The sequence below is a fragment of the Camellia sinensis genome, chromosome 7 (assembly GCF_055761805.1).
Source record: "Camellia sinensis isolate YWXY chromosome 7, ASM5576180v1, whole genome shotgun sequence".
Classification (NCBI taxonomy): Eukaryota; Viridiplantae; Streptophyta; class Magnoliopsida; order Ericales; family Theaceae; genus Camellia; species Camellia sinensis.
In genome coordinates this window covers 118,453,662-118,525,750 of record NC_138967.1, presented here as the reverse complement: position 1 = coordinate 118,525,750, position 72,089 = coordinate 118,453,662, and the positions used below count along the sequence as shown (strand labels likewise).

The window sequence follows — 72,089 nt, the reverse complement described above, 5'->3', positions numbered from 1 at the left end:
CTTTCTACATAACCAACTTGGACCATAGTCTTGACCCAAGCCCATCCTTGAAGGATCCACAACTCCCTTCATTCGAAAGTTTTGGATGTCCCAAAGGGCTCACACCCTTAGGTAAAACTAGGGATTTAAGTACCCATAAACGCTCTCGTCTATAATCAATGTGGGATAGGTGGTTACACACCTTCTCCAATACCTCATTCATGAGGCCAACTTTATGAGACAATTTCTCATTCAAATCTTAATGATTTTTGGTAATTCTTTTTTGTGATGTAAAGATTTCATTGCAAAGAATCTAGACCCACTTGGATCCACCTCAACCGACAGTTAGGACCCACTTTAATTTTGCATTAAAGTCACTAAAAAACTATTATTTTTCAACAATTCCCTACATGAATAAAAATTGACTGAATAAAGAAAAACAGACATTGTGTAACAACAAAGACTCAAAGAGAGAGCATACAGAATAACCCTGCATCAAAGAAGGACACTTTTGGCCTTGAACCTTTCCAAGTAAAAGCTTATCGAATTTACTAGCTGATCAGTGAATGTGATATCTTTGAACTGTTCTACCATTTATGTAAACCGAGACATTTCCTACTTGATTATGTGCAACCTCATGCTTTGCATTTGTATATTAAGATCTTGCATTTTGTCTAACTATCTTCTTTTCTTTGACTTGCCATGTTTGAGTACTAGGTGAGCATTTTTGTTTTAGAATATCAAATGTGTGTTTGTGTTACCATGTCGAGCATACTACCATGACGATACATGCTTACTTGAAATAACTCCCTGAATGCCTGTGGATAAAGGCTATTTTTCTTAGATTAGAATGACTTTGATTATTGTACATATGAGTTCATTTTTCCTTTGAGTTGCACATATTCAAAAACTCTTTTCAAGAAAGCATAAAATCAAAGCAATCCAAAGTAAGTAACGTGGTCTATACTTGTTTTCTCACATAGTAATGTTAGTATATTAAATAATAAGAATTTGAGCATATAATGTCTATAAGATTCACATCATGATTTAGTAGAGGCCGATCTTTGATCGGGTGAGTGGGGTGCTCAATTCATGACTTTCCCCTCTCATACCTAAGTTCCTAAACCGAGACACTTTGGTTATGACGGACAAGTGGCCTTTGGCATAAGTCACAAGTTTCCTAATTTTTCCAAAAATATTAGGTGGTTACTTTGAAATCTGGCAATGCAACTCATTTTTGGCACCTCTGGTGATTAATGGAATTTTTAAGATTTGGCGGATTTAGACCCTTATTTGTTTTTCTGTTTCACATTGCATTGTGAAACCAGATTCAAAACCATGGGAGTTCGAACTGTAGGGAATCACATCCGAGGAGACTAAGCCCTCCAAGCAGCGCCAAAAACCAGCTACAATTCTTGGCGACTCTGCTGGGGCTTTAGAGAATTTGACATGAACTTCATGATGTGAACTTTTATCTACATACATATGTTCTTTGCATTGCATTTGCATGGTGCCCATAAGTCATTGCGTTTACCATCTGATATCTTGGACGGCTTCCTGGAGGCTTTCCAAAAGCTTGTCAAAAGGCTAGATGGACATAGGCAATGTCACGTTGGGAACACAACCCTTGGATCTGGGTTGTCGTCGTACCGCTTGATCCACCTTTCACTTTTTGGTGTTAGGTGTGAGAGATATATTAGGTAATCTCGCCGAGGTACACTTTTGACCAATTGACCTAGTGCATGTAGTAAGCTTTAGTGACTTTTCAAAAATAGGACAAAAGGCTTTCCTATACCTAGGATATTGTCATACTGCTTTGTTTGATGTAGTGAAACTCTAGATCATGCCAAAGCTAGGACAGGGTAACCCTACCCCGTCATAGGGGGTGTTTTTGCATTCTTTACTTGCTATGTGCTATGCAGTGAATCTATACAGGGGTTCCTGAATACATATCAGTGGTTCAGTTATATCAGTTTGTGGAGCGAAATACAGTGGGAAGTACAATCAGTCGGTCGTGATCATATCTGTTATGGTGAAATTGGGCCGAGATGTTGTTTGTTTTTTGCTTTTTGATTCTTTTGCTAGGTAGTTCTGAAACCATAGCTTCAGAAGGTTCTGATATCCCTAAGGTGCTCTGGACCCGTGTTGGTAAACTTTGTTAGGTCGGATACTAAGTTCAGAGACAGCCAATGTTTGCTTCACTTTCACCGATGATAAGACGAAGAAGGGCCAGACAGGGTTCACTAGTTCCACTTTTCGACATTCACCTGTTAGATTACCTATGTTCAGTTCACCCCAAGCACAATCATCTACTCTTGTAATGGCTCAGCCTCCGACAAATTTAGAGGATTTACTAATCCGTCTTTAGCAATTAGTAGATTTACTCCAGTAGGATATGGCCCGATAAACCTAGATCACCAATAGGTTGCAACAACAATAGCGGCCAGCTGTGGCTTCTGTTTCTCATACACCTGACACTGCTACTCCTACGCCGGGTACTACTGCCAATCCTATGGTCCAAGATCTATCAGTCGAGGGTGTTCCTATTCTTTCAGTCCAGGTAGATCCAATCCCGGTCCAGATTTCTAAAGCTCCAGTTCATCAAACCGAGGTACCTTTTGAGTTCAAGTTTGACCCTACCTTGCTTAAATTCAATAAACTTGAAAAGTTGTTCAAGAAGGAACAGGGAGTTAGTTCTATTCTAGATATCGAATATGGGTGCATTGAGTCCGCTGTTACTCTGCCAGAGCGGTTCAAGGTGCCTTATATTGATTGTTTTGATGGTTTTGGGGATCCAATGGTACATTTACATTTTTTTCCTGATATTCTGAAACCGATGGGTTTGACCAGAATCCAAAAGTTGTTGCTATTTGGAAGGACTATGTTCGGTATAGTTGCCATCTGGTATGCTAAACTAGAGGACTTCGTGAAATAGAGTTGGGAAGAGATGGCTGAATCTTTTGTCTCCCAGTATTTCTACAATATGCAAATCAAGGTCATAACTCGTGATTTCGAGGCAACATGACAAGAACCAAAGGAAGGCTTTTCAGAGTTTGTTACTAGGTGGAGGGAAAAGGTGGCTATGATGGCAAATAGGCCTCTAGAAAAAGAGCAAGTTCGTATAATTGTTAGAAACCTGCATAAAAGGCTATTGTAGAAAATGATAGTCCTTCCATTATTCAAATTTAAGGACCTCCATGAAATTGGGGTTCACATCGAGGTTGCCATGAAACAAGGGATCATTATAGAAGGTAATAAGCCTACAAGGAAGAATGTTGGGCGCAGTTCCAATGCTTCTACCAATGGTAGCACAGCTGCGAAATGCTTTGACGTAAACATTGTCACCAGTTCCATCAAAAACCCTTGTATTGATAATAGCCTAAAACCAACCACTTCAACTCGATCCCAAACCTAAAATTTCCATCCTCTTTACATGGATCTCTCTCAAGCTTTGAAAATTCTGTTAGAAAAAGGCCACCTAGAGCTCCTAGAACCCCGACCCCTCCCAAGCCATCTTCTACCAAAACATGACCCCACTAAATACTATGCCTATCATCAATAACCTGGTAATGATACAAACCGTTGCATCTGCCTCTGTCATAAGATTCAGGATCTTATTGATGAAAAGATCATAGCTCCACCAAAAAGACCTCATGCCACCACTAACCTATTACCTCCACACCTCAACCTAATCCACATATTGCTATCTACCTACAATCCCAGCATATATATCACCCCAATCCATTTACCCAAGCCTGACGTGTTAATTCCATAAAGCATGAACTTGAGTATGATGGATGTACTTGAACCCTAATCATCTCGAACACTAGTCTAACCTACTCCAAAGAGCCTAACCCAACCAATTCATCAAGATGAAGTCGGTTCAAATACACTGCGGGCACCAAAGATCGAGCCCACTACTTCTGAGCTGTTGAGCATGATTGAAGATCTTCAGAGAACTGTGCTAGATTTAAGCTTTGGGATATTGGCTCCATGATCGACCACATCACATGCCAAAAATTTGACTTCAAAAAGATCCACAATCTTGGGGTGAGTTGCAATTGGAAAGGGCCAACCCAAAGCTATCTCAAGTCTGGGTGATGACATGTCAACAACAAATTGGCCTTGCCCCGATATAGCCACCCAATCCCTTGGCAAAGCTAAAACATGTGGCAAGAACAAGGTTGGGGCAAGTATTGATCCTTATGCACATCTTCGGTGGGCTATTCAGGCTTTGAAGGTCAAAGGGTTGAACAAGCAGCAAATGCTTGCAGTTATTGCAAAGACAGTGGATGACACTTTTTGTCACTCAGGTTAGGAGCATTTTGAATCATGGGGTAAGCCATGAAAAGGGATGCCTTATCAGAAACACCCCTTTCAGCTCCAATCCTAAGCCTGTAGGAGGTCTCTAAACCCAGTCAATACTCGCTAACCCCTGTGTCAATACTTCTAGGACTAGAAGCCGCACCTTTAATCCTCTTTTTATGACCCTGTCCACAGCTCTCCAAATCCTCATAGGACAAGGCCATCTCAAACCCTTTGACTCTCAGCCTCTCCCTAATCGCCTTCCAACTAGGCATGATGCTGCCAAGTATTGTGCCTTCCATCAGTAACCCGGCCATGACACTGATTGTTGTTTTCATCTTCGCTATGAAATTCAAGACTTGATTGACAACAAGATCACCACCTCACCAGGTCCTACAAAGTCTATCAGCTCTGGATCAATGAACTTGGGGGATATTTTGTTTAGTTCTATGATCGGGGATGAACCATATGTTGATGGCGTGCATTTTACTCCAGATGTGGCGGATGGCACGCACTGATTTTAGCAATTTGAAAATGTTTTTATTTTACTTTCTGAATTGGGTATTGAGTCAGTCTTGTTACATTAAAGTTTGGTGATTTCGGGGATGTGAACTCGGACATCACTATCCTGTTTGTGCTTGTCATGCCTTTTCTTTCTTTCTTTTTTGAGTCTATTTCACTCATTGAGCTAGAAGATCGGAATGAAATTGCAGTAATTTTCCCCAACTTCTCTGTGCCTGTAAATCATTGGATTGACCAAAGTTTTTCAAAACTATTTTCTAAAACTATGGTGAAAACAAAAAGGAAGGAATTCCTCGGGATTTGCAAAACTTGATCGACTGAGAGGAAGAGAGGCGTGTTAAAGCCCTTAATGAATGAGATCATGTCTGTTAATGTGAGTACTGAGAAGGATCCTGACTCGGTCCAGATTGGTCGACCTTGTCTTCAGAGGAGCAACGAGCGATTGGTCGCTTTATTAAAAGATTTCAAAAACTTTTTGCGTTGTCCTATGAAGACATGCCTGGACTTGATCTTGAGATTGTATAGCATTGGATCACTCTCGACCTTGAGACCCTACCCTTTAGCTTTCAAACCTTGATTCAGAATGTTCAGCGATCAACCAAAATATGAAGCTTGCATGGCTGAATTGGAATGAGCTCTCGAGCTAGGGGGCAATAAGGTCAGATGTGATTGTAGGAAGTTTGCACAGCCGGATAGAAGTAGACGTTAAATTAGGGGCAAAAAGGTCAGACGTGATCAAAGATTCAAAACATGGTCATTTCTCAAGCTAATGGAGACCGATAAGAAAGCCATATCCCAGAATTTGAGGGAAGAAATTTTATTCCTGAAAGACAATCGAGTTCCTATCTACGACACTATGGGCAAATTCAGATCCAATTGGATGGGCCCTTACATTATCAAGACTGTTTGGTCAGAGAGTAGCCATTCTCATGGATTTAGATGGCTTAGAGATCTCACAACCAATCAACATGGACAAGTTAAAGTTTTCTATCCTTGAGAGGCTCGCTAGGCTGGAAACCCGAAAAGGCGACCTAGACAAAAGTTAGAGCATGAAAAATTGGAAATAAATGAAAAATAGAGGCCCGCTGGACTGAAAACCTAGAAGGTTGACCCAAGCAAAAGTTAGAGCATGAAAAATGAAAAGGAAAGAAAAAAATGAATAGAAAAAGAAAAATAGAGCTCGCAAAGTTGAAAACCCGAAAGGGCGACTTTGGCAAAAGTTAGAGCCCAAAAGGAGAGAGTTAATACCCGAGTGAATCATTAACCGAAACTACAGAAGGCCTAATTCCTATCTTTGGGATACGTAGACAACTTCATCCTGAAGTTCGGCCCTAATCATTTTTAGCCTGCTTGTCTCATCCATGTTGATTGGCTTATCTTTATTCAAATCAGCTATCCTATCCATGTCCAATTGGCTCATCTTCGTTCAAATTCGGTTGTCCTATTCTATTAAAAGATTCAGCTGGAAGAAAAATCAAGTTCGGATTTGAGGTTGTGCATCTCAAGAGCTAATTCCACGTTGGTCGGGTAGTGGCCATTTGCCAAAATAATTTTTGACAATTTTTAGTGAAGTTAACCTATTTTCTCAGAAATTATTTCATTTTTCCAAAACTGAACCATTTCTTGAACCCAAAAAAGGGAAATTTTTAGTGCTTATAGCTTGACTTACATGATTTCAAAATAGAAAGGAGAACAAGCATGTTAATCTAAACTCTCATGTTGGTCAGAATTGTTTTAGTAGAAAGCCAAAAACAAAAAAAAAAAATAATAAAGTCAAAGCAATAAACTAGGGGCACAATAAGTTAGGTGATGGTCCTTTTCCTTTTGCCCACACTCTCAGAAGTTTCTGCCGCTAAGGATGGCCCAACCCATGTCTCATCCTCAAGCCAACCCAAGCATTTGCCAAAAGGGCATAACTGAATCTAGCAGCAGGGGCCAAAAGATCTCTCATGCTCTAAGTAGTGAGATATCGAGCCAAGTGTGAAGCACAAACTGGAAATAAAACCGGATATTCGACCCCCTCATTTGGACGAGCCTGATCACATCCAAACTGGTGACTGAATCAAAATGGGAATGAGAAAATGAAATGTGTGAGACTAATCAATGCAATGTATGAGACCAATCACTTGTGTACTTGGCCGAAGAGACATGTTGTAACTCATCTCGATCAAGTTAAGCCATGGGCAGTGCCAAATGATGTCAGTTGCAGATCTACTGCACATCCAGTCGCACCGCAACCCCACTGTGGGAAAGCTCACTAGTTGTGAGCAAAAGAAGTAGGATCTAGCAGAGTACTTGGGGCAAGGGTCCACAACTTTCAGCTTATCCATCAACCACACCTGGGAAGGGATAAAAAAAAATAATAAGAGAGATTAAAGAATAGAGAGATGTGCGTTGAGAGAAAAAGTAAGGAAAGGGCTTTTAGAGAAAATAGAGATTGGGCACCAAAGTGATATGAGAATCATAATAAGAAAGGGTGGGAAACAATACCTGGAGAAGCAGTGGGCTCCTCATGAATCGAGAGGTCTCCTGCCAGTGGAAAGCATCCAAGTGTTGTGTTTGTTGTTTTTTGTTTGTTTTGATTCATGTTTTGAGTCGTTTTGATTTTAGTGAGTGTGAATAGGTGTGTTTAGGTTGTTTTACTTTGTTTTTTCTTTGTTGAATCGTATTTTGTACTTTGGTCACTCATAGGCTCAATATCCGGTTAAGAACTCATTCTCAGTTTCAATTTCAAAAATAAATTGTTTTGTGCTCAGAGTGCTGTGCTATTCCTAACATGATGACCAAAATAGAATTCCTTCATTCATAAACTACAGGGTCCAACCCCGATCATAGTTTTCAGAAAAGAGAGAACAACGAAACAAGGATCTATCTAAAGCTACATAGGTTTCAGACCACAAAGCATAAGAGAAAAGGGAAAGTGGAGCATCTGAGCTTGTTTCAACTTTAAAAAATTCCAAAATTACATTTCAGATGCAACTTCTCAGGTCTCGCCATTTCTCCGAAATATGAGTGTACCTCGACCTGGAGCTCATGCCTACTTTAAGTTAGAGGACCTATCAAAAGCACTCTCCCTGAACACCATTCCCCACCAGAGGCGTCTTGGTTGTGTTTGCAATGAGTTCCTAGGAGATCAATTGAGACGATGGAAACTAGAATGGCAATGCCTAGAACACAAAGGTTTGGAATTTCTGAGACTAAAGTCCAGTTTGAATACCCAGGAGTGTATCCTCAGCTTGAAATCTGTATCGCAGCCCCATAGGTTGAGGTAGCGTGTATGCGCCTGTAGACACCCCATTTTTGACCGTTCTCAAGACTTGGACGTCATCGTTTGAACACTCGATGATCATCCATGTTCGTGTTCGTTTGGAGTTCTCGGAGGTTTCGGTCGCGCGCCTTGCCTCAAGACCTCTCGACTTGTTTGTTTTGTGCTTGGTTGTGCACCAAACACTTGTATTTTTGCTTCTGAGGGCAGGGAATGGCTTGTTGGCCATCCCCACACCTCACCGCCCTTGGCTTGAGGCCACCGGCCTTGTTTTCTTGCTACCGGCCAAAGATTTTGGTCGGTCGGCAATGTTTTTGGTCGGCCGGCCATTTTTGTTGGTTAATCGGCCATATTTTCCAGCCGACCCCTTTCCATCTGCTTTTGGCAGATATTTTATGCCAGCTGTCACAGCTGGCATCCACATTACACCCCCTCCATACACGTGTATGGAGGGATTTGCCTCTTGCTTAGCTTGATTAGAAAGCTTGGCATTTGAACCTTTATAAAGAGGGAGCTCCTCTTCCCTCCTCCAAGGCTCAGAAAAATTAGGTTAGAGAGTTTAGATATAGTTTTGTATCTATACTCCCTTGTTTGATTATATTTTGCGCCCTAAAGTGAGTTTTGTCTTACTTTTGCACTAGAGCACCTAGCATTACACCATCCTTGGGTTGTTGAGGCCTTAGAAGGTTGTTGTTAGGGTTCTTGGACTGGTTTTGACCAAAGAAAGGTGCTGGAGTGGTGTTCTTGAAGAGGTTCTTCAAAGGTGAGAGCCTACCTTGTTTATTCCCCATTTTTGCACAAGCTTTTAGCCTATCTTGCTTATTGTTTTAAGAATCGACTATAACTGATAAAAGTTCTGATTTTGTGTGGTTTAGAACTTTGTGTAAGGTCACTTTGAGGTTTGGGGTTGTCTCCCCCCTCCAAGGCATTGTTAGGCCTTGTTTTAGGCCATACCGTTTGGCCATTGTTTTGGTCTTTGCATGGCCTCTCTACCACTGAAATCCAGAGGATTTTCAGTGGTGGAGAGGTGGTTTTGAGGTCCTAAAAAGGAGAGGGTCATCCCCTCTCCCTGTTGTCTTTAATGCTTGCATAAATGGCTTATGTGGTAGCATGTGTGTTTAATTTGTTTTAGCTCCATTTTAGCATGTATTAGGCTTTGTTTTTCCATGATACACCTCTGTTTTGAGTTGGTTTAGACATGCCATGTATGCTTCATACACTTGTCATGTAATCCCATGATTTGGCCTTAACATGCATCATGTTGTAACATGTGTTTTTAGCATGATTTTGGCTCAACTCGATGAAGCTTTTAGCCTTGTTGTGGCATGCTTAGGCTTTGTTTTTCATTGTTTTGGTTATGCTTGCATTGTTTTGTATAGCCACCATGCAATCTAGCTTGTTAGCTTTGAGTGTCCAAGTTGCTAGCATGCTCTATGTGGATCATTTCAGTGGTTTGGCATCACTTAGAATGTTATTTTAGTCCATGTTTCATGCTTATAAACTTACACTTATCACTCCTTTAATGTCTTAAAGAGTTTGTGTTTTATACCTCATGAACGTGTCATTGTGTATGCCATCATGCTTAGGTCATTGGGATGCCATCTAAGTGGGTTTTTGGGCTCATTTTGACATGTCATAACTCTGTTTTGGGTTGCTTAAATCATGCCATGTTTGGTTGAATTAGGTGTAGTGTAACACCCCTTTGATGGCCTTGCATGCCTCATGATTTTGCCCCTTTGTTTTAGCTTGTTTTGGCTTTGGTCATTGCATGTTTTAGGCTCACTTTAGCATGATTTAGGACTGTTTTGGGTCATACTTGCCATATGCTATTTATTTTGTGTAGTTTTGGTTCAAGTCCCTCGACTAGTCTTAGGCTTCAGTCTTGAGCATGCCATGCTTGACTTGTTTATGTGATTTGAAATCACTCCTAGCTTCATTTCAGAGCATGTAATGTTGTCACATTTGCATGCTTTTCATTCCTTTTAAGTGTGCTTAATGGTTGCCCTTTTTGTGCTTAACGTGATGGGCCATTAGCATGCATGTTTGTATGTGGTTTTGCCCTCATGCCCTTAGCATTTGGCCACTATTTTGGACCTATTAGAGAGTTGTCCATCGTGGTGTAAGACCATTCCCGCATGTTGTTGCATGCTTGCCTTGCATGTTGTCGCATACTTGGCCTATTAGTATGTTGTTTCATGCTTAAGTGGTGGTGCATTTGGCATGCATTCTTTTGGTTTTACGTTGCTTAACATGTTGTTACATGTTTGCCTCACATGTTGTTACATGATGGAATGAAGCCACATGCTTGTTTGCATGCTTGTCTTTGCATATTGTTATATGCTAATTACCTTGTGCAACATTGTTTGTTTGCATGTTCATGTTGCATTAGCTTGTTTGCATGTCTAGGTTGCATAGTTTTAAGCATGCATTCCTTGTCCCTTGATAAACCATGATAGAGGTTGGGGGTCCCTCATTTGTTTTGTGTGCATTTCATTTGACATTAAAATGCACACTTAGCACCTTGGGCCATCATGCATTGAAATACGTGATTAATGACCCGAGGATCGAGAACCATACTCCTTTGAGTCTCAAACATGCTAAGGAAGGTGGTGGTGCAAACATTGTTTTGAAAATGCATTGCCATTTCTATCTGTCCTCTGCTGCAGCAAAACAGGATTCTAAAGGAAGAGATGGTCGGTTGACCATCTTCAATGCCGGCCGGCCATTAATTGTTAGCCGAGATTACCACAAATGGTCGATGACCAGTTCCCCATGGCCAGTGGCCTCACCTCTTGGTCGGTGACATCCCATAGTGCTCAGGGAGTGATTCTGAAGCTTCCTTGGGACTTGTGAAGTTTTCAGAAGTACAGATCAGTGTAAACAGAGGCAGCATGAGTATGGCGATGGATTTCCGAGCAGAGCCGAGCGTGCACGCATTCATTCCTCTTCTCGAGGCCTCTTTACTGCTTTCTTAGCTTAATTAATTCATTTAATTAGTTAAGTATTGTGTAATATTTAATTAGCTTGTTAGTTAATTAATTTGTATTATTCTTTCGGTCCCTCCCTCGAGAGGGCGCAATCGTGTAATAAGCGTGCGTGTGTGTGATGCATGTCTTCCAACCTCCACTTCTTTCTCCTTTTTACTTATACCGCTTACGATGGTTAGTTCTAGGGCATGTTTCAATTAGCATCCTTATGCTATGCGTGTTTGCATCATTCATCTGTATTGCATGCACCGGGCTCGGCGCATCATGCTAACTGCATAGTATTTCAATTCCAACTTGAATACGTGTATCGAGTTGTTGCATTTCACATGCCATCCTTAGATTAGCCAAGCCTATTCTAGTTGCACTTTGCCTGCAATGCATTAGCCATCTTAACATGGACTTGGATCATACATTTGATTACTAACATATTCTTTGTTTTGGCTCGGAGTACACTGTGAGTTTTTATACTTTAGCATCTTCCATGTATGTGAGTGTTAACATGAAAGCATGCTTACCATGAGGCTAATTGCTTACATAATATAACTGCCTGAATGCCTGTGGGTGAAGGTTGGATTGCTTGAATTGGAATAATTCATCGAAATCCGTGATTTAGCCTACTTACGAGTAGCAAACTTCAAACCGTTCTTCAAACAACAAATGTGCGATGTTTTGTTCCAAATTAGGCGACCTAGTCTATACTTGTGTGTTGTGCGCATCAGATAGTAAGATTATCTAATTAACCGGAATAAGAACACATATGTTTTCAAAACTCGATATCATGCTTAGTACAGGCCGATCTTCGGATCGGGCGAGCGGGGGTTCTCATAGATGACCTTCCCCAATCGTACCCAAGTTCTCGAGCCGAGGCAACTCTGGTGATGACGGACACATGGCCTTAGGTATGAGTCAGGATTTCCTAAATTCCCCCAAAATAAAATATTTAGGTGGGGACTCTGTATCTGGCAAAGCAGTCCATGCTTGGCACTTCTTTCTTAAAAATCTGTTTTCCAAAACGATTCACCGGATTTGGACTCTTTGGTGATTTATCAGTCTTGCATTGCATATTGCGAGATCAGATTAAAGAACCGTGACATTTGAGTCTGAACTGTGGAAGCAAAGCCCCAGGGCACGTCTACATTTTCTGGCGACTCTACTGGGGAGTTAGAGAACTTAACTCGAACTCATGATATCTTGTTTTGACTACACTCATGTGTTTCTTTGCATTGCATGTGCATTGGTGTGCCTAGGACACCGTGTTTACCATCTACTATTCCTAAACAGTTTGCCAGAGGCTCGCTTTGAGAAGTGTGCCATAAGGCTGACCGGTTACGGGCTCTGCCATGATGGGAACACAAACCCCGGTTTTTACCGGGGCACCTTTTGTGACCATTCGACCTAGTGCATATCGGAAACTGTAGTGACCATTCCAAACCAGGACAAGTTACTTACCCGATTATAGGTTGTTTGAAACCGCTGCGTGCGTAGTGAAACCCTAGATCCTGACAAAATAGGACAGGGAAACCTTACCCCAACATAGGGGTGTTTTTGCTCTCACTTGTTTGTTATGTGCTTTAGAGTTGACCTCTACAGGGAATACACATATCAGTCTGCAAGTCTGGGTATCAGGCCTGCGGGCATCAGTGTTTTGAGAATCAGTTATATCTGTGGGTATCAAATTCAGATTTGGGGCAGTAATTTTGGGGAACAGTGATCAGTGGTCGAATATAGTTATTCAGCTAAACTTATGTCTGTTTTAGTAAAATTGGGCTGAGATGTTGCCTACTTTCTCTTTCAGCTCAGAGATTCAGTTTGGAGCAGCCAGTGTTCTCCTTTGTTGAGGCAAAACCAGTCAAGGCTTACCGGTTCACCTGCTCCATCAGTCACCGGTTACATCATCTCCATTCAGTTTAGCAAACTTATGGTGACACAAAATTCAGAGGAAATTGTGGTTATGGCAGCCGCATTGGACCAACGAATCATCTTGCAGGATGAGACCAATGTTAAAATACCACATCCGCCTAGGTCGCCTGTCGCACACCCGATCTGGACGCCCCAGTTGTTTCAAACTCGTGAGCCCACCACGTTTGAGTTGATGGGAATGATTGGCGACCTCCAAAGGTGTGTGGCTGACCTCACCTATGGAATGTCGGCTTCGCCACCAACCACATCGTATGCCGGGAACTTCATGCCGCAGAAGCCCCCGCTACTGGGGCGAATTGTAATCGAGCTCAACCAATCTGAAGTTGTCTCAAACTTCGATAATGACAACGGGGCCTCGCACTGAAGCAAAAACCCAAACCTCCCACCAAGCTGAGGCTAGTGGAAAGAACAAGATGAAGATGGATGTTGATCCCTACAAACAACTTCAGCAAGATGTTGAGGCTCTAAAAGCCGAGGGGTTGAATAAGCAACAAGTACTCGCGGTTTTGGCTAAGACTGTGGATGACATCTTCCCCACTCAGACCGAGAGTAGTTCAAGCCAGAGGGAAAATCGGGATAAGGACCGTTGCACCGGAACTATTCCTGCCAATCCTAACCCTACGCCCGGAAAAGATCAAAGAGCCAAGGCAGCACCTGCCGATCCCTTTGCTAGTGCGTCCAGCAAAAGTCCGCAGACTTTGAAGTATTTGCCCCGAGGTCGCAGAGTCTTCCATGCCCTCCATCAGAGTAGAGCAGTTCATCGCTACTCACCCCATAAGGTGCTTTCTAAAGCGCCGCTTTATTTCTATATTGCATTTCCTAAACATTATCCACTACATCACTTGTCACACATACCACATCATCTGTTGCACCCATTGCATTCATTTGGATCATGTGTCATCTTGTTTCATCTTTCCTTTTTATGCTAAAATGCGTTTTGGATCATTGCCCGCCAAGCTTTTCTCAGAACATGTAAGAGCATGTTCTTAAGCGGTTTTCTCAAAACATGTGAGACGCATTCCTGAGCATTTTTTTTTATCTCAGGGCATGCAAGAATATGACCCTGAACAATTTTCTCAGGACGTGTGAGACCCATTCCTGAGCATTTTTTATCTCAGGGCGTGCAGGATAATGACCCTGAGCGGTTTTCTTAGAACGTGTGAGACGCGTTCTCAAGCGATTTTTGACTCAGGGCATGCAGAAACATGACCCTTGAGTGATTTTTTCAAAACGTGTAGGACGTGACCCAGAGAGGTTTTTTTATCTCAGGATATGTGATGAGACATCCCCGAGCTTGGTTAGGGTGCGTGTCTTCATTTTCTCATGATTTCAACATGTTTGGAATTTGTTCTTCCTCCTCTCACGATTCTAGCATGGTTGGAGTCTCCTCCTCTTCTCACGATTTCAACGTGGTTAAAGTGTGTGCTTCCTCACATGATTTCAGTGTGTTTGGAATTTGTTCTTCCTCCTCTTATGATTCCAGCGTGGTTGGAGTTTCTTCATGTTCTCATGATTTCAGCATGGTTAGAGTATGTGCTTCCTCACACGATTTTAGCGTGTTTGGAATTTGTTCTTCCTTCTCTCAAGATTTTAGCGTGGTTGGAGTCTCTTCAACTTCTCATGATTTTAGCGTGGTTAGAGTGTGTGCCTCCTCACACGATTTCAGCGCGTTTGGAATTTGTTCTTCCTCCTCTCACGATCCTAGCATGGTTAGAGTCTCTTCCTCTTCTCGTAATTTTAGTGTGGTTAGAGTGTGTTATTCCTCAAACAATTTCAACGTGTTTGGAATTTATTCTTCCTCCTCTCACGATTCCAATGTGGTTGGAGTATGTTCCCTTTTATTACGCGAGGTGTAGTTTGGCTTGTATCTTTCACCCTTTCTACGTGATGCGTCATCTTTAGGATTTTCGGGCGGTATGCTCATTTGTTGTTTCAAGTGTTGCATTGCATTGTGTATTATTTGTATCCTGTCCCTGAACTACGTTGGTTTGATTCCTTGTAAAAGGATACGTAGGCAACCCTCAGGTTCAACCAACTACATTTGCATTTTTGTTTGTTTGCCTAAGTCTTATGGCCACGTCAAATGGGTCATCCTCGGGCTCTAACATTCACTCACGTCATGAAATGACTCTGAGCTCTGTCAAAAAGGGCAACTGCAGACACCCCATTTTGATCATCCTTAAGACTTGGGCGCTTCATTCCGAACATCCGACGATGACACATTACACTGTGCAGTCTTTTGAATCTTCAGCAAAAGAATTCGGCTTCGAGCTTCAAAACCAAACCTTGCACCCTTTTTTGACCAAAAACTTTTTTTTCTAGCCTGACCACTCAAAGAGTAGCAAGACCAAAAGTTGACCGGAAGGCCATTTTTTTTGGCCGGCCGTACATTCTCATAGCCAACCAGCCATGTTTGGTGAAGCAGATATTTTGAAGCGGCAGGTTGCTCCCATGCACGGGATTTGGCCAGCCATTCTCTTTTGAAGATATTTCCGACATGAGAAGTTGAAATTCTATAAATATAACACCTCCCCTCTGAGTTTAAGGTTAGAAAACTTAGTGAATGAGCATTCCGAAAGGCATCAAAGCATTCTCTACCCTTTTGACTATAGATACACTATTAAAGCTAAAACTTGAAGCTTTTTGTTGCGGTTTTGAACCTTATTTCAGATACTTGAGGGTGTTTGGATTGAAGTTTGTGAACCAAGAAGCTCTTCATTTTTCAACATGTTGATCTTTGAACTCTCTTTCATCACCTTTTCTTATACACTTTGCACTTCTTTTCTTGTCATAATATACTGATTTTCAGAGTGTTTTTAGGCTTTGAAATGTGATTTAAAACCTTGTTGAAGGTGGAAGGGTTAGCCACCCTTCCATAGGCTTATCCATTAGTGATGTTCTCTTAGTGTTCTTCATGTTTTTGCTTTTTTTTCTTCAATTTCAGCACTATTTTAGATAGTTTTGTATGAATATGGACCGTATATATGTGTGTTTAAAGCTTTAAATAGTTAGTTTGATTCTTGTTTCTCTCTCTCTTCTTCAAAGTTGTTGTGAGCTCTCTTCTAGTTCCATCTTTGAAGCATGGAAATGGATGTTTTATCCTTACTCCATGAGTACGAAGATGAGCTTACAACAACTTTCCATAGCTTTCATTCATTTGTTTAGTCTTCTTTTGATTTTAGTTTGAAGCCATATGAGAGCGCTTTCATCAGAGGTATTAGAGACTCTCGATTAGTTCCTTTTGAAGCATGGAAATGGATTTCATTCCATCTTCACTGAGTTGGAAGAATAGTCCCTTTGCTTCCCTCAATGATATAACCTCTTGTTTGTAAGCTTTGTTTTCAAGAATGGCTTTCTCAAAGCCTGTTCTCTCTAAATTTGAATACTCACTTACTCTTTATTTCCATGAGAATGAGTAAGTTTCATGCCATCTCTTTGAATGCTTCCGCTTCTTGATTTGCCTTAGCTTTGCATTCATTAATTTCCGCCCCGTTGCTTCATTAATCATCATCTAAATACCCATGGGATGTTTGATGATTTGTGAAGCTAACCTACTCTCTCCTTGAAAATCTTTATGACATGAGGGAACAGGAAGGATGAACATCCTTTGGAAACCCTCTATTTGTGCTCTGTTCCAGTTATGTTGCAACAGGTCTTTCTCTAGAAGAAGTTGCTAGCTGGCCACCATCTTGTACGACCGACCAATTCATCAGGCCGGTAGGCCACCTTATTCGTATGATAGTGATTTTTTTTTTTTTAAAGCATAATAGGACAGATATTGAGGTCCAAAGCAGAACTGTTTTCTAACTGTGAACAAGGGTAGTTTCTCGCAGTAAGCAGAGGGGGTTTCTGGAAGATGTTCTTGCTTGTGGGCACGCGATTCACGGCCTCGCTTTGACATTCGTGTTTTGTAATAATTGTAATAATTAGTCGGACCCTCTTGTAAGAGGGCAAATTTGTAAACACTTGATGTATGTCTTCCAACCTCCATTTCTTTCTCCCTTTTATTTACATGCTTACCGTGGTTGTATAAAGCATCATGTTTTCCTTTATCATTCCCGTGCTTTGTATCCATTTTTGCTTGCATTAGCAGTCGGCTCATCACACTTGATGTCGTTATCATTTTCTACTTGATTATGTGCTCAACCTCATGCTTGAAGTTGATTCATATGTCATGTTAATAACCGAATCTAATAGTTGCATTTTTGTATGCGTTGCATTTGCATATTAGGATCATGCATTTTGTCTAACTATCTTCTTTTCTTTGACTTGCCACGTTTGAGTACTAGGTGAGCGTTTTTGTTTTAGCATATCATATGTGTGTTTGTGTTACCATGTCGAGCATACTACTATCACTCCCAAAATTTTAATAACTCGGAAATATTACCAAAGCCTTTAGATTTGGTCCCTTTTTTTTCTTTTTTTTTTATTACAAACATCCATTATCCTTGAGTAATAGAAATACAATGATACATGTTTTCTCTCTCTCTCTCTCTCAATGAATATTACAATGACAACAATACATGTCAATCTCCTATTGTGCTACAAATAAATAAATACAAATACAAAATTCATTTCCTTTACATCTATTATGAAGTTACACAAAGGGACTCAAGAACTCCATAATTCTTCTATCAAAGAATCCAAACTTTCTTCATGTAAAAAGATAAAACAACAACGGGGTGAGCACTAATGCCCAGTAGGAATCTCATAGTTCTCAATCAATAACTAACACACAGACAGAAATGATCATGCATGTAGGGTGATACCATATAGTAGGGTGCCATTTTATAATTTCAAAATACCATAAGTAAAGTTCCTTTTCCTCAAAAACTATTTAAACACTTTTAAGAAGAACCTTCAACCATTAAAACCATCCCTTAACATTGGAAAACCATAGATCCTTGTGAAACAAACATATTTGAGAAACAACATCATTTACAAATTATTAACCAATTTCCAAGATATTTCTTATTTAATTTCCATTTTTAATATTCCTCTATGTTTTTATTTCTTCCTTTCTACTCATTATATTTATTTAGAACTCCATGAATTCAAATTCAAGTTCCCTAATTTATTTACAGAACAACACTCATAATTTATCTTTATGGTCACAACCAATTTATTAAGATCATCATCACCAATCCATAATCCCTTTACCCATTTTTGGTTTCCATTCTTTACAAATAATGTATATGCATATTTCCTCTTTATATCAAATTACACATCAATTTGCAATTTCATAGATTCATCACAAGTCACAAATAACATCATCAACTCAACACGTAAAGGCTGTGAAAGAGTTAAAGATGTCCTTAACAAATCTACTCTTCGAAGTGATAATTCTACTAAAGCTGGAAAGAAAAGAAGAAGCAAGAAAGATGATTATTTAGGTGTTCATGTGAGTAGAGTTAGTAACGACTAAGGCGTGGTGTAAAAATATTGGAACTTGACTGACTTGAATAGTTAAGAGTTGAATTTTGGCGTTATGTTACACTGAAACTAAATGGCTAATGTTGAGTATGCTACTTCATCTGAGAATACTTGTATAAAATTCCGAAATTCAGTGAAATTACAGGTATTACAAATTACATTTTTTTCCCATTTAATATTCTGTAGTTAATAGCTAATATGGCTTCGTGGGTACTCTTGTTTCAAGAAGAGTTATGAATTGTGCATAGATTGATACTATGGACTATCAGAATGGATATGAATCTTGAGGCTTATAATTGGACCTTATTATGTCTTACACCTCTTACACTTTGGGCACAAAAGGTTTGCATTAACCATCTCGTTGTTTATGTATGTCATGTCATGGTATTGCAATTCAAGTACAGGATCATTTGAAATTTCTTATTGAGTTTTACACCATCACCACCTAGTTGCATTGTTGATGGTGACAAATACACTTTTTACATGACTTTTATTGCAACTCCTTGTACAAAAGGATGGTGATGAATGACCATGAGATGGCAAGAAGCTTATTCTTCTCGATTTTAGTTATTGAAGGTAATGTAAGTTATATGATGCTATTGTCCCTTTCTCTAATTACATCAATGATTAAATCACGAGCATCTTGGTTAAGTTTGCGAATACGTACACCCTCTTCTCTCTAGGTGGTACATAGTCTAACAATCTACCAAATGATACTTAAATTCCTCTTCTATACCTCCTTAAAGGAAGTCATGTTGCTATTTCTCCAACATTTTCACAACTAAAGCTAAGATAGTGAATAAGGACATAAAATACTTGGGAAGACTGGACAAGATGCCTTGATTCAATGTCATTCTATCACCTTTAAATTGATAGATATAGACTCTTCTATCTTGCCAACTGCCTTTGAAATCTCCAAACCATAGAATCCCACACTGATTTTGCTTTAAAAGTGGCTCCTGAAGGAAGTCTTAGATAAGGTCAATGCTTCACCTTATAACCTAGGATGTCATCCAAGGTTGCAACATGAGGCACCTCATTGACCGGAATAAGGTTGTGTTCGCCCAAATTCACCTTCGAACTTAAAATGACCTCAAAGCACAGAAGCAGACATCGCTTGGAGTTGCCCCATCTATACTGGCTATAAGGCTTCAATTTCTCTCTGTTAATACTTGGATTTTAAGGAGAAGTGTGGGCTATGCTTTTCAATTTGATATCAAAGCTTAGTTGGGCCTATGACTAGTGTGCCGTTTGTTTGACTACTGTATATTGTGGTTCAGGAGGATGTGTTGGAATTTTCCCACATCGCCTAGAGTTGCCCCATCTGTGCTGGTTATAAGGCTTCAGTTTCCCTCTTCTTAATGCTTAGGTTTTAAAAAGTGTGGGTTGGGCTTTTCAATTAAGTTTGGTTGGGCTTGTGATTGGTATGCCATTTGTCCGGCTATTGTATGTTGTGGTCTATAAGGGTATGTTAGAATGTGTCCCACATTACCTGAAGTTGCCCTATTTGTGCTGGTTATAAGGCTCCAGTTTCCTTATTCTTAATACTTAGGTTTTAATAAAAAGTGTGGGTTGGATTTTTCAATTTGGTTTTAGAGCCTTATAACAAGTCATGGGCCCAATCAAGCTCTAATACTAAATTGAAAAGTCCAGCAGCCCACACTTCTCCTTAAAATCAAGATATTAAGGAGGGGGAAATTGTAGCCTTATAACCAGCATAGATGGTGTAGCATTTGTGTCCTTTAAAACTTGTGGGAAGTGTATTTGAATCATTATTATGTTTTGGAAATCTTTGGTGTTGTTATAGGTTGGTTTTGAAGGAGTATAATCCGATTTAAACTTGTTGGGTTTGGTTGTTCGCGCTTATTCTTGTCAAAAGTTCCTTGGAGACTTAGAAATTCTATGTTAGGGTTGACACCAGCCTTCCTAAGGGTTGACCCTTACCTATTAGTGAAGTTTCTTGGAGTGTTGCTGGAAAATAGGGTAGACACTAGACTAGAGAGGGTCGACCCTCTTATGTCTGTGTGTTGGTTGCTGGAAAATAGGGTAGACACCAGTCTGGGAGAGGGTCGACCCTGTTGCATGCTGTCAAACATAAGTTTCTTCATAGGGTCAACCCCTGTGTTGAAAGGGTCGACCCATGCAGACTTTTTTCCAAATTACAGTCCGTTTTGGGCCTACTTTTTGGGGATTTTGACTCGATATTTTGGGTTGACTTTGGAGCTTATTTCTAATTTTACCTAGTGCTGTAAATAGGCTCTCACTTGACCCTTTTCCTTAGTTTTTCCTCTCTTTTCTCCCTCTAAACCGTGTGTCTCTCCCTCCCTCTCCAAAATCACTTATTTTTTCTCAAAGATCTTTAGATCTACTCACTTGGAAGCATCTCCTTGCCTAGTTTCCTTGAGAAAGGTTGTAGATCTCGTTAAGAGCTTCGTCTTGATCCAAGTAGTTCGTGGTTTCGTCGCCGGTGGTTTTTGGATTGTTTTCCCTTCACTTCAAGAGGTAGGGATTTCTTTGATTCTTTTCAATGCCTCTACTATAGATAGATATGTGGTATGTTTTTATTGCATAAAATCCATGTGGTGTGGATTCATTTTCGAAAATCATGTTAGAGGGTATAAGATATGGGTGTATAGATTGAAATTTCATGAGATGGGGGATGTTGGGTTAAATTGGGGTGCGATTTAATTTATTCATGAGTAGAGAGTCAAAGCCCTAAATTTTTGTAGTAATGTCTAATGGATAAAAAGGGATGGAATTTGTGAAATAATTATGTATGAACTTATGAAATGAGGTTAAAGTGTTGGAATTTGATTTAAGGTATAATTGGATCTTACGATTGGGGTATTATTTCGGTGTTGGATTGACTACGTTTTAATACAATAAATTAATAAATTTGTTAATTGTAAAAGGGGATATAACCGGGAAATTAGATTAGTAATGAATTACATTTCCATTAAATAGAAATTATGTGAATTATAACTTGCCGCCATGATAGAAATCTCCTATTAAAAATGATGGGAAGTGAATTGGTCATATTTTTGTGAAATGAAGTAAAATTGGATTTAAGGCATAAGGTGGAGAATGTTATTGTAAAAGAAAAATATAATTGGTTTTGTAATGGAAAGAATGAAATGCTAACATAATATGAGTCCCAGAGACTTACTTGAGTTTGGATCACTAATGCTTTACTTCTTTGTTGTTGATTGTTGGTCTTAAAACCTCATGAGAATTGAATTGCTAAAACACATGCATTGAAAAACAAACACATAGAGGTTTTGTCCTTGGTCATCGGTGGAGGATGGCATTGTTGTGTTGAATGGTTACGTGTACGTTTTACGCTTGAGTTGGTTGCACTCTGCTGTGGTTGCGTGTATGGATTGCATTGGTTGGTTGTACCTTATCATGTTGTGATGATCGAAAGGGGTGTAATGCACTGAGAATCAGAGGTACCATTACCTTCCAGCTAGCGCCTGGAGAATTGGCTGCGCTGAGAATCAGAGGTACCATTCCATTCCAACTGGTGTCTGGTAAATTGGCATGTTGTTGTTGAGAGGTGAAACCATTGGCTTACTGTGCTTGAGGCAAGTAGAGCGGAGAATTGTTGTTATTGTTGTCTTACTTGGTTATGTGTATTATGTGTTGCGATGATCATGATTCGGTGAGATGGAATTGTCTTATATGTAGTGTAGATGTGTTTGAGTCTGTTTGGACATGTTGAGAGTGGTTGAGGGAGTTGCCTACCAACAATGAATTATTGATAATATCTCTTTAACTTGAACGTAAGGTTGAGATGCAATGAATGTGTGGAGTCAGACTTGGGTTTCTATTCTGAATTGATAAATATATGAGGGCATTGGTTTTGGTGAACGTGTTTTCAAAAATATAAAGTGGGTATTATGGGTATTTGTCACAAATGGAAACATGGAAATGGATAAGAGTTGTTCATTGGGAAAAAGGGTAGTAAAATTGGAAATTGATGTTGTTAAATAACTGAATGATTTTGAGAATAGTACACATATATATATATATATCCTTTGGTTATAAAATGTCACATTATTTATATGGTATAAGATTAGCATTCATGATCATAGCTATCTGTAAGTTGTTATTGTTGAGGATCATGTTGAGATCCCTACTGGACTATATGTTCATCCCACGTTGTTGAATCTTTTTCAGGTGATAATCAAGATGTGCTATAAGATTTCGGATCTTCTTTATTTGTTGGCCACGGGGCCTCTTTATGTGTAGGTGGAATGCCATTGATGTAAAAGGGTTACACCCTTCTTCTTGATTTTTAAATGATGTAAGCCTACGGGCAACTTCTTTAATTGTATATTCATGTTGGATTCATTTTTATCCGACTGAGAGAATTCTGTATATATATATTCCTTGAGAATATTATGAGCTTCTATATGCTAACTCTGAAATTGAATATTTCATAATGGCTTGGTAATAGTAATCCGTGTAATAAAAAGTGAGGTGTGACAGATGGGGCAACTCTAGGCAATAGGGGACACATTCTAACATCACACAACTAAGATAACCTAACTATTGAGGCTTGACCCTACAACAAATAACAGTAACATTAGCATAAAGAAGATTAGAGGTTGAGCATGGAGCCATCAATTTTTTCAATCTCAAAATCGTCAAGAAAACCACCTTGCCCCATTCTATCAATCATCATTCTGAAAATCTCCAAAACCAAAATGCAACCAAAAATTTCAACTAGAATTTGGAAGAGGAGGTTTTGGTTATGTTCTCGAAGGAACATTGCTTGATTCCACTATGATAGCTGCGGAGAAGTTGGAAAACATCAACCAAGGGGAGAAGTTCAAGCAAAAGTCAGCATGCTTGGTTCTAGCCAACATGTTAATCTTGTTCGACTTTGTGGGTTTTGCTCTGAAGGTTACATGACTCCTTGGATTCCTATCTTTTCCAAGAAAAGGGGTAAAAAAAGGTTATGGACTAGAAAACAAGGTACAAAGTTTTACTAGGGATAACCACAGGGTTGGCTTATCTCCATGAAGAGTGCAGGGCCTGTATCATATGCCATGACCTTAAAATGTTCTATTAAATGTTGGAACTCTGCCCAAAAGTAATGGATTTTGGTCTGGCAAGCTTGTTTGGCGAGATTTTAGCAGGGTTCTGACAACTATGAAAGGAACAATTGGATGTCTAGCGCCATAGTGGATATTAAGGTTAGCCATAACAACTAAAGTTGATGTTTACAACTATGGTATGATGCTTTTTTGAATTGATATCGAGAAGAATACACACTGATCAATTTGAAGAGGGGGTATTTAAATTCTTCCCAAATTGGGCTGCAAATGCATCCATAGGAGGTAGTGATGTCCTTAGTCTATCAGACCATAAATTGGAGAAAAATGTTGATGTTGAAGAGGTATGGAGAATTTGTAGAGTTTCTTGTTGGTGCATCCAAGATGAAAATCATAGGCCAACAATGGGTCCAGCAGTTTAGATCCTCGAAGGGCTTTCAGATGTGAAGCTGCCTCCAATTGCTCGTTTTCTCCAATTCCTTGATGACTAGGAGCTTATAGTTTTTTGTATTGTGTTGAGAATTCATAACCATGGAGTAATACTTGTTCAAATATTTACTCAGGCCAAAAGCACAACATTGTTTAAAGATTAAAAAGAATAATACAAGGATGTGCTTGAGCACTTACCTATGCAATTAACTATATGTATTTAGTGTTTTTTTATACATAGTGTATGGCTTTTAATAATGGTTATGTATTTGATACTTGTATATTCAATGTTGTGTGATCCATGGAGATCATAGTTTCACTGCAATGTTGGTTTTCTTCTCTACGTAGCTAGGTATCTTTGGAATTTCAATTTTGGGATTGTAGATCTTCGACAACAAAGGTGTTTTGGTGATTGTGATTGGAGTGTAGTCTCTTTGATATGACAGTGACAGATTATTCCCTCTGTAGATCTAGTGTTGCTTCCATGGAGGCTAAAATTGAGGGCAAAGAGGTTTCCATGGGGATCTATGATCCTCCAAATGGTTGAGGGCTTCATCCACACCTTTAGTTGATGAGTTAGTAGCTGCTTTGCCTTTAGTTAGTTGTGTGGTCGGCGATTGATTCTTTGCGAATGGCGAAAGCTAGGTCTCTGGTGTGATGGTTTTGGTCTTCATAGTTTGGTTGCATTGGTGTGTTTCCAAGGGAGGAGGAAAGATTGGTGAAGGCAAGTAAGAGTTTACTGATCAGTCCAGCAAGCTTTGATGCTACTGGTGTGATTAGTGTGGTTTCGCCTATCTCCCATGGGAGTCCATTTTTTTCAAACTAGGTGTATCTTCTCATCCTTCAGCAGTAGGTGTGCAACTCGGGTAAGTTTGGTCAGTTGAGGAGTTGCCTAGGTCCAGTCCAAATTGCTAAGAGTTGTCCAAGGCCAACCTTCTACTTGAACTTCTTTGTGCAAGCTTGACTTGAGCATAGTAAGTTCAACTTGGGCTAGGTCTGATTTACCCACAAATCTGAACTCTATCCATATATTTTGTTTATTTATTTATTTATTTTCTTACTAGGCTAATTAATTTGTTAAATATTAACATTTTTTCTACTAAATTATTAATAACATTAAAATAAACAATTTATATTATGAGAAAGAAAGAAAAAGAGGAGAGAGATGAAAATCGAGGAACCCTTGTGCTGCTGGGGTGGGTAGCAAATAGAGATACACCCATCTGTGATAAGCATTCCTCAGAACTGAAAATCTTAGATGGAAACTTAGTGCTTCTTAATGAGTCCCAAACCAAAATTTGGTCCACAAATCAGAACTCTACCACTTCAAATTCTGTGGTAGCTGTTCTTGGGGACAATGGGAACTTGATTTTGAGAGATGGGTCTAATTCAAATCAACCAATTTGGCAAAGCTTTGATCACCCTACTCACACTTGGTTGCCTGGTGCCAAGCTTGCTTACAATAAGCGTACCAACACACACCAAAGTTTCACTTCATGGAAGAACTCAGAAGACCCTTCAATAGGACTGTATTCTCTTAAACTTAGTCAGTCTGTGGTATTTATTTTGGAATGGGTCTAAACAGTATTGGAGTAGTGGTCCTTGGAATAGGAAAATTTTAGTACCTGAAGTGAGAGCTAATTATATCTTTAATTATAGCTATTGTTAGGGAAAATATGTGATTCCCCACAAATAAATCAATCAATGAGAATAAAAATTAATGCGAAAAAATTAAATCAAAGACAACACAAGAATTTTACGTGGTTCCCTCAATGTGAGGTACGTCCACGGGATTGAAATCTGATTCCACTATCAACCAAATAATTTTTCAAACGATTACAAACGAGACACGAATGGTCTCACAAACCACCTTTAGGTGAATTCCAAATAATCACAAATAAACAAAGAGGAAAGACCTCACCAAATAAATGAACCAAAATCTTCATAAACCAAAGTTATAGAAGACCCAAAATAATAACCTAAATCAGTCAAGAGCCTTGACCAATCTTAGCCACCAAAATTTGTGAATACACACACAGCACTTCAACAAATTGACTTACCGATGCACTATCTCCGAGGATCAGCAAAATCAAATATATGCTGCTTATTTTTCACCAAGCCAAAAGGCTACCACTTTATTGGGAAAAACAAATACGAATATATATATATATATATTGTAAATTTAGGATTTTTTTTCCCAAAATCTTAGTTGTTTCTAAATTGAATTGGGTCACTACAACATTAGACATAATATATAAAAGTATATTATAACTAATACCAAACCAAATTAAACTTTTTTAATAAACCAATTGGGTCCCACACTCCAATAAGGAGGTATACCCAACAATTCTCCCCCTACTGACTTAGGTGGAGATATCAACCATACTCGCCAAAGTTCGACACTTTAAATGTTTGTCCCTCGACAAAGTTTTAGTCAACATATTCGAAATATTATCATCTGTGTGAACCTTTTTGAGTTGCGACAATTTCGAATCTAACACATCACGAATCTAATGATACCTTACATCAATGTGTTTTGATCTCGAATGAAAAGTAAAATTTTTACTAAAGTGAATAGCACTTTGACTATCACAATAAAGCACATACCTTTCTTGCTTCAAACCCAACTCTTGCAAAAATTTCTTCAACCATAACTCTTCTTTGTAAGCTTCCGTAATGGCAATAAATTCAGCTTCGGTAGTTGAGAGAGCAACACATTTTTGTAATTTAGATTGCCATGCCACAGCTCCCACTACAAAAGTCATCAAATACCCCGAAGTAGATTTTCTAGAATCAACATCACCGGCCATGTCAGAATTTGTGAACCCATCAAGCATCGGCTTACCATCCCCAAAACAAAAACACACCTTCAAAGTCCCTCGAAGATATCTTAGAATCCATTTTACCGCTGCCCAATGTTCTTTACCCGGATTAGAGAGAAACCGACTCACCACACCAACGGCATGAGCAATATCCAACCTTATACAAACCATGGCGTACATCAAAGAACCAACTGCTGAAGAATAAGGAATTTTCTGCATCGCTTCCTTGTCTTTCTCACTTGTAGGACATTGATTCGAACTAAGCTTGAAATGACCCACAAGTGGACAACCAACTGGCTTTGCTTTATCCATATTGAACCTCTCAAGAACTTTCGCAATGTAGCTTTCTTGAGACAACCAAATTAGCCCCTCTTTGCAATCACGAACAATTTTCATACCAAGTATTTGCTTTGCCGGTCCCAAATCTTTCATAGCAAAAGACTTGCTCAACTCCAATTTCAACCTATTTATCATGGTAGAATCTTGACCCACAATTAACATGTCATCAACATAAAGCAAAAGAATAATAAATTTTCCATTCGGGAAATTTTTCACAAACACACAATGATCCGAAGTGGTTTTAGAAAAACCATTTTTCATCATGAAAGAGTCAAATTTTTTGTACCATTGCCGCGGGGCTTGCTTGAGGCCATACAAACTTTTCTTTAATTTGCAAACACATTTCTCTTTCCCTTTTTCCACAAAACCTTTTGGTTGCTCCATATAAATTTCTTCTTCAAGATCACCATGAAGAAATGCAGTCTTCACATCAAGTTGTTCAACTTCAAGGTTCGTACTTGCAGCCATGCCAAGTACAACATGAATAGAAGACATCTTCACAACTGGTGAGAAAATTTCATCAAAATCAATACATTTCTTTTGCCCAAAGCCTTTCACAACAAGACGTGCCTTGTACCTCATATTCTTGCCATCATTCTTCAATTTGAAAACCCACTTATTTTTTAGAATTTTCCTCCCCTTAGGCAGCTTCACTAAATCATACGTGTAGTTTTCAAGCAAGGAATTCATCTCCTCATCAATGGCCTTTTTCCAATCACCTTTCTTTGGATGCTCAATTGCTTCTTGGTAGCTCTCGGGCTCCTCTTGATCAGAAATTAACACAAACTCATTAAGAGGATACTTTCTCGAAGGTTGCCGGTCCTTTGTAGATTTCCTCAACTCAAGTTGTAGTGGCAGTTCTTGAGTTGGATGCTCTTCCTCAATCTCTGGCTAAACTTCATTAGGATTAGCATCATCCTCCACTTCTTCAATAGGTGGCTGCACCTCTCCTCCATTTTCATCATCAACTGAAGATGAAGGAGATGGATCCATGTCAATGAGATCACTAGTTTTTGGCTCCGGTTGATCACCTTTGCCAAAGTCTTCAATTGTTTGGTCTTCAAGAAACACAACATCATGGCTTCGAATGACTTTCTTGTCGACCGGATCCCACAATCTATACCCGAATTCATCATGCCCATAGCCAAGAAAAATACATTGTCTTGACTAGCTATCAAGCTTGGACCTCTCATCCTTTGGAATGTGAAAAAAGCCTCGACAACAAAACACTCTCAAATGCTCATAAGACACATCTTTACCGTCCAAACTCTTTCAGGAACATCACTATTCAAAGGATAGGAATGAGACAAATTGATCACGTTAACCGCTGTCTTCATTGCCTCACCCCAAAAGGATCTTGGCAATTTAGCTTGTGAAAGCAAACACCTTGTTCTATCCACAATGGTACGGTTCATCCTTTCGACAACGCCATTTTGTTGAGGAGTCTTCTTAACTGTTTTTTGGTGCCGAATACCTTGGCTACAACAATACTCATCAAATGGCCCAATGTATTCACCACCATTATCTAATCAGATGCACTTCAAATTCCACCCTGTTTCTCTTTCAACCATGGCCTGAAAATGCTTAAATACTTCTATAACTTGATCTTTAGTTTTTAGTAGAAAAGCCCAAACTTTCCTTGAATAATCATCAATGAAAGTAACAAAATAAAGTGCACCACTATGTGTTCTAACTTTCAAAGGACCACAAACATCCGAATGAATCAACTCCAAAATATTTTCTTTTCTAGAAGCAACATTTTTATGAAAAGAAACTCTATGTTGTTTACTCGCCAAACAATGAACACAAGTTTTAAGATGTGTACCTTTCAAACCGGGTAGAAGCACTTTCTTGAACAAAACTTGTAACCCCTTTTCACTTATATGGCCAAGCCGCTTGTGCCATAATTCAGTAGAAGTATCATCTTCAAGTGCATTGACAACACCTTTACAAATTTTTCCTTGCATCGAATAAAGTGTATGAGTCTTCTTGCACTTAGCCACCACCAAAGAACCCTTTGTGAGCTTCCATATTCCATTACCAAATTTGTTGTTAAAGCCTTCATCATCTAGCTTCCCGGTAGATATCAAATTGAGGCGAATGTCGGGAACATGCCTCACATCTTTAAGCAACAACTTGCAGTCCAAATTTGTTTCCAAGCAAATATCACCCATGCCATTAATTTTGGACAAACCTTCATTACCCATTCGAACAGAACCATAATCTCTTTTGGTGTAGGTTGTGAAGAAATCAACTCGAGAAGTCACATGAAAAGATGCCCCAGAATCAATCACCCAGTTGCTCTCTTGGCCCACAAAATTAATACAATCATCTTCATAAATGACCATGAGATCATCGATAGTAACTGATGTAGTGTTTTCTTGCTTCTTATCCACACTTTTGTCACGCATTTTCTCCTTATTCTTGAGCTTTCGGCATTCCCGCTTCATGTGCCCTTTCTCATGGCAATAATAACACTCAATGTTTTTCTTTGAAAAAGAATCATCTTTTGATTTGTCACGGCTTTGATCACGACCATGAGGAGTCTTACTTCTCCCCCTTGTTTTGCTTCGGCCTCTCACAACAAATGCTTCTAAATGAGAGGAACCCGCTGATTTTCTTCTAGTTTCTTCATTCAACAAACTACTGGTGACTTGGCCCATTGTGACAACTCCATCGGGCGCCGAATTACTAACTGTCACAACTAAACTCTCCCAACTTTCACGCAAAGAACTAAATAGCATCAAAGCTTGCAACTCATCATCAAAAACAATTTTCATAGAAGCAAGTGGTTGACAATACTCTTTATTTCATTCAGATGTTCCGGAATAGGGCTGCCCTTTTTATATTTTAAATTAACCAACTTATGAAATAGAAAAGCTTTATTTGTGGATGATTTCCTATCATAAAGGCCTTCTAATTTTTTTCATAAATCATGTGCTGAAGTTTCAGTAGTAACATGATGAAACACACTGTCATCAATCCGTTGACAGATAACACCAACGGCTTTTCGATTAAGCATATTCCATTCACCATCTTTCATATCATCAGGTTTGCCACTGTCACCCTCAATAGGCCCATACAAATCTTTACAAAATAATAGGTCCTGCATTTTAGTTTTTCAAGTTACCCAATTGCTTCCATTGAAGATAGACATACGACCCACATTCCCCTCCATTGATTTACACAAATAATTAAACCCAAATAAACCGTAAGCTCTGATATCAGTTTTTAGGGGAAATATGTGATTCCTCACAAGTAAATCAATCAATGGGAATAAAAACTAATGCAGAAAAATTAAATCAAAGGCAACACAAGAATTTTACGTGGTTCCCTCAATGTGAGGTACATCCACGGGATCGAAATCCGATTCCACTATCAAACAAATAATTTTCCAAACGATTACAAATGAGACACGAATGGTCTCACAAACCACCCTTAGGTGAATTCCAAATAATCAAAAATAAACAAAGAGGAAAGACCTCACCAAATAGATGAACCAAAATCTTCATAAACCAAAGTTGTAGAAGACCCAAAATAATAACCCAAATTAGTCAAGAGCCTTGGACCAATCTTAGCCACCAAAATTTGTGAATACAAACACAGCACTTCAACAAATTGAATTACCGATACACTATCTCCGAGGATCACCAAAATCCAATATATGCTACTTATTCTTCACCAAGCCAAACGGCCGCCACTTTTTTGGGAAAAACAAATACAAATATATCTATTGTGAATCTAGGGTTTTTTTTTACCAAAACCTTAGTTGTTTCCAAACTGAATTGGGGCACCACAAAATTAGATATAATATATAAAAATATATTATAACTAATACCAAACCAAATTAAACTCTTTTAATAAACCAATTGGGTCCCACACTCCAACAAGGAGGTATACCCAACAGCTATCACAACAACGAGAATGAGAGTTACTTTACATATTCCATGTATGATCCTTCGATTATTTCTAGATTTATTATGGATATTTCGGGGCAAGTCCAACAACTCACTTGGTTGGAAAGCACAAAGCAGTGGAATTTTTTTGGGCTCAGCCGAGACAACAATGTGAGGTTTATGATTTCTGCGGGCAATATGGAATATGCCGTAATATTATACAACCCTTCTGTAATTGTTTGACGGGTTTCATTCCTAAGTCGCTCAATGATTGGAATTTGAGTGATTATTCTGGAGGATGTGTGAGGATAACCAAGTTACTGTGCGGGAATACTACTATTGCTAATCAAGAGAAAGACAGGTTTTGGGAAATTCCCAACGTGAGATTGCCTGAAAATCGTCAATCTGTGGTTGTTGGCAGTGTCGCTGAATGTGAATCATCTTGCTTGAATAATTGCTCTTGTATTGCGTATGCTTATGATAGTAAGGGGTGTTCAATTTGGATTGGAGAGCTCATGAATCTGCAAGATGGTGGTGAAAACACTCTTTATCTCAAACTTGCTGCTTCCGAGCTTTCGAAGCCTAAAAGTAAAATGGGGATTATTATTGGTGCTGTTGTGGGTTCAGTTGCAATAGTAGTCGTCATGGGCCTTATGTGTGTTGATCTCTGGAAGCAACAAAACAGGATTGTGGCAACCCTTTGTTTGCCTTGGCCAAACACTTCTTGATGGTTGAGCTTTCTACATGAAGAGAGGATGACAACAGTTTATGGTTCATTGGTTGCATTTAGACACAAAGATCTCTAAAAAGCAACCAAGAATTTCTCAGAGAAAATGGGAGGAGGTGGTTTTGGCCCTCTTTTCAAAAAGACATTGCCTGATTCCACTATCATAGCTGTGAAGAAGCTGGAAAGCATCAACCCAGGAGAGAAGCAATTCCGAGCAGAAGTCAGCACCCTTGGGACTATCCAACATGTTAATCTTGTTCGGCTTCATGGGTTCTGCTCTGAAGGTAAAAGGAAGTTATTGGTATACAATTACATGCAGAATGGATCCTTGGATTCCCATCTTTTTCATGAAAAAGAGTCAAAGGTCTTGGACTGTAAAACAAGGTACCAAATTGCACTAGGGATAGCTAGGGGGTTGGCTTATCTCCATGAAAAGTGCAGGGACTGAATCATTCATTGTGACATAAAGCCAGCAAACATTCTATTAGATGTTGACTTCTGCCCAAAAGTAGAAGATTTTGGTCTGGCAAAGCTTCTTGGGTGAGAATTCCGTAGGGTTCTGACGACCATGAGACGGACAATGAGCTATCTTGCGCCAGAGCGGATATTAGGGTTGGCCATTACCGCCAAAGCTGATGTGTACAGCTATGGTATGATGCCTTTTGAATTGATATCAGGAAGAAGAAACACTAATCGATCTGAAGAAAGGATGCTTAAATTCTTTCCAATATAGGCTTCAAGTGTAGTCATAGAAGGTGGCGATGTCCTTAGCTTGTTAGACCATAGGTTGGAGAAACATGTTGACGTTGAAGAGGTGTAAAGAATTTGTAAAGTTGCTTGTTGGTGCATCCAAGATGATGAGAATGATAGGCCATCAATGGGTCAGGTAGTTCAGATCCTCGAAGTGATTCTAGATGTGAACCCGTCTCCAATTCCTCCTTTGCTCCAAGCCCTTGTTGCTGATTTGGAGCATATCTATAATTTTCTCATTTCTTCACTGATTCATTCTTCGATCACAAGTCACAACTATGGAGCAATCCTGCAATTGTTTCCTCAGGCCAAGAGCATTGTATTGTCCAGTTTCAAGTCTAAAATAATAAAGCATGGATGTGCTTGAGCACTATCAATTGTTTTGTTACTTACTATGTATTGTTTTGTTGTCTTAGTCAATGTAATTGGTTTATGGTTTTGTTGTAGGATTGTGCATTGTTCAAATTTTCATGTACATCTCTTTTGCGTACAAGCGTGTTAAAGCAAAATAAGCCCACAAGGGTTAGTGAATTCTATTGTTTTCAATGCATTTATTAGAAATTCTATTCTACTGTTATGAATTTTATTATTACTTCTTTTTTTCTTTTTCTTTTTCATTTTTTATTATAATTTTAAACTTGTGTTCGGATCTTGAAATGGTAGAGTCAAAGAAAAGAGAAGAGAAAAGTGAAAAGTTTAACTTCTATTTCATAACCATTATACCTATATTATGGTGAGCATGATGATATACCATGTGAACCACTATCATGGTGAGCATGGCGATATACCATGTGAACCACCTAAGCCGCCCCCTCTGGCGCACAACATATTATACCTATATTGTGGTGAGCATGGTGATATACCATGTGAACCACCTAAGCCACCCTCTCTGGGGCACAACCGAAGCTGCCCCCTCTGGCGCACCATCCAAGCCGTCCCCTAGCGCAACATCCAAGACGCTCCTTGGCACACTCAGTCATCTATTGAAGATGTCGCCTCTATCACTATATCCTTGGAAACTAACTTGTCGGTGTCAGCAAGGTCGTGCCCGCATTAGCTGCAGAGGTAAAATTGGTCATCTTGGTTGTCTTCTTAATCCGTTCTCAAAATAGCTTCGAAAGAACCAACTCTTCAAAACAAAGGAATCAATGTGGACAGTGAGTCAAGTGTGTGTGTGTGTGTGTGTGTGAGAGAGAGAGAGAGAGAGAGACAAAGAGAGAGTATGAGGAATTTAAATAATTCAATAGAATTAATCCTATACAGTAGAAGACCTGTATATATATGCTAAGAAAGAATATCCTACTAGAAACCTAACTATGAGAAAGAGTATCCTCCAAGAAACCTAACTATGATAGTACAAGTATATCTAGGAAATCAATACATAATATATCTAGGAAGATATACCATATATAGATTAATATTCCCCCCTCTGTAATGCCCCGAAATAAATAGACATTCTACTCCGTTATAATATTGCCAACATGTAGAACACAACAACAATATGATTATGTAACATCGTTTTGTACACATGCCTTGGTATATTCTTTTAGTTCTACAACATGAATTCTTTCTATGATGAATAAAACTAAATAATTACAAGTTAATGCCTTAAAGGGTAAAAATTTCCAAAGCCTTGTCTAGTTACAACAAATGAGTCATAACTCAACACAAAGAAGCCCGTGGCTTAAATTCCAACAAATAATTAACGAAAAAAATAAATATGAGCCTCAAGCTCCAAGATCCTCCCAAGTCATCACCTTATCGGAGGCACACCAGTTCACCTAAAAGTTGTTTCTCTCGTAGGGTGAGCATAAAGCCCAGTAGAAATAAACTTAATGACATGCATAAAACTTAACAATGTCACGAGATGAATGCACGTGAAATGTTATGGTAAAACATGCATTTTCTCTCTTTGAAACAATGTAATTCGAGATTTTCAAAACAACTTTCCAAGTCAACGGTATTCTTTCAAAATAATCACTTGGTAAATATAATGAATAAATCTCCAGGGCTAGTGTTCATATTAGTAACTATACAAGTCACTATGTCATTTTTACCGGTTTTAATCGGAAGGCTCGGCATCTACCGCACGGGTTTAGGTCTTACGCCAATGACACACAGGCCAACTTAATTTTGCTTTAACACTCGTTTACAGTTTCACCATTTTATTTACCATTTCAATAATACAATACATGCATCTTAAAACAACAATATGTTTTCCAAAACATGAAATCTCCAGTTACCAATCTATGATATACACAATGCGATGTATGATTTGTAAACATTTCCATTCCCTAATTTATATGCAGTTTCTACAACAATCAATATAACCCTCCACCGGTTGCCAAAACAATTATCTTTCAGTAAAAGACAACAACAATAATAATATTCCAAAAATCATAACCAAATTGGAATCCTAATGATTTATACAAAATCTCATGATTCCAAAAACAACATTCACTCTCACGAGCCTTGTGAATCTCCACTAAAAATATAAAATTTTCCCAAAAAGGTTCATTTCGTTTCCAACAAAATCACCATTTCAAAAGAGCAAATAATACTCGGTATTTTTCAATAACCCAAAAAATTTCTCAACCAAACCTCATTTCAATCAAAATCCCACAACCATTCAAATTCCTTCTTTTTCCATAAAACACCCAAAACCCTACTTTTCGATTTACTTTTGAAAAACCCTTTAAAACCCAATTTTCTTCAAAAACTCATAATGCAACAACCACTAGGTTACCAATCCCAAACCATAATCGAAAACAAGTTTTTTCCCCCAAATTTGTACATCAATAAATATATATTCAAAACTACTTTTTCAAAAAAAACCACAACTAACAAAATAACATGTAACAAAGCCAAACAACATGCACACCGTTAAGAAAATCCCTACCTTCACTCTAGAAGAGGAGAAAGCCCAAAAGCCCCAAAAATCAATGTTGATGAAAACACAAACTTTTTAGATTAGAATGAAGCTCTCAACAAACTCTATTTTTTCTCGAAAGGACAAAGGTCTAGAGATCAAAGGGTGAGGGTGTATTTGAGGTTTAAAGGTGAGTTTTAGAGAGAGGGAGAGTAGATCTAGCTTTTTGAAATGTTTAGCGAGAGAGAGAGAGAGAGAGAGAAATGAAAAAGCGATCCAAAAATCGACTTTTACAGACTAATATACGAGCAGACTGCTCGAGCGACCAAAACACCGCTCCAGTGAACGACGTCACCGATCGAGTGCACAATGACACCCTCCCTGAAGTTCTGCAGACAAAGACTAACTACTCAAGCACAAGAAGGATTGCTTAAGCCAATACCGCTCGAGCACAAGAAACACCGCTTGAGCAAAGAATACCACACTCCTAGTATTTCTGCAGACTTGCAAAAATACTGGAAGCTCTCAAAAGACCGCTCGAGTGCAAGAAAGTTCACTCGAGCAAACAAACCAAATTTTGGATAGCAACTCTTTTGAAAAACTAACTCCCAACCTGTTCTGAATGCAACGACACTCCAACAACCAAACTCGATGAGGAATAAGATGAATAAAGATATGAACAACCATTCAAGACAAGAAATCCTGGATCCAAAACAATAAGAGGGTCAAGTCTAAACCAAAATTGTTTTAACCTCCCCCCTTTAGAAATTTCATCCCAGAAATTTAAAAATCAATTTAACAACACGGTATTTGAATAAACCATTACAATGTGAACTAATTCAACGCATAACGATGATCCATCCACTGGTCATCCATTCTCATAACAATGATAAACAAAGCTTTCAATACTGAATATTACAATTCCCTCTTTCCAAAACATATATAATGTTTACAAATAACAACACAATGAGGTATAGATAATTCAAACACACATCACTCTCAGTCATTTCGAACTCAAAAGCACTTCCACTCATAAAACTACCCCAAACACTCTATTCACCCAAACTCTTCATCCTTCCCTCCACATGACGATGTATTTATTCCCAAAACAAGACCTCTTAAAATGCGAAGTTCAAACCGATACTAACCCAACCACGCCAGGGAAACACAACGACACACAAAAGCTAATAAAATCTTCCTTAGCACCCTCCTTGAATTCTAAGTTACAACTTTTACTATATAATCAAGACTTACCACATTAGACACATCATCCCTTCGAAACATAAATAAAATGAAAGAACCCATAATAACTTTTGTTCTTGTTTGTTTTGTTTGCCATAAAAACGACATCACTATCACACCATTACCCAAACCATAACATCTACAAGATAACTCCCGAAACTAACCTCGACTATTATTAAATACCCATCACCATCTTGAAACAACCAAATTCCCAATAAAACCAAGTTTTAGTCCCCAATTTCCTTTCCAAAATACTTTAATTGATAATGCTCCCAACCGTCACTCGACCAACGATACTATCGTTTTGAAAATAAAATGGTAATCCAGTTACGACATATAAATAGAATGTGTAAAACATGACAACAAGAAATTTAAACAACAGCTGAAAATCATCCGAGAATTACAATTCATTACAACAACTATGATAAATGCCAACCACCCATTAGTACACCCTCTTAAGCAAGCAAACCACCACAATTGCCCCCATTTAGGGAAAAATAACACAGATTAAAATGTATATCTGAATCACAGTCTTAACAAAAGATCTTAAGATATACACGATATTAAAAACACCAAAGGATTAACTTTCCCCGCTTCACAAGATTACCAAAAAGGACTAGGCTCACTACGCCCGAGCCAAATTCCCACTCAAGATATCGGTCACTACCTTGACTTCCCTCGTTAATAACACACTTGAACCCTTCACCATCCACAAACTCCATTTCCTACCCTCCCTCAAATACAACGTCTCCCAAAAAATTCACCTGGTGAGTCTAAATCACACTTTCCAAACTTAATTAATCAAGAAGAGGTCTAAATAGCGCAAATACTAACAGACTATTCACATGTTCAAGCCAAAGGAAGTAATTTGTACCAAATCTAGAACTTACAATGGACCCCGTTAACCCAAGACAGAAAGGTCACCGTATCACATACTCGGCTCTTATAATTACTTTCAACACTTCCCTTAATTCTCTTAGTGTCTTACTATCACCCATCTCAAAATTTCCTTGTTAAATGAACTGCTCTACTATAAACTATTGTACCTCCCGATTTTAATCAAACAAGGAGTCAACTTCCTTGGTTCACAACCCTCACTGCATTGATACAAAATACCCCTATTTCGCGGACAAAACTTGAAAAAAGGACTCTACCTTTAGTACAAGAAACACACAACAAACACACTCTCTTATACCGCCAATCCAAAATGAAATGTGAATCTATTATTATGATAACCACCACAAAAGAAAACTAACTACCCTCAGTAGACTAGGAAGAAATTTCCATAAACGAAACTCAAGTCATCTTCGCATCAACCACTCTTAACTAGTTCAGACACCAACACTATAAACTTCTAATAACCTGATAAGAAATTCATAAAGATGTACTGAGAATGTTGATTCATCTAACTCACTTCTTGGTATGATAACAACAACACCTTACTCTACACCGACCTATTAGACTCAAACACTTCATCCATTCAACCACTCTTCTCACTTCGCACCAAAACAGCGATTTTCCAACTCCAAACACTTCTATATGGGATTCTACAATCTCTCCCACACCCCCTTAAGTCCAAAGTGGATTTCTTGAGGCCAAAACCCATAATTTCTGTCGTAGACCAATATAAACCTCCAACGTAAATCACATACAACCACACCAGGCCGAAGACCGATAAGGTCCATGATAAGCTCACTACCCATACCTATCCACATGCATCTGTTAACAACCACAACACTGCTCCTGCCACCACTAGACACAACCCTCTTACTCTCTTAAAAAGCCTCAACTGTAAATAAATTCCAACTTATACTTCTATCTTAAGCCGATAACCAACATCAACCAAACTGAACATACTGACTGGTATAACTCTACCCTCACAATATCCCAATTGGGCACAATGACCCTCAAAATACCCATCTTCCACAACCAACTCTACTGTCCACTCATTCTAAATCAATTTCAGCCAAAAAAAATTTAGTTAACGTAGCAAACAATCCCTAAGTCAAAATAAGGCTCTCCGGCCATCACATTCCCAAGTCAAAACGTAATAGTTCATACACGTCCATATGAAGATTTTCAAATTCCACAACAACTCATCACATTAAGGAAAACTCAAAATTACAACATACCCAACTCATAAAATACACAACCCACCATACATACATACATACATACATACATACATACATACATAAACAAAAGTCATAACATTTCAACATTCCACACCGTATCGGTTATAAAACAAAACAACCACATAATAGTTACAACCGTTTACCCTCCAGTCAAAAAACCAGATAACCAAAACTAACTACCCAAAACAGCCATCTCTCCGCCAACACCACCATCACATTTCTAACCAGACTATCGAGACTGGTTATTCTTAACCCCTGAAACACTTCTAGAATCACTACAAGAAATTGCACTTTTGGCGACTACTTTTGGCGACGACGTCAATTTTTCATAGCCAAAACTATATTTTTGGCGACGCAGTGATCAATTTCGTTGGTAAAAGTAGACCTTTACCGATGCAATTTACTACCGTCACTAAAAATGCGTAACATTCACTAGGTGCCAAAATTATTAGTTGGCGCCAAATTTTCAAAAATTTTAGCTACGAGGCTTATTTTTTAGCAACAGAATAAGCATTGCTATTAGTGTACTTACTTTTGGCGATGACAAGTTGGTGTAGGCAAAGAGTTAAACATTTAGCGACGATAACACTATTCGTCGATAAAAATTTTGCTGAAATGAGGCGATTTGGTGAATTGTGTTTTTATTATAACTTTTTAAAAAGTTTTAAATATTCTAGTTATTAAATTGTAAAATTAAATTGATCATCGAATTAGATCACAAAATGAACCCATTAAGCCCAAACACACTCTTAAGTTGAGATGACTAATTTGAAATATTCTAAACTTTTTCAAAGAATGTGGTTAGATTATCAATTTCAATATGCTTGGTTTTATTTTCAGAAACTTGTTTCAAATTTTTTGTCCTAAAAAACTTTTAAAAAAAAAATTTGATGAAAAAAAAAAATACTTATTATTTTTTGTATAACTTTACCTTTTAAGAGATCATAAATAATTTTTAAAATTTTTAAAATATATTTTTTATTTTTATAATTCTCAAATTTAGTTTTAATTTTTTTTAAAAAAAAAACTAAAAATTGTTTTTATTATTATTATTATGATTATTATTATTATTATTTTGGTGATCTGCCTCTAAAAATTGAGGCGGTTCCTATCAAAATTCCCTCCTTTTTTGCAGGACAGGTAAACCACTCGTCACTCTCCACGATTTTCATTCTTCGGCAGCGGCTAGATTTCAACCTGGAAACAGTGCTCTCTTTTCGGCGGTGAGACTGTTTGGGCGGCGGCAACGACGACGGAAGGGTTTCGTTCTCTTCTCTTCGATCAGAAAAAGTATCAGTTCGATTCTTGAGGTATGTTCGAATTCTACCCTTCTCTCTTTCTCTCTCTCTCTCTCTCTCTCTCACACACACACACATTCACTCCATATTTGTTCGATTATTTGGTGTTTTTAATTGCAATTTCGATTATGGGTTTGTAGAATTTTGATCGATGGATTAATGTTATGGGTTGTTGGATATTTGAGTGTTGGGTTTGTTTGGGTGTCAACACTGAGACTGTGGTTCATCAACTATTTCAAATGCTGCAACAAAGCCTAATCGAACCTTCATGAAAATGAAATTAATGGTTACAAATCTATGTTTATACAAAGAAGGTTTGATATATATATATATATATATATGTATACCCTTTGGACGAATCCCAAGCCTATGGAAATGGCCATGGATGAGTCGCTTCTTTAACATCCCATGAGAATCCAGACATCTTTTTTATCAAAAGGATTCCTGAATATTGATTTGTTTTCTCAATTTACTGGCTAATTTGTTGGCATTTCATAGAGTAGTTTTCGTTAGGATTTGAGCTTGTGTTGTTTTTGGTGATGTCTTCAGTCATTTCCATTTGGAAAATATATTTTCTTTTCTTTCTTACAATTTGTTAATTTTCTTGTATGGCCATTTTTCTCATCTATGGTCATTGATACTGTTTTTTCCTTTTTGCTCATATGTTTAGCTAATCATATTGTTGCATCATGTCTGTTTTCTACAAATTGTCTCTGTAGTAGCTCACATGGACTAGATTTATGTGACTGCAGGTTCATATAATTGTTCTTATTGTTTTTGTGTTATTATTATTATTGGTTTGGATCAATCCTCATTTTCAATTGGTTCAAAACTGGTATGGGCTCATTTCTTGTTGATTTGCTTGGGCTTGAATTTTTGCATGTCTTCAATTCTTGTAATGCTACATAGAACGCATCTCTGATATTAATTCTTTTACTGGCTAAAGCTAAAGGACATTACCACAAACTAAGTGCTTATTCTCTATATTAATTTATCTTCTGGTTTTTTTACCCCCATGTAACGCCCCGACCTTTTACACGTCATCGATATTGTCCGCTTTGGGCCACACCCGCACGGATTTGTTCTTCCCAGTGGGTCACCCATCCTAGAACTACTCCAGCCTAAGAACGCTTAACTAGGGAGTTCTAATAGGGATTTCACCACTTGGGAAAAGGCCTCGATGCTATATAAGGGTCCAGGTTTTTACTTTTATAGCCCAGGAACTCCCCCTCCATTCCCGATGTGGGACACCGGGGCCTTACACCCCAGATCTGAGCAAGACAAGGAGCCAGAGCAAGTAGCTGTGTCTGAAGTTGTAGGCTCTGGCCCTTCTGAAGAATGTGTTACAGATAGTATGTGATCCATCCTGTGAAGTTATTAGAATTTGTCTGTTTTGTTTTTTTAAGTATTGCATGGATGAAACGAAGTTGAAAGAAATAGTACTATGGAATCAAGCTTATTGTAGTTACTTTTTCTCGTGTTGTACTAATGGAGAGATATATGTGACGGGAATTGCCATGTCAAAAGTAAGTTTAGTTACTTCCACTTTTCACCTTTTAAAATTTTACTGCCTTTAAATCCATATTTATTTACGCAGAATATGTGGAATCAAGCTTATTGTTACCGAGTGTCTGGATTTTGCAAGTCATCCAGTTGAATTCCTGTGATATCTTACATGACTCTGGATTGTAGTTCAGTCTCCTACGTTTTTCTAACACATGCTTGTACAATTTGAAGTATTATGCATTTTTATTTCAACTACATAAATCCATGTCAAAGCCATTAAGAAATCTCGCGAATTTTTCTGATACTGTTGTGGTTAAATTCTTTTTGAAAGTAATAGTTTATCCTCAGAAAGATTTGAACTATGGAATCTTCATAATTTAGTTTTTTATTCATCTTTATATACTTGTTTTAAAGGCGGTTCTTTTTCTGATAGTTTGATACACAATAAATGTGGCAAAAAAGGAAACCATAGTTACTTGATTGTAGCTTTGTGAAATTAGTGAGAATTCCTTAGTCTACTGCAAAAATGATCCAAACCATGTACTATTAACTTTTTATAATTTTGAGCTTGAAGCAAACAAATGTTTTTAAAATGGGAAAAGTCAATAATATGATCGAATTAAGGGACCACAATGAATAGTAAGTGGATGTTGATCTAACTTCTTGGATTCAACAAGTTGACCTATACTCATATGTAAGCAGATGTTCTGGTTTTTGGTCATCTGTTTAAATGATCGATGCTTAATACTTTTTTCTTTAAAACTTTCAGGCTACTCAAAAGAAAATTGTGAAAGCTGATGCTTATGTTGCAGGTTTGTTGTTGGCTTTCCTTCCATATATTGATACTCTCACTATTTATGTCCTTACTAAATACTAAACTACTCCATTTGGTGGCAGTATGTGATGTCCCTGGAATTAAAAGATTAGTTCCACGCACATGGAGGAAGTGGGAATTCTTTGATAATATTTATGAACTAGTTGGTGTGCCTATGGTCACAGTTCAACTCAGATACAACGGCTGGGTCACAGAGTTACAGGATTTAGAACGTTCAAGGTGATCCTCTCATGTATTGAAGTTATTGGTTTGTGAAAGTGGATTCCTTTGGGATCTAGGAATAAAATACACTTTACTTATCATGACTACGGAAAATAAATTACTCTTTGCATGTATTTTTAAGTAAATTTTGCACTTTGTAAATGTTAGGCAAGTAAGGCAAGCTGTAGGGTTGGATAATCTCCTTTATACCCCAGATGTAGATTTCTCATGCTTTGTAGACCTTGCACTCGCATCACGTGAAGATTATTACCTCGAGGGACAAGGCTCATTGCTCCAGTAAGGAAAATTCTCTTCGTTTTGTTTTATGATATTATTGTTGTCATTATTATTAATTGTTGTTATTTCTGTAGAGAAAGATAATGCCGATTAACCACAAGATACATCTGCTGAATGAAATAGTTGAATAGCCTTTTATTTGTCTGTAATTCAAAACCAGAATTTTTGCGACCATCCTATTTCTGTCTCTCTTTATATACAATATATATTGGTCTCTCTTGCTCATAACAATATTATCCTTAAGTTACTAGATCATTCATGATGAAGATTTTATTTGCTAGGACTGCATGCAACTAGCACATGGCACATGTGATCAATTCTGGAAGTTGATTTATTCTCTTGAGCAATTGTGTTTAATCAGAAAAATGAGCTTATAGAAATGCAAACTATTGTTAGGAAATGGGACTTCATGTTTTCTTTGGTTGTTACAATAATCTTTTTTGATTGATGAAAAAGGTGAAGACCACATGCTTGTTTTCATGAAGTTATTTATTGATATTAGATTTTAATGTTAATTTCATTTCTTGTATTCTTTATGGCCCATAGCTTTTAAGCTGCAAATAAAGAATATTTTTCATGATCATAAAGCATGAAATGTGAAACAAGGACCATCCATATTCTAGAATATTTGATCCATTGATCTTTTATGGTAATAACTGATATAACAGTGCCTTTTATGTAGCGCCCTCAAAAAATAACCCATTATATATCATTGACATGCATTATTTAAAGAAGACAATTTATTAATTCATTCATTAGAGTATTACTAAATAAAGCATTACATGTAACATCGAATAAAATGCCCTACAGGCTTACATCTTTCCAAGCCAGCACTTGGATTCAAAAATATGAGTTCTAATCTCAATACAAGAAAAGCCCTAGGCTTGAATGTTTACATTTACTAATAATTAAAAACTATTAACTAAAGGTAATCTTCTTCAATCCAGAAGCCAAACCCTCCCAAGCTAAGTCCTTGGAGGTAGTTTATCACCTGAACCTGAAAATGATGTTCCCATAAAGGGTGAGCCACAGCCCAATAGAAATATACTAAACCACATATAAGCAATGAATAAAGCAATAGCATTCAACAGATGGTTAACCAAAATAATCAATTACTTCATTTTACAGTCTCATGACACTATTGCCAAAGATACGTTTTACTTTCCAATTTTATCAACATGGCTCAGAACCTGGCCAATCTTACAACAGTGAACCATACATAATATATCCACATTCATCCATGTCAACAAACAGATGAGACTCAGGCTCAAATCAAAACACTTCATACTTCCAGTTTGATACACATTTTAGTGCTGTATCAATAAAACACTTCAATATAAATAAGCACACATAAAAGTGATGCTAATGGAGTCCATCCCCTATCTCCTCCCAAACAAAATCCGGTTTAGAGGTCCAACCCCCATCTTCCCCTAAACCGTGGAGTACATCCCCTATCTCCTCCCACACACAAAACAATGTATGCAAATGCAATGTTCAATCAATACACGTATTTTCTGTATCAATGCCATAGTCAAAATTAATGACTTAACCAATGTGGTTAGTTTCAGTTATCCCTAATCCACATGCAATGTCTACAACAATCACGACTATCCTCCACCGATAGCCCAAAACAGTTATTTCTAAACTAAAAATAACTATGTCAACAATTCAATAGACAAATGATTCCAATTACCCAATTACGCTATTTAATCAATGAATTCCCCAATTCCATGAATTTAACCATTTTTTTCCAATTCCATGAATTACTTATACAAATTAATTCAATAATACAACTAGGGTTTTTCCCAAAATTTACCAAAGTGTCCCCAACATATCAAATTACCAAAGCTTAGAACAAAACCTATAAAATGGAGTAGGAAATCCCTACCTTGAAGCGAAGAACTCGAATGGAGAAGATGACGAAAACCAAAGTGCTCCAAACCCAAGATTGTTCAGATTAAACGGAAGCCCTCGACCCACTTTATCTTTTTAACAAAGGACTTAGGGTAGAAATACACTCCAAGTAGATCAAACCTAAGAGAGAAGGTGTGTAGGGAGAGGGAGAAGACGGTTCTAGGGTTTTAAAATCAAAAAGGAGATGAAAAATGACCCAGAAAGTCGGATCTCGGATTTTTATACCAGTCGCCCCGCTCGAGCGTGGAAACCCCCGCTCGAGCGCCACTCACAGACTCCCGCTCGAGCGGCGAATGCACACTCCCAGAAGTTTTTTCAGACAGGTCCCCGCTCGAGCGCCCAACTCCCCGCTCGAGCGTCACTCACGACTTTCCCGCTCGGGCGTCCAATACCCCGCTCGAGCGGCCAACACTACACAGGACATACTGGATGGGTGTATTCCCCGCTCGAGCGTCCAAACCCCCGCTCGAGCGTAAAAGCCAAAATCTGGGCAACTAGACTTGATTCCTAAGCTCAACCAACCTGCTCCAAATCTTCCCAACACAACCTATAATTCCAAATGAGAAAATAAGGGACAACAACAACAATTATACAATGACAGAATCTACGGAACCTAAGTCCGGATACAATAATCAAATGGGAAAAGACCGGGGCCGCTATAACCTCCCCCCCTTCAAAGAATTTCATCCCCGAAATTAAGCATAAGTTTTTGAAAACAAAATTTTTTTTTACAATTCATTAGTAAACATCTTGACCCAAAACTGGTCATTTCATCTCTTTATCAAGAGGCATCTCATATTAAATATATAACACAACATATATCTCAACCTGTGTCATTATTATGCATTATTCCTTTCAATGTTAACAATCCCCATATCATATTCAATTGCATGATATATATAACACACTCAACAATGTAATCAACATATGCAATGCTATACTAAACTTCTATAATGAAGCAAGTTTCAAGATACACCCATTTACCAAAACATACTCAACGTTTTACAACTTAAGACATATGTAAAGCTCTTAAGTTCAACAATATTACAAAATCTAAATACAAGATTACAAATGAATAAACATGTCCGGGTATTTTTCGCGGACTTCCAATTCACGCTCCCAAGTGGCTTCCTCCACTCCATGATGTTTCCACAAAACTTTTACCAAAGGGATGGTCTTGCCTCGCAAAACTTGATCCCACCTATCCAATACCCGAACCGGTCTTTCCTCATACGAGACATCCTCATCAACCACTAAATCGGTCCAATCCAACACATGTGATGGATCCGGCTCATACTTCCGAAGCATACTCACATGAAACACGTCATGTACTCCGGACAACTGCGGCGGCAAAGCTAAACGATAAGCAGCCTCGCCAATCCTCTCAAGGATCTCAAACGGACCAATGAACCGAGGGGAAAACTTCCCACTCTTCCCAAACCTCATCAAACCCCATCTAGGTGATATCTTCAAAAAGACATGATCACCCACCGCAAACACCAAGGGTCTCCTCCTACGGTCGGCATAAGATTTTTGACGACTCTGTGCTGTAACAAGCCTCTTACGAATAAGCTCAACTTTCTCCGTCGTTTCCCTCACCAACTCCGGACCCAACAGAGGTGCATCACCCACCTCAGCCCAACAAACAGGAGATCTACACGGTCGGCCATACAAGGCCTCAAATGGTGCCATACCGATACTAGACTGGAAACTGTTGTTGTAGGCAAACTCTACCAACGGCAAGTGCCTCTCCCACGATCCACTAAAGTCTAGAACACAACCCCGAAGCATATCCTCAAGTATCTGAATAGTACGCTCGGACTGCCCGTCAGTCTGAGGATGATAAGCCGTGCTAAAGGTCAACTTAGTGCCTAAGGCACTCTGCAAACTCTGCCACAACCTGGCAGTAAAACGAGGATCTCTATCCGAGACAATCGTCACAGGAACCCCGTGTAACCTCACTATGTCCCAAATGTACAAGTCGGCAAGATGATCTACCGAATCTCTCACGCGCATAGGAATGAAGTGCGCCGACTTAGTCAACCGGTCTACAACCACCCAAATAGCATCACTACCCCGCTGAGTCCTCGGAAGACCCACAACGAAGTCCATAGTGACGTGTTCCCACTTCCACTCAGCAATAGGCAAGGGTTGCAACAAACCCGCTGGCCTCTGATGTTCAGCCTTCACTTGCTGACAAGTAGGGCACTTAGATACGAAAGCTGCCACATCTCTCTTCATACCCCGCCACCAGAACTGGCGACCCAAATCCCGATACATCTTAGTGCCCCCCGGATGCACCGCAAGACGTGAATGATGAAACTCTCGGAGTACCTCCTCTCGGCAAGACTCCGGCACAAACAGACGGTCTCGGTATCTCACACTCAGGTCGGAATATACCGTCAAACCCTTCTCAACCTTCCCATCGGAAATCTTCTCACGAAGAGATTCTACCTCAAAGTCACCTCTCTGAGCCTCTAACACTCGAGTCACAAGTGTAGGCCGTGCAATAACAGAAAACAAGGCCGCAGCCTCAACGGATTCGCGCAGAAGTAAATCAAACTCCCCAAGTGCACCCAACATCTCCCATTCTCGGATGGCTATACTAGCTATGACACCAACAGGTTTTCTGCTAAGGGCATCGGCCACCACATTGGCCTTTCCCGGATGATAATGCAACTCAAAGTCATAATCCTCTATGAACTCCATCCACCTCCTCTGCCTCAAGTTCAAATCTTTCTGTGTAAACAAATATTTCAGACTCTTATGATCCGAGAATACCTCAAATTTCTCACCATAAAGATAATGCCTCCAAATCTTCAAGGCAAATATCACAGCTGCTAACTCTAGATCATGCGTAGGGTAATTCTGCTCGTGAATTTTCAACTGACGTGAGCCATAGGCAACTACTTTCCCCTCTTGCATTAACACACAACCCAGACCCTCTCGTGAGGCATCACAATAAACCGCGTAACCCAGCCCTCTCTCCGGAATAATCAACACCGGAGCGGTGGTCAGTCTAACTTTCAACTCCTGAAACGACTTTTCACAAGTCTCACTCCATACAAATTTGACTCCCTTCCGAGTTAATCTAGTCAAAGGCGAAGCTAATCTGGAGAAATCTTTCACAAACCGACGATAATACCCAACTAACCCCAGAAAACTGCGGATCTCAAACACACTCTTAGGCTGTGCCCAACCTTGCACTGCCTCAGTCTTGGATGTATCAACAGACACTCCTTCCCCAGAAACTACATGACCTAAGAACTTGACCTCTTCTAGCCAGAACTCACACTTCCCAAACTTAGCATAAAGCTTATGGACTCCAAGTAACTGAAGCACCACTCTCAAGTGTTCCTTGTGCTTCTCTTCAGAAGGCGAATAGATGAGGATGTCATCCACAAAAACGACTACAAACCGATCCAAGAATTCTCGGAAGATCCGGTTCATCAAGTCCATAAAGACTGCCGGTGCATTGGTGAGTCCAAATGGCATCACCAGAAACTCATAATGGCCATACCGCATACGGAATGCCGTCTTCGGAATATCCTCCTCTCTGACCCTCAACTGGTGGTAACCTGATCTCAAGTCTATCTTAGAGAAACAACAGGAACCCTTCAACTGGTCAAACAGATCATCTATACGAGGCATAGGGTACTTATTCTTAACCGTAGCCCGATTCAACTTCCGGTAATCTATACAAAGTCTCAAAGCACCACCTTTCTTTTTAACAAAGAGGGCCGGTGCTCCCCACGGCGAAACACTAGGACGTATAAAACCCTTGTCTAGCAACTCCTGGAGCTGAATCTTCAACTCAACTAACTCGGCTGGGGCAAAACGATAAGGTGCCATAGAAATCGGCGCCGTGCCGGGCACCAGGTCAATAGAGAACTCAATCTCTCGATGCGGTGGCAAACCAACAAGATCCTCGGGAAAGACGTCCGAGTACTCACAAACCACCCTTGGCAACACAATCTGAGTCTCAACATCCTCACTAATCGAAAGGTTAGCAAGTAGACCACTAAGCTCACTCCGTCCTCGCGGAACATACCCCGGTGGCAATACATCACCAACCCGGTCCCCCAGAAAATGAAAATACTCTCCGCTCACGGTACAACAAGTGACCCTCTGGCGGTAGCAATCAATAACTTCCCGGTATGACGATAACCAGTCCATACCCAAAATAACATCGAAACCCCTCATAGGCATAACTACAAAGGAAAATGGGATTCTATGATAATCAACCTCTATATCACAACCCCTAACACCTTGTTTCAAGATCAATTCACCCACAAGAGGTGACACTACACAAATAGGAGATGCTAACTGTGCTAACTCCAACTCCAAAACAGATGCAAATGCAGCAGACACAAAGGAATGAGATGCACCCGTATCAATCAAAACATTAGCAACCGAGTTGCAAAACAAGAAAGTACCTCTCACAACTGATGGAGCCGGTACAAGATCCTGCGCGGTAACAGCATACACGCGCCCAGACGACCTCTGATCAACCTGCTCACCCCTAGGAGCATAAGATTGCTGCACTGACTGGGACGATGAAGCCCCCTGATTGGCCCTCGAGGCCTGACCTGACTGAGCTGGCTGCTGACCCTGAATCGGCCTCAAACCCGATGCACCAGGTGTGCCAACCAACTGCGGGCAATACCTCTTCATATGCCCTGGCTGACCACACTGATAACACGAGAGTGGCTGACCTCTACCCTGACTCTGGCTCTGAGATCGAGCTGAAGATGATGCTGCTCTCTGCACTCCTCCCCTCTGAGGACAAACTGGAGACTTGTGGCCCAGCTGGCCACACTTGAAACAGGTAATGTCTCCCTGACTGCCTTTCCCCGAACTAGCACTCGGCACAGGAAAAGTCGATCTAGAAAAGCTACCCTGAGACTGCTGAGGATTAAAACCCTTCTGTCTCCTACCATCACTCTAACCATCCTGACTCCTCTTGGAGCCCTTCTGTCCTTCCTCCTCCTCCTGCATCATAATTTCCATGTGGGCTGCAGCATCAACCATACGCCCATAATCCCGAATCATAGTTCCCCCAACTCTCAGCTTGAGGCCACGCCTCAACTTCTTCTCAAACTCAATACAACGGCGTTCCTCAGATGCCACCAACTCAGGTGCAAACCTGGACAAACTAGTAAATGCAGCCTCAAACTCAGCCACTGAAGAACTCGACTGCTTAAGCTGACAAAACTGGTCTCGCAGCTTCTCCCTGACAGCTGGAGATAAAAACTTCTCCTGGAAAGCATTCACAAAAGCCTCCCACGTACCTCCTATACGCCCTTTAGTAAACTTCCACCACTGACCCGCATCCCCCTTCAACTGGAAAGATGCCAAGGTCACTTTCAACCCCTCGTCTTCGATGCCAAGCATCTCAAACGTCTTCGTTGTCTGTTCGAGCCATTCATCTGCCTTAAGCGGCTCTTTTGGATCACCCACAAATTCATCCGGATTAGACCGGAAGAACTCCCTCTTCAGAAAGGAAGGTCCTGCATCCGCAACAACAACCTGAGCTTGATTCTCAGCTCTGAGAATGCCTACTGACTCCCTGAATACCCCTGCTATCTCTCGGGCTAGAGCGCCCATAGCCTGCTGGCCTACTGGCTCAGCCATATTCGCCTGACCAATTCCCTCCTGAACTGCCGGAATCTCCTCTGGCACAGGCTCCTCCTGCCTACCTGGCCTACCACGCCTACCGCGTCCTCGTCCTCGTCCTGACATCCTAATAAAGGAAACAAAGACGTTAACACATTAATAAATGTGCCGAAACTAAACACTCGCGTCCTAATGCATTGGACAACAATAATTCATTCCACGTAAGCACATAATCACATAAGCACCTACGAATTTCATTCCTGGATAATGATAGTCCTAATGCGTTGCTATAGTTCCGGTTGGAAGCAGCAGTGATCAAGTGCCTTTCCAACAAGACTACTAAAAACTCAAGGGTCCAATCAACATCCTAGAAAATACATTCCATACCCACATAGTCACATAAACATGTTATCATGTAAGCATATAACATTACACTAAGTCTCTATCAAACGAGACGAACCCATTGTGATACTAATCACTTCCCACGTACCCAAAGTATTCAAACCCAGTACGCTCTGATACCAAGTTGTAACGCCCTCAAAAAATAACCCATTATATATCATTGACATGCATTATTTAAAGAAGACAATTTATTAATTCATTCATCAGAGTATTACTAAATAAAGCATTACATGTAACATCGAATAAAATGCCCTACAGGCTTACATCTTTCCAAGCCAGCACTTGGATTCAAAAATATGAGTTCTAATCTCAATACAAGAAAAGCCCTAGGCTTGAATGTTTACATTTACTAATAATTAAAAACTATTAACTAAAGGTAATCTTCTTCAATCCAGAAGCCAAACCCTCCCAAGCTAAGTCCTTGGAGGTAGTTTATCACCTGAACCTAAAAATGATGTTCCCATAAAGGGTGAGCCACAGCCCAATAGAAATATACTAAACCACATATAAGCAATGAATAAAGCAATAGCATTCAACAGATGGTTAACCAAAATAATCAATTACTTCATTTTACAGTCTCATGACACTATTGCCAAAGATACGTTTTACTTTCCAATTTTATCAACATGGCTCAGAACCTGGCCAATCTTACAACAGTGAACCATACATAATATATCCACATTCATCCATGTCAACAAACAGATGAGACTCAGGCTCAAATCAAAACACTTCATACTTCCAGTTTGATACACATTTTAGTGCTGTATCAATAAAACACTTCAATATAAATAAGCACACATAAAAGTGATGCTAATGGAGTCCATCCCCTATCTCCTCCCAAACAAAATCCGGTTTAGAGGTCCATCCCCTATCTTCCCCTAAACCATGGAGTACATCCCCTATCTCCTCCCACACACAAAACAATGTATGCAAATGCAATGTTCAATCAATACACGTATTTTCTGTATCAATGCCATAGTCAAAATTAATGACTTAACCAATGTGATTAGTTTCAGTTATTCCTAATCCACATGCAATGTCTACAACAATCATGACTATCCTCCACCGATAGCCCAAAACAGTTATTTCTAAACTGAAAATAACTATGTCAACAATTCAATAGACAAATGATTCCAATTACCCAATTACGCTATTTAATCAATGAATTCCCCAATTCCATGAATTTAACCATTTTTTTCCAATTCCATGAATTACTTATACAAATTAATTCAATAATACAACTAGGGTTTTTCCCAAAATTTACCAAAGTATCCCCAACATATCAAATTTCCAAAGCTTAGAACAAAACCTATAAAATGGAGTAGGAAATCCCTACCTTGAAGCGAAGAACTCGAATGGAGAAGATGACGAAAACCAAAGTGCTCCAAACCCAAGATTGTTCAGATTAAACGGAAGCCCTTGACCCACTCTATCTTTTTAACAAAGGACTTAGGGTAGAAATACACTCCAAGTAGATCAAACCTAAGAGAGAAGGTGTGTAGGGAGAGGGAGAAGACGGTTCTAGGGTTTTAAAATCAAAAAGGAGATGAAAAATGACCCAGAAAGTCGGATCTCGGATTTTTATACCAGTCGCCCCGCTCGAGCGTGGAAACCCCCGCTCGAGCGCCACTCACAGACTCCCGCTCGAGCGGCCAAACTCCCGCTCGAGCGGCGAATGCACACTCCCAGAAGTTTTTGCAGACAGGTCCCCGCTCGAGCGCCCAACTCCCCGCTCGAGCGTCACTCACGACTTTCCCGCTCGGGCGTCCAATACCCCGCTCGAGCGGCCAACACTACACAGGACATACTGGATGGGTGTATTCCCCGCTCGAGCGTACAAGCCAAAATCTGGGCAACTAGACTTGATTCCTAAGCTCAACCAACCTGCTCCAAATCTTCCCAACACAACCTATAATTCCAAATGAGAAAATAAGGGACAACAACAACAATTATACAATGACAGAATCTACGGAACCTAAGTCCGGATACAATAATCAAATGGGAAAAGACCGGGGTCGCTATATTTTAGGACGCTTGTAGGATCAAATATCTATGTCCTAATAATTTAGCTGCGGTACAAAATGTTTCAGTTTTTTGTGCTTTTGATTGTTGTATGACATCTGCTTATGATAATGAGCAAGGAACTAAATCTTATCTGTTGGTAAGAAATATTCATTGTTGTAGTTGCTTTACATATCATAAGATATTGAAATGATGGGTGAATTATCGCTGAAATCTAGAGGATTAATTAGCTTACGATGCCAAGAAGCTTCTATACTGATGTACTTGTGCCAATGATGTATTGCTCATACATATTCATGGCCTACTAATGCCTTCAATTCACTCCCAATGTGCCTACACAACTATGAGCTTGCTTTTGAATATAGAATGGAAGAATATGGCTCTGTGTTTGGTTAGTTCCTCTCATGGCTTGAGTTCGGACCTCATAGCTTTTAGATAGACCCTTTCATATGCAGTTTAGTGTATCTGTTATTGGCAGGACTACTCAGAAAGAATAAACGCAGGCATGTACTTAACTTGTTAGTTCCTTAACTCTGCTAATTGACCTGGGTGGGCAAAACTTGGACCCCTTATTTATTTCCAATATATGATAAAAGTCCCTTATGACCCTACATGTGGATTATATCAACCCATACACCATTAGTTGTGTCGGTGCGATTTTGTATAATAATGGTGGTAACTAGGTGATTTTACTTTTTCTATGTGATTAATCTCAAACTTCCCTTCCCTATGCATGTTTGAAATGTAGGATGTTTAAGTTATTTTATTGTAGTTGATTTGTGGTTCGAGAACTGTCGATGCATTTGCACTAAGCTGGCTCCATGAATTTTTTAAGAAAAAACCCTTTTGTTTTCTGAGAATTAACTATATAAAATTGTAGTTTAGTTACATAATCTTCTCAAGACAATGGTCTCTGATTGTTTTTCTTGGATCTCTACTTTGACCTAGGTTGGTGCTGATAAAAATCTGCTTGTGAAGGATCATACTCATACTTTTGTAAACAAAGGGGGTGAAATTGGTGGTATGATGTAATTCTTACTTGAAAGACTGACTTGAAACCTTTTGTTTTGGCCATAGCCATACTTGTGTGGTATATTAATTACATTAATCATTGGTTTTGGTGTTGCATATATGACTTAGTTTCCTGCTGTAGAACTGGATTTTAGGTTTCCAATTGGAGCACCGTTACATGGAATTCGTGCTTTTTTGTCTACAAATCAGCTCAAGGTAATGTCTACTATTACAGTTTCCTATTAAACTGAATCTTGAATGTTATTCCAATTTATTTGTGTAGAGCCCATCCATGCAAGAACCCTATGTTTAGTGTTGGACAAGCCATGTTTTTCATGTAGTTCATAATAACATCTTGAAGAACAAATCTGAAGAAGAGGGGATATTGGAAATTGTTTGCATTAAAAGCTGTTCTCGTTGATGACTTTGCGTTATTAACTTTGAGTCACCCTAAGTCATATTTTATTTTCTTTCTTAATTTAATAAGCTTCTGTTCAGTTGTGTATTTATGCTTTTAATATTTTAGGATTCAGGGGTAGTAGTTGCCCATGGGTCATGATTTGCGTCAAATTGTCATAATGCATCTTTGTTCGTGACCACAAGCTATTAACTTGAGTATGTCTCTTGCCATCTCAAAAGGGAGGTGTGTAGGGTTTATGTTCTGTTTGGGGCGTGGGTGTGTGCCTTTACTTATTTAGGGGTGGGGAGGAAGAAAGAAAAAGTTTATAGGTTAATATGGGTTTTAATGGAAAGAGTCTTTTAAGTTTTTAAATAATAGTCTATGGTTAAGATTTACTAATTGAATTAGCTTGCAATTCCAACATTTTGTGCTTCTTTTTTTTTTTCACAATTTATGGTGCGATGCCTAGACTTTTCCCCCATTCTCTTTCTTTTTTTTGGTTATTGTATAGTTACTTTTCTCGTATTGTAGGTAAATAAGAAAATCTTTTTTTTCCCCCTCTCATTCTGCAAGTCCTCTAATATTTTGTAGTTTTTTTAACCTTAATTTTATTGGTGATAATGTTTTTGCTGGTGAAGAATATGAATTGAATTGATTCGTATTTCATAATGAGTAATGGAACTTTACGAACCTTAACTCCCCTGGCGTCTGTTGGCAGAATTTCATTTAAATGTTTTTATTAAACTTACCATTCTTATTTAGCATAGCTAATCCACCCCAAACTCCCTTCCTTCCCCATTCCAGAAACAGGTGCTTATGGTTTGACAGCTATAAAGCTTTCTTCTCAAATATCTTCTGTAAAATAATTATTGCTTTTTCTTTTTTGATTATTTTTCTTGGTGGTGCGGGAGTGAAAGTTTATCTATTATTGTTTTTCTTTGAATACATTGAATTTGGCACAATAGAGGAAATTGATTCCTTTTTCCTTAGGTTTTTGTAAGTGCCCAGTTTGCTAGGATTTGCTTGAGAAGTATGTAGTTTACAATAGATTGATGTGGTTTGTTTTCTGCACTTGAATCGTGTCATTTTAAGCCTACTATAGTAATGCTTATACTAATTCTCTCTTTTTATGTGTCTCGCTGATTTCTTTTGGTCTCTTATTGGGCTTTTCGAGTAAGTGAATGCATTAGGAGAGACAATTTCAGAACCCTCAATTTCTTGAAATCCTAGTTTTCTCATATGGAAAACATTTTTGTTGTCATCTTCTTCTTTTCTGCTTTCCATCATACAGTTTTTTTGAAAAGTATTGCATTAACCATGCACATTTCATTTTATTAGAATCTCACAAGGAAAAGGGGAAAACTAAAATGAGGGGTAAATTCAATGAATAAGAAGGAAGAAATGGTAAAAAATGATGTCAATGCAACAATTTCATTGCTGTCGTTGTCAACCCAAAATAAATTTGTAACCAACTCGTATTGGTGCCGGCAATCAGAGGCAATAATCACTGGGGGACTACCATCTTCACCATGATCATTACCAGGACTGCAGCAGTATTGACATCATCTTTGCCTACCTGAATCCCACCGAACATCATGTCCATTTTTGTTGGAAACAAATATATCACAATGACCCTTATTCATACTGTTGCCTTTGTCAGCAATGACCACCACTATCTGATGTCAGAAATGACCATTTTATTTGTTTTCTTCTTGTTGCCAAATTATTGAATAATGTGAACTTGATAATAATTAGGAGTTTTGTATTGTAATATCATCATATTGTTGTCTGACTACAGAGAATCTGAAACCTCTGTACATATTACAGAGATAATGCATATGCCTTCCATATCAGAAATCATTGAAATATACCTTATCTGAATATTAGTAGAGAATTTGAAATTAGTTTGCCTTGTGTAAATTATTGCCATTGTTGCAAGTGAATGATTTTAACTTGGACAACATTTTTTTTCACTGAGTGTAGAATGCATTGGATCTACTACGCTACTGATTGTTTTAGTATAGTTGGAAATCGAAGGTTTTTATTTTATTTTATTTTTTACCGAATGATGGTAAAAGCTTTATGTTTTGGCCAGTACTTGCGCTTGCATATCTATTAACACTCACACACACACGCACACACAGACTGCTACCAGATCAATAAAAAGCTTATGGACTTTGTTTTAAACTTCTCATTAATCAATACAGATTGCTACCAGATCCTCCTTTTTGCTGGTGGCTGATGGTTGTTGCTTGTTGGTCTGTTGCATCTGCTGCTACTGGTTTGCTGTTGTGTGCTATTTGATATAGTGTGGTTGCTTTGTACTTTGTGTAGTATTTTTTGTTTTATTGCCAACTCTTTTGGTGACATCTGTTACTTTGTTTATTTTAGTTGGTACAGATGGTTCATGTTTTATCTTTTTTGCAGCTTTAAAGGTATTATTGTAAATTCACTTGAAGCAAAAGATGCTATTTCAAGGTAGGCCTTTCATTGACTTATTTCTCATAGACACTATTTTAGTTGGTCTTGTTTATTACTTTTTTAAATGTTTGGCCACACGTAAAAGTTTCATATCTTTTTCTTTTCTCTTTCATTATATATATATATATATATATATATTTGATAAACAGAGCTAAATATGAGAATGAGCATCAAAAGGGGATCTCAAAATAGCTTATACCTCATTCTTTACTTAATAGACTATATGAAATCTAAAATATAATGGTGTCATCTGCTTATAATAAATGAGATAATATTTTAGGCGAACCACTCATTCGCCCCACAAGGAAATTGTCAAGAAAACCACCTTGAATTGTTCTTATCAAGAATTATAGATGGACAATGAGAGAGACTAGACCCCTTTCTTTTTTCTTTGTTTCCCTCCTTACTGTTCAAAGAAGAAGTCGTTCTGTTAAGTGCATACAGACTTTCTATGAGAAACAATATAGAAATAGTGGTTGTCTAATGAGATACTATGTATAATAAGCTCTTGCCTTGGGAAAGTCGCATATTGTGCCTCTATAACCAAAGTGAACAAAAAAGATGACAATTGATCTCCTTGACACAAGACGTCTAGAAAACATCTACGGTAGATCCATCAACCAACAATAAAACTCACACTGGCATATAATTATGTTACCTTTCTCCAAAACCCATCTTCTTCATTATATATAACAAAAATTCTTAGTTTACATGATAATACGCTTTCTCAATATCCACTTTGCAAACCACCCTTGGGATGCCACAACCTCAAATCCACACTCTCATTAGCTGCAAAAGCAACATTCAAAATCTGTCTACTCCTCTGACACTACCTTTAGAAGTACCTTCTTCAATGGTCTAGCAAAAACTTTAGCTAGGATCTTATATTCCTTCCAATAAGGAGATGGGCCTAACATCCTTTGTATACTCTATTCTCCTTTCTTAGGAATCAATGACACAAAAACATTGAAACTTTTCTAAGAAACACCATGCTCGAAAAATAAGGATATCATGCCCAACACAACTATGTAGGCTTATTTAACGCCTTCCTAACACTATTGGAAAAAGGCAATAGTCATACTCATACACCAACCTACCCGTGACCTTATCTCCTTTTTGAGACTTCAATGCCACAACCACTTCCTCTTTTGAAAATGTCTTTCTAGCCAATCCTTATCAGTGGTCGCGATGCCACCAAAGTTCAACCCATCCTCCTGGATCTAAGTAAAGCTCCTCATAGGAATCCTCTGTACTAGTTCTAATCTTCTCAACCGTCCACACCCTAGCCCCAATAGGAATTTTGCCTATGTATGAGCATTAGCCATTCTCTAAGAAAAATGGGTATTTCCAGCACCCTCTTTAAGCCATAAAGCCTTAGCCTTCTGGTTTTGTCTCGTTTTCTCCATCTTTGCAATGCTACCAAATTCTTCTTTCAAGTACTCTTTATGCCCCTTTGCGATAATGAGATTACGAACACTCTCAATCTCATTGAAGGCCTTTGTGTCCTTCAAAATTGTTGGCTTTTGAATCCTGATTCCATTTCTTCAATTTTTCATTCAAAAGCTTTAATTTCATGTCTGAAATCAAACTAGGTCTTTCTTCAACATGATAGCAGCTCCTCACTCACCAACCATTTGGGTAAATTACACTTACACCCCCTTGAGGATATTTATTTTTTAAGTCCTCCATCCCAAAATCCTAGGCACTATTATGCTACACTTTCAGCATAATCTGAATATATTTTATTTGGCACTGGATTTTATCCCTTGAAAGATGAGCCTTTTGAATGTCTTGAGATGCAACACCTAAAATTTTTTATTGTAAGTTTTGGGGTTATAATTTTTTGAAGCTATTTCTCTTGTTCCTAGATTATGACCTAAGGGTTATGAACTTATGATCTTCTATGTGTGAAGGAAGTTTATTTTTTTGAGAGTGATTGCTCAAAACTGTTTCTTACTATTGTTTCAAATATAATTATGTCTCAATCACTTGAGAATCCCAGGACTTTAAAGCTTATACTAAGGAACCATGAACTAAAGCATCAATTGATGTGATGCTCCGTAATAGGGACAGTGAATAAAAATGTGAATTTAACTATTTCAATTTTGAGTGTTTGTTTGTGGCTATGCCTCCAATAGAGTATTTTCTTAAATGTTTTCCTGTCCTTTAATAAGAAAATGCCTCTCATGAGATTTTAGTCATGAAAAAATAAGCTTTCTTAACTTCCCTTTTTCCAGAATTCTTTCATGATATCCCAACAACCAAAAGGAATTAAGTGATTCTGCAGCCAAGCTTTAAACTTGCCTTTATTTCAAGGTTCCTTCAACATGCATACTTAATTGAACATTGCTACATAGGCATACACTTGTAACTAAAGTTTTTTGTCTGTCTTTTCACAGTTGCGATAATATTGATAACGTAGGGTTTCTTTAAACATGTTGCTGGACATGTGCATGTATTGAAAAGGCATATGTAATGTTTTTACGCTGCTAATACAGGTATGTTAGACGAATTTGTTTTGAAGGAGGACTCATTGTAGATCCAGATCAGGTAGCAATCTGCTTTAGTCTCTCATTTTCTGCAGTTGATAGCAATTGTTTATTTTGTTATCTTGAATAATGAACTTTTTATCTTAGGGGGAGTTTCTTTGCCTTGTATGTCGTGGACTTGCAAATTCAGCATTGCCTGCATTTCCTGGAGATTCTCAAAAGGTTTCTAGACCACCAATGGTTTCAACTGTCAGTTGGCCAGATGCTATAGGCCAATTATCCTCTGCAAACAGGGAAACTGATTTCCTTCACTTTCAGGAAGCCTTGTCTCTTTTACGTAGTGCTGCTGATGTTGCTGGGAGGAGTGAAATCCTAAAAGATTTTCCAATGCATCGAAATGGAAGGATAAGACCAAATCCTGAATCCATGTTTCGTGTACTATCTGGAATGTATTTTCCAGGAAAACATGATAGGATTTTAGGATCTGCAAGGGTAAGCCACTCGGTAATTATGTGGGACACTCTTAAGTACTCTCTTATTTCAGGATCTGCTGCTGGTCGGCTGTTGCTGTTGCCGGTGCGCTGCTGCAGAATTTTGCTAGGCTGCTGCTGCTGCTGCTGCAATGTTGCTGTGAAGCGGGCTGCTACTTGATGCTGGTCTGCTACAAATTTGGGTTGTTGTTAGTTTCATGATTTCATTTTGTTATCTGCTGTTTTTACTATGGGTTCACAATTTGGATGTATTTGAGTATTTTAGTGAGTTTACCCTTTTAGGTTTTATACAACGCTTCCAAAAGCATATTTTTCAGCAGTGTTTTTTTGCCTACACATCAACTTTAGGTGATTTAATATCAATGTTATTAGTTTGTAAGAATAGTGCCTGAGGGATGCCTCTTGTAAATATGTAAATTTTATAAGAAAATATATATGATTTTCAATTTTTTTTGCCGCTACAAATTTGTCGTTGCCAAAAAGTAAAGCTTTTTCGACAAACAATTTGTCGGTAAATGTGTAGTCAAAAGTTTATTTTTGCCCACTCACATTGTGTTGGTAAAAGAGTATTTTTTGCCAATGTCAATTTGTCGTTGCCAAAACTAAAGCTTTATCGACAACTAAATCGTTGGCAAATGGCAACATTTACCGACATAAATGTATCGCTAAAAATTACTTTTGCCCACTCATATTGTGTTGGTAAAAGTGTATTTTTTGCCAATGCCAATTTGTCGTTGCCAAAAGTAAAGCTTTAGCGACAAACAAATCGTCGGCAAATGGCAACATTTACCGACGTAAATCTGTCGCCAAAAGTTTACTTTTGCCGACGCATATGTTGTTGGTAAAAGTATATTTTTTGCCCATGCAAATTTGTGTTGCGAAAAGTGCCACACAATCATCATATTTGAATGACTTTTACCAGCGCAAGGTAGATTGCCGACGATGGATGAAGGCTTTTATCGATGACTATGTTCGTCGCTAAAGGCATTACTTTTACCAACACAATGATAATTTCGTCGGCAAAAACTTTTGCCAACTCACTTTTGCCTACGGGTTGCCAACGTAGCTTTGTGTGTCGGCAAAACTCTTTGCCAACGAATTTTTCCTTTTAGCAACATATTTTGTTGCGTTGCGAAAAATGCAATTTCTTCTTGTGAATTCTGACGCCATGGACAAGAGCTACAGATGTGACCCAGCTAGCCACACTAGAAACAGACATGGATCTCCCCACTCTAAGGATAAAAGTTCGGCCCCCCAATGACCCGTGAAGTCTGGTCTACTCGGTTCTGGTATTGGTATTGTCCCTGTCCAGACGGATAAGGTTGAACCTTGCTAGATTGCGAAACACCCAAGGAAGTCCCCAATTGCGTACAATAATGCCTAGTGTGACTTGGTTGATTACATACTCATAGCAAATAGGTGGTCCCCGAATACATGACAAGTTCAAAGTTTGAACTGGTAAGGATTCCAATGACTGCTCCCCCTGTGAGCACTTGATCGCCCTAAGTCCTAGTTGGTTAGATGATCCCGTTGGTGTAACTATTGGTTGAGGCAACAACCTTGTCTTTCTCCTTTGGTTCTTACTAGGTCTACCATGACCCTAAGCTGCAGGAGTTGCCGAAGTGGTCTCCTTCCCACTCTGCCCCATGACTGGAACTGTAGCCTCCACAAGCGCATGATAGTTCCTATGCCAAGACTTGGCAATCCTTCTCCGAATATCATCACATAACCTACTCTCAAACTCCGCACAACGAAGCTCCTCGGTTTCCCCTAACTATATAGCGAACTTTGATAGGTTGGTAAACCAAGCCTCAAATTGTGCCAAAGGTGTAGTACCTTGGCGTAACTCCAAGAATTGCTTCCTTAATTCTTCCTGTGTGGAAGGAGGAAAGTCGTTACATCCCCGCATAGACATCCTAATCAAAACAAATGCAACAAATTTAGCGCACATCTATGGTGCCCCCTAGCAAAATCTCATACACTAGTATTAAAACGCACAATGCATTCCACATAAGCACTTAGTTACATAGTCATATACGAATCATGTCCTTAAGATAGGATGAAAAGTTGCAACACCCCGAAGTAAATAGACATTGTACTCCATTATAATATTGCTAACATGTGGAACACAACAACATGATTACGTAACATCATTTTGTACACATGCCTCGGTATATTCTTTTAGTTCTATAACATGAATTCTATCTATGATGAATAAAACTAAATTATTACATGTTAATTCCTTAAAGGCTACAAATTTCCAAGGCCTTGCCCAGTTATAGCAAATGAGTCACAACTTAACACAAAGAAGCCTATGGCTTAAATTCTAACAAATAATCAAGGAAAACAATAAGTACGAGCCTCAAGGTCTAAGATCCTTCCAAGTCATCACCTTGTTGAAGGCACACTAGTTCACCTGAAAGTTGTTTCTCTCGTAGGGTGAGCATAAAGCCCAGTATAGATAAACTTAATGACATGCATGAAGCTTAACAAAGTCATAAGAGGAACGCACGTGAAATGTCATGGTAAAACATGCATTTTCTCTCTTTGAAACAATGTAATGCGAGATTTCTAAAAGATCTTTCCAAGTCAACGGTATTCTTTTAAAACAATCATGTGGTAAATAATGAATAAATCTCTAGGGCTAGTGTTCATAATAGTAACTATACAAGTCACTATGACATTTTTACCGGTACTAACTGGAAGGCTCGGCACCTACAACGCAGGTTTAGGTCTTACACCAAGGACACACAGACCAACTTAATACTGTTTTAACACCGCTTTACAACTTCACCATTTTATTTACCATTTCAATAATACAATACATGCGTCTTAAAACAACAATATGTTTTCTAAAACATGAAATCTCCAGTTACAAATCCATGATATACACAATACGATGTATGTTTTGTAAACATTTCAATTGTCTAATCCCAATGCAGTTTCTACAACAATCAATACAGCCCTCCACCAGTTGCCGAAACAATTATCTTTAAGTAAAAGACAACAACAACAATAATATTCCAAAAATCATAACCAAATTGGAATCCTAATGATTTATAAAAAAATCTTATGATTCCCAAAACAACATTCACACTCTTCATGAGCCTTGTGAATCTCCATCGAAAATAAACAATTTTTCCAAAATGTTCATATCGTTTCCAACAAAATCACCATTTCAAAAGAGTAAATAATACTCGGTATTTTCTAATAATTCAAAATATTTCTCAACCAAACCTCATTTCAATCAAAATCCCACAACCATTCAAATTCCTTCCTTTTCCATAAAAACACCCAAAACCCTAGTTTTCGATTTACTTTTGAAAAAACCTTTAAACCCCAATTTTCTTAAAAAACTCATAACAAAACAATCACTTGGATACCAATCCCAAACCATAACCAAAAATAAGTCTTTTTTCCCAAATATGTGCATCAATAAATATATATTCAAAACTACTTTTTCAAAAAAAACCCATAACTAACAAAATAGCATATAACAAAGCCAAACAACATGCACACCGTTAAGAAAATCCCGACCTCCACTCTAGAAGAGGAGAAAGCCCAAAAGTCCCAAAAGTCAACGTTAATGAAAACACGAACTTTTCAGATTAGAATGAAGCTCTCAACGAACTCTATCTTTTCTCTAAAGGACAAAGGTTTAGAGATCAAAGGGTGAGGGTGTATTTGAGGTTTAAAGGTGAGTTTTAGAGAGAGGAAGAGTAGATTTAGGTTTTTGAAATGTTTAGACACAGAAAGAAATGAAAAAGTGATCCAAAAACTGACTTTTACAGATTGATATACGCACAGACTACTCGAGCGACCAACCACAATAAGTGAGACCGCTTGAGTGAACGACTCACCATTTGAGCACGCAAGGACACCCTTCTAGAAGTTCTACAAATAGAGGCTAACTGCTTGAGCACAAGAAGGACTGCTCGAGCTAATACCGTTCGAGCGCAAGAAACACCGCTCGAGCAAAGAATACCACAGCCCTAGTATTTCTGCAGATCTGCAAAAATATTGGAAGGTCTCAAAGACCGCTAGAGCGATCAGGCCAAATTCTGGATAGCAACTCTTTTGAAAAATTAACTCCCAACCTGTTCTAAACGCAACAACACACTCCAACAACCAAACTCAACAAGGAATAAGATGAATAAAGATATGAACAATCATTCAAGACAAGAAATCTCGGATCTAAAACAATAAACGGGTCGGGTCAAACTGGAATCATTATACCCTCAAACTCAAGGAGGATAAACATCTTGAGTACGAAGAGAGAAACAAAAACATGAAATAAAACTAAATAAAATAAATGGAAAATAGATTGTAAAGTTTGAACGGGAGTGCGAGGGCGTTTGAGATATATTCGAGGCCAGAGCTAATGCCGAGAGACATTTTACGGTCGTGTCTGACTGTTGTACGAACTGGCTGAAACTAATGTTGGGACAGTTTAAGGTCATGCCAGACTGTTGTAGGAACTGACTAAAATCAATGTCGGAAAAATTTACGGGGTCATGCTGGACTGTTGTAAGGATTGACCAGAATCAATGTTGGGACAGTTTAAAGGGGTCATGCTAGACCGATGTAGAGAAATGAATGTTGAACCAGCAAGCGTGGCACACACATAACTTATGACGTGGTGCTAAACAATGATGGCAATAGATGACTGAGTGAGCCAGGAAGTGGCTTGGATGGTGTATTAGAGGGGGTGGCTTAGGTTGTGTGCCAGAGGGGATGACTTAGGTGGTTCGCATGGTATATTACCATGCTCCAATGATATAGGTATAATATGTTGTGCGCCAAAGGGGGGGGCTTGGTCGTTCACATGATATATCACCATGCTCACCATGATATAGGTATAATATCCCCCTCAAACTCAAATAGGTTTGAAGATGGAAACCTATTTGAGGTTGAAACAGAGAGAAAGACAAAATGGAGTAAAAAAACACACACACACACAAAAAAAGATTACAAGTAAAAAAAATAAAATATGATAGAGATATTTGGGGTAGGAATAAACCAGTGGGCAGAGGAAGAGATCATCACAAAGTGATACTGCAAGAAAAAGATAACAGCGGAATGGGTTGAGGTCCAACAGGCGGCCAAGCTAAGGTTGCTGCTTACGGGTACGGAGAAGAACACCAAGAGCTTAACCTATAGCTCTGATACCATATTAGAATAGTAAAGAGGAGAGAGAGGAAATAATATGTATTGTATTCAATGAAATTAATCCTATACAATAGAAAGCCTATGTATATAGGCTGAGGAAGGGTATCCTACTAAAAACCTAACTATGAGAAAAAGTATCCTACAAGAAACCTAACTATGACAATACAATACATATATACATGCCTTCTATTGTATATGATTAATTTTATTGAATACAATACATATTATTTCTTCTCTCTCTCTCTCTACTATTCTAACAATAACAAATCGAAGATACAAATACAATGTTAGACAATCTTATAGTGTGTTTGGATAAAAGAAATGAGATTCTTCAATCTTCCAGTGAACTTAGAGGGGACTTGTAAGAATAAATTACCCATGTGAAACCTTTTTTGGAAAATATTTTATTATATATAACTCACATCTATGATACAAATTCACATTCCAATATAATATATATATATATATATATATTTATATTAGGTGATAGTTGCATAACATTTTCTATCTAATTTTGAACATAAATTAACTTTAGTAGTAAATTAGGGAAAAACTTGAAATGTGAAAGGCCAAAGTGAGGAAAAAAAAATTTTTTAAGGGCCAAAGTGAGAAAGTGACAAAATATAAACAGAGCAAAATGTAATTTACCTTATATTTTTCATTACTTTTTTTAGTTAGCAAATGAGAATAAACAATTTGATGGAAGGATTGTTACATTATATTACATTCTAGTCAACCAAACACTACCAAACAGTATGAGTAGTAACGTCCACATACAACTCCATGAAAAGATTCAAAACTTGTGTTTCAACTTTCTCGGACCACAATAAAAGCCGACATGTCATTTTCTATCAAATTTTTAACAGAAGTTAGCTTTAGGAGTAAATTAGGAAAACTTGAAACAAGAAGGGTCGAAATGAGAAAAAAATAAACTTTAAGAGTCAAAGTAAGAAAGTGGCCAAACATAATAGTAACAAAATGTAATCTATCCAAAAATATATTATAAATAAAATTATTATTTATCATGTTTTAAAAAATGACTATTTCATTATATTCGATTCCGTTCCAATCAAATTCAATCAAATAATCAAGGATAGATTAACGTTCAATACGATGAAGAAAAGGGAAATTGAGAGAGACATTAGGTCAAATATATATGAAAGAACCATAGCTTTTTAGCAGTAACCAAATTTATTATTTATATCTGAAATTATGAAGTCCCAATATAATTTTGTCAAATAAAATTGATAAATTTTATGGTAAATTAAGTTGATTAAACAGATTAACATATGAATAAACAAACAAAACATGAACACAAGATTTTACGTGGAAAATCCAAAATGATGAAAAACTACGGTCGCAACACTTAGAGAAAATTCACTAAGATCCAAGAAAACAAACACTAAGCTGAGAAGACTTACAACCTTCACCTAGGTTTACCTAAGACAATATTTTGTATTAACTACATGAGCACAATATGACCCAGTACGCCTTCTTGATCTTTAGAATTCCACAAAACTTCAATTCCAATCTCCGTTCATCAACGGCTCCGATTACTTAACCGGCCAAGAGTGTAGAACAACCAATGCAATAATGCAAAGTGTTTAAAGTATTTTGTGGATTTTTGAAACTCAACTCTCAAAAGAGAATAATTTTATTTTTTATAATGAAAGATCAATAGTTGAGATCCCTAATCTCATGTTTAGGAATGGGCTTTTTATAGAGAAAAAACAATCCCTAGAGAAATAGAAGAAAAAAAAAAAGGTGGAAGGGCGATCTATTGCCTATCGATCACAAGCTATTGTTTAGTGATTGCTGACCCATTGATCACTTAAACAACTATCGATCGCTTTATCCAATGCGATCGATCTCCCAACAAGGTAGGGCCATAGTTTGCAATTAATTCAAAAAAAGGTTTAGGAAAGCTTTTCAAAATCTTTTTGAATAAAACATTTTTCAATTTGGCAAGAATATGTTTGCAACTAATTACCTTAATGGGTAATGGATCAAATCTTCCAAACTTGCTTGAATTGATGAAAATACCCTCAAACAATCAATCTACCCATTAAACTCAATTTTGATCACCAAAAATAGCCAATACAAAATATCCTATTTCAATATCATTCATTTGGGTAGCTCTAATTGCATTTCAAAAATTAGGTTGGACACTCCATAACTCAAGACACCCTAGCTGCAAATTCAATTTTTTTTTCCCTTTCAACAACCAAAAAAAAATTTCCAACCTTACTCCCACAATTCCTAACCTCCTTACTAGCCACCTCCGCCATCGGTCATCTCTGTCACTGCAGACACCCCCACCTTCCACTGCCAGACCACCTCCATTATTGTCTCTCGTATGCCCTCGCCTCTTTCCGTCATTCGCTACCCCATCTTCTTCTTCTTCTTCTTCTTCTTTTCCTACAGAAGGAGGAAGGTTTCGCAAGAGATGGGAGTTAGGAGGGAGGTTGGTTTGCGACGGGGAGAGGACTTAGATTGAGACATCGTTCGTAGGGATATTAGCTATAGAGAAGGATGAGAAAGAAGTGGCAACTACAACGAAGAGGAAAGAGGATGTGGCATTTGCAATGAGGGGGGAAGGATGCGGCGCTGGCAATAGCGATGTCGATGCCGATGGCAATGGCGATGGAGGAAGAGGAGGAGAAGGCAGTGGCAATGACTAGGAGGGGTGAGTGGAAGGGTTGATCAAAGTTAGGTCGGTCTGGCTGGAATTTGGGTTTATTTTTGGCTATTTTGGTAATTTTATATGAGGGTAAAATAGTATAACTTAAAAAATAAATAAAAAATAGGGTGTTCAACCAAACTTTGAGGTGCATTTAGAGGCTTCCCCTTCATTAACATATTGGCAATTTGGCAGCGACAATTTTACCTTTATTATCAAATAGGAAAAATTCATTTTGTCCTCTCAAATTATTACAATTGTGTCATTTTATTTTTTGAATTATCAATTTGGTCCATTACTATATTGATAGCAGTTCACTTTTACCCGCAACTATTAATATACTACAAGAAAAGTGGGATTTAATGGCGTTTAAAAATGTTATAAAAGGTAGCATTTTTTAAGACTTCATTATGAAGAAAAATAGAAGATATTTTGAACTATTTGAGTCACTTTCTTTTATCTTTTATGCATAATATGTTGTTGGAAACTTCAGACTTCATCATCCTAATAATATGTAAGTGACTACCATATTGTATAATTTCTATGATCCTTGTGTACATTAAAAAAATGACTAAACATTTACAGGATCATATTTTAAGATTTATTAATATTTTATCAAAAAAATGAAAAAAAGAAGTGAGAGAGACTAAAACTGATTCAAAGATTCTAATTTGTTTGCCATGTCCGACCTAACTCTTACACCACAGAAGTAGTTTTGTGACATGAAAGTGACCTATGAATGTCTTTCTTTTATAGGTTTCATCACAAACAAACATAATAGAGTTCTAGATTTAGGACCCACTAATTATTGACCATTCTTCATTTGGAGAAAGTGCCTACCAGCTTTATATTTTCTTCTTTGTGGACCATTAATTAATAGGAAAATTTACCCATAAGTCCTAGTTTTTGAAACGTTGAACCATTTAGTCCTAAAAGTTTTCTTATGCTCCATTTAGTCCCATTTTTACATCAACATGATGTGAATGATGTAAATGATCTGATGTTTCATTCTATAATTTCAAAATTTATTGAAATCTGATGAACATTAGATGTTTTTCATCCTATATTTTCAAACATTATTGAAATTTGATGAACATTACATGTTTGAAATCCAATGTTTGTAACATGACTCTGATGTTATTAACATTGTATCTGATGTTATTAACATTGTAATGGGACCTTTCAGTCTATAAGAAAACTTTTAGGACTAAACAGTGCATAAGTTATTAATTTGGGATTTATTGGTGCATCCCCCTAATTAATATTAGGGACAATTATGAATAAAAAATTAAAAAAAAACTCGTAAGCTGTAGATCTTTTTTTTAAAAAAAAAAAAACTTCGAAATTTATTATTTATATTATTTATTAGCATAATCTCGTCCACCCACTAGAAGGACAAACCACTTGAAATACCAACTGGTTCAATGTAACAACTTGTTAGAAAAATGAAGGTTACGTGTGTCAAGTCTCTCCAGTTTTGCCGTTTTATATTTGATTTCCATTAAAAACAATATCATAGGACGGTGGATTGTTATACACAACCCTTGTAAGATCTGATGGTTAACATGAATCTATGGTTGCATGGGGCCAACAACCAAAGCCCATTCCTTCCCAACCACCTCCTCACTAGAGGGAAACATAATACTTGGGAACGACGGTCTTCCTCCTCCATTGAAAGCACACTGACTTGCACAACTTGCATGGGAGAGATTACCTCATCTATCACCAAATTCTAGATAGGTAGACCCACTTTTCATCCCAAAGATTTCACTCTAACCTTCCTTCCTTCAACACACGGTGTTTCCCCTACTGCAAACTCCATTCTTATCACTACACTTTCTTTCTCATAAACTAGCCCTTTTAGCCTCTTAGGTTGGCTATGCTCAGTGAGCTTCACCTCAATGAGTGGCCCCTTCAAGGTCAATTTGCTAAAATATCCATTACATTATCAATGGGCTCATTTCTATCTGGACTAGGAGTAGGGCTAATTTCCTCAATACCCATAGTGGCACTTGTTGAGAAATTAGGCTGTCTATAGTGGGACTCCAATGCAGAACAAGCAATGTCCATGGGTTCAGTTACAAAATAGTTTGGATCGTGTCTTGGTCCAGACTATCCAAAAAAACAACTGGGCCTAATCCCCACCAGGCCTAAACCTTCGTCACATCCCCCAGTTTGGGATACGCAATAGGCCCACAAAGATTAATTAGACTCAAAGAGGATTTACCAACCATAACTAATGGTTATGAAATCAAGTTATGTTAGGAATTTTAAATAATTTATCAAATCTCCCACAATGATGTACGACCTACACACATGGGTCCCACACTCATGTGAGCGATTTGATAAAAAAATTGATAGATTATTTGGAATTCATAGTTTTAGGTCTTTAATATTGGCAATCTTGTTTGACAAAACTCTTTTTAGTTGTACTTTTATTCGCTCTTTTATTTCAGTGAGGCTATGAGTAATTAGATGTGAATCCAACCCGAATTGTGCCTTGCAGAGAAGTTTGTGATATTTATTCTTTCATGTTTGCCACTTCGCTAACTATGACGGGGATCGAGCTGCTTGTCTGCTCGAGCGGCCGTTTGTCCGCTTGAGCGGAGAATCCTTGGTTCCAGAAGTTTGATCGCCTGCAAAAACACTACGAGACGTTTTTTCCCACTTGAGTAGAATTTCCTGTGCTCTAGCATTGGTCCGCTCGAGCGGCCATTCTGGCACTCAACAAATTGCTATAAATATGTGATTCAATCAAATTTTAGGGTTAGGCTTCCAGATCTTCTTCTTGGATATTAGAGTTTATATCAGGGGCAATTTTGCTAGTTTTCTTTGATGTTTGATTGAGTATTCAACTCATGGTTTAAGAAGTATACATCAAAGGATTGTTTGTTTATTCTATACAAAAGAGAGAGTTGTTGTTCGGTGGATTCTGGAGAATTCGAGCCTAAAACTTTGGTGGATTCTGGAGTGGCTCATCATCGTGATTCGACATTGGCGTTGTGAATTCAACGTTGGGAAGACAATTCTGAGGTGAAGACGGGGCTGGAAGAGGCACATTGGGGTTTGTTCAATTTGGGCGTGGATTCGCTAGGTAATTAAGAGTATACCTGTGTAATTCCTTTATGTCTTTTTAGTGGATTGTTTTGTGGATTTTGCCTGTGGTTTTTCTTATCACAATTGGAGGTGCTCAAAATCTTAATTGGGTGGGGAGTTGGTACTTTCCTTCTCGGGTCCTCAAAATTTTAATTGGGTGAGGGAATTTTACTGTAATATGGAGAGTATTGATAATGTTGGTCCTTCGTTGAAGACTTGGGTCCAATCTAAGTCTATCATAGGTACTACTAACCTCATTCGTGAGCTTTTAGAGATTAGTAAAGTCTTTCCTTTTTTCTATCCTTTTCCTGTGAGACCCACTTGTGATTTTAACGAAGTGGCCACTGCTTTATGTGGTACATCTTGTTCGTGGCTCCTGGGATCTTTAATCAAGCAAGATGAGCTCTTTCCCTAATTTCACTTACTCAATCTTATTGTGTATGCCAACATCATTGTGACCATCCACAGCTCGGAGATAAACCAAGAACAAGGTTTTGTTCCTTATTGTATTGCTCACCATCGCTCCATTAACCTTGCCACTTTGATCATTCAAAATATGGTTGCTGCATTTGACCGTAATAATCTTGGTCTTCCTTATGGTTGCCTCATTAACCGGCTTCTCGCCAGGTTTGAGGTTCCCTCGTTTGACAAGGATGACTTTGCTTCTTCTTCCCAGCCTTTCACCAAAAAGAATGTCTCACAAAGTCAGTCTCATGTTAGGGAGGTCCCTACTAGGGTGGGTAGTTCTGGTACAGGTGCAGGGGATGCTACTATGGCCGAGGAGGTAGAGTATGATGCAACTGCTGCCGGTGAGGCTACTGGTGAGGGGGAGCAGCCACCTCCAGTCCATATTATCCGAGGCTAGCTCCATCATTTCGAGCAGTCTATTGTCTCTCATTTTGATCGTCTGGAGGGCCGGATGGATATCTTCGAGGCCAGGCTTACGGATCTAGAGACTACTGCCAATGCTCGACTCACCATATTGGAGGCCTCATCCAGGCTCATTGAGGAGTTCGTTGCACAGTCCTCTGCTCATCTGTCTCATATCTTGTCTCTTCTACAAATGCAGTCACCTCTACAACCACAAGCTCAATGATCTTTGTTGCACTGTTTTCTCTATTGTTTTTTTCTCTCCCGAATAAAAAAAAGGAGTGGATGTTAGAGATACTTTGTTAGAAATACTTGATATGTTAGAGATACTTTGTTAGAAATACTTGATGCATGCCTTATTTTTGGATGGATGGTTATTATTGGATTTTGGATATGAGGTTGCTTTTGTTTAGATATATATATATATATATATATATATGGCTATTTATCCAGTTTCACAGTTTTGGTTTGTATGCTTGTTTCCTCAGGTGGATTGTTCAAGGATTGCGTGTTTTATGGTCGTCACATTCAGCTCTTGTGGTTGCTTATTTTATATAGTGGTTTTGTTTTCTTTAAAAAACTAAGGTTGTTGATTGTTTTAGTTAGTTAGTTTTTTTTTTTTTTTTTGGGT

At 38.4% G+C, this 72,089-nt stretch overlaps 1 long non-coding RNA gene and 1 pseudogene across 2 annotated transcripts; both read left to right on the top strand.

The window, feature by feature from the left end:
* Positions 1-25,037: 25,037 nt before the first annotated feature.
* Positions 25,038-32,801, top strand: LOC114286041 (G-type lectin S-receptor-like serine/threonine-protein kinase At2g19130 pseudogene; annotated as a pseudogene).
* Positions 32,802-41,245: 8,444 nt separating this feature from the next.
* LOC114264060 (uncharacterized) lies at positions 41,246-56,485 on the top strand. Of its 2 annotated transcripts, none has more exons than XR_014334702.1 (5): positions 41,246-41,330; positions 42,254-42,817; positions 53,720-53,792; positions 53,925-53,998; positions 56,401-56,485. It is a non-coding gene; the product is annotated as an uncharacterized LOC114264060 (long non-coding RNA). The 2 variants fall into 2 exon arrangements; XR_014334701.1 differs by lacking the exon at positions 41,246-41,330 and adding an exon at positions 41,354-41,504.
* The last annotated feature ends 15,604 nt before the right edge of the window (positions 56,486-72,089 follow it).